This window comes from Lepidochelys olivacea (assembly GCF_965140295.1).
Source record: "Lepidochelys olivacea isolate rLepOli2 genome assembly, chromosome: 6".
Lineage (NCBI taxonomy): Eukaryota > Metazoa > Chordata > Testudines > Cheloniidae > Lepidochelys > Lepidochelys olivacea.
The window spans coordinates 2,263,711-2,335,799 of NC_140416.1; the positions used below are offsets into that span (position 1 = coordinate 2,263,711).

Sequence of the window (72,089 nt, forward strand, 5' to 3'; positions counted from 1 at the left end):
TTACCTGTCAGGGGTTAAGCAGTTCAAATAACCTAGCTGGCACCTGACCGGAAGGACCAATGAGGAAAGAAGATACTTTCAAATCCCAGGGGGGAGGATTTGTTTTGTTGTTTGTTTGATTTAACTAAATCAGTTTCCAAATGGTTTAGTTAAATTGGTATAATTTTCTCATGTAGACAAGTCCTTTGTGTCACTTTCAGTTGTTCAGTTAGTAATTAGATAAATCACTGGGACATGAATTGGTGTCAAACATATGGCTCCACAACTGATTTACACAGGATGCTCCAATTAGTTGCAGAGCAGAAAACAATTAAAGTGACTTGTGAAATGGGATGTAGAAAAAAAATTGTTGCTTTGTGATTTTGCCTCAGATATTAGCATCAATCATGAGACGGCAGATTGCACTCCATTTTCTTGAAGGAAAGCACTGAATGTTGCCGTAACTGTTTCTGAAAGGAAAATCGGCATCAAAACATCCGTTCCTTTTTAACTGCAAAAGAACAAACAAGCAGTGTGAACTATGTGATGGCAGCAAATGTCATAGATTCATAGATTACAGTCTAAACAGACCAGAGAAACACAGGTGGGAAAAGGAGTTTCAGATACAAGCAGAGGGAACAATACGGTGGCAGCAAATGTCATGCTTCTGGAATACTGTGTCCCATTCTGGCATCAACAATTCAAGAAGGATGTTGGTAAATTGGAAAGAATCATAGAAGTGTAGGACTGGAACAGACTTCAAGAGATCATCTAGTCCAGTCTCCTGCACTCAAGGCAGGACTATGTTCAGAGAACAGTCATGAGAATGATTAAAGGGTTAGAAAACATTCCTTATAGTGATAAAGCCAAGGAGCTCAGTCTATTTAGTGTAACAAAGAGAAGGTTAAGAGGTGACTTAATTACAACCTAAAAGTGCCTACATGGGGAACAAATATTTAATAATGTGCTCTTCAGTCTAACAGAGAAACATATAATATGATCCAATGGCTGGAAGTTGAAACTAGACAAATTCAAGCTGGAAGTAAGTCATACTTTTTTATTAAGCGAGAGTAATTAACTGTTGGAACAACTTACTAAGGGTCATGGGGGATTCCCCATCACTAGCCATTTTAAATCAAGATTTTTTTCCCCGAGAAGATCTGCTGTAGGAACTATTTTGGGGAAGGTCTTTGGCCTGTGTTTTCCGGGAGGTCAGACTAGATGATCACAAAGGTCCCTTCTGCCCTTGGAATCAATGAATCTATGTTAGTTTGATTATTGTTTTTGGAGGGCAGGGTGGGTTTAGTAAGGAGGGGATAAGGTAAATGGAAGGAGAGGGGACACTGAAGTGAAGAGGGCAAGGGGGGCAGGGCTGGGGAGAAGAGGGTATGAAGGTCAGCTGTGGAGTGAAGCTGAGGTGAGCTCAGTGAAGCTTTAGGTGCTACTGCAACATGAACGTTGTTAATAAAAATAATAATCCACAAAATAGAGTCTGTTGTTCCAGATTTTTGTCTCTTATCAGCTGTATAAGAGCATTGAGGCTCCTCAAAAGGCAGTGAATCCAATGTCAGAGGCTCTGCATCACTTGAGGAACTCTAGTTTCCAGCTTAGAAGCACTTGCTGGCCCTCAGTCTTTCATGTCTTCTTCTCTTCTTTCCTCCCAGGGTGAAATAATATTTTTACTGAAGTGTCCTTCCAATTCTAATATACTTTGTCTCTATGGTTAGCAGCAAAACCTCCTCCCTATGGCAGTCTCACCTTCAAAGGGTGGGGCAGTATTTGGGGGGTCAGCAAAGGGTCATGCACCCACTGTGCAGAAATCTGTAGAGAAGCCTTTCATATTAGTGTGAAGGGGAGGGGCTATCTGGATCAAAGTGTCTCCCTCCCTGCTGGGAGTGAGTATTGAGGTCACCATAAGGGTTACTGCACTCACTGCCTCAGATCAGCTGGCCTGTGCCCCAAGGAGCTGACAATCTAAGCATAAAACAAGATGCAGACAAACAGGTGAGCACAAGGAGACGTTTGTGCTATAGTGTAACTTTTTGTAATGTTTATATTAAAATGTTTCTCATTAATATTAAGTTGTTAAAGATAAGGGTGCAGTAAAACCCATCTTAGATTTCAGGGTTGAACCTCTAGGTGAGTCACAGAAAATTTATTTAGTATAGGACCACTTGGAATGATCAAGTTTAGTTGCATTAAAAGGAAAAATGATTAGTTAAGCAAATAGGCATTCAATTACCACTTACACAAATGCTATTGTTTTATTTACACTCAGAGATGAAATAGTGTGTCAATGGGTGATTAATCTACTTACAACAAAGTACTGCCTTATAATCCTGGAACCTAATGTTAATGTTAATTGGAGATATCCCACAATTTAGCAAAAGTACTTCTTTTATACTGCACTGTAATACGAAGAAACATTAAGCTGTCCTTTACCACCCTTATATTTTCACCACCTTTTTATTTTCTCTTTACATTGCACATTATTTAAATTGATATCTGCATCAATGTCCTTCCCATACTATCAAAGAGTTAGCATTTTAATAGAGCATTCACAGTTCTCAAAAGCACTCATTAAAAACCGTGGTTAAACCACTTATAACCAGAACCTAATGATAACATAATCCCAGGCCATGTCCTTGTTAATTCTTACTTTCCCGTTACTCTCTGGCTCCAATTTATCTCTAACTTTTTCACTCAAGCAACTTTAATTTCCCATACTCCTCTACACTTAGGGTTTGGGCCTACGTTATCCTAACTTCTACTTATTTCTTAACCCAAACCGTTTATCAGGCTACAGCAAGGACATCCCACAGTTCACTCAACCAGCTGCCCAGAGAATAGTGGAGTTTCAAAAGCACATTTTATTGCTTTTTGGTATTTGTTGTCCCCTCATCTTTCATGTACATATTGGAATATTTCTGCTTTGCTTGAGAGACGTTTCAAGTTAAGCATCTTCATTGCTGCCAAACAGCTTGGATATTCCTAGTACAGCAGCCAGTCAGAATAAAGATAATTTGCATATTCATTCAAAAAATAACCATACAGTGATTATGCAAATCCCTTCATATTGTTTGGCTAGGGCTCACTCTTAGTTAGAGCACAGGGATTTACATACTGCAGGGTTACCAAAAATTATTATTTAGTGATTATTCAGATATCTCTAAACCAATCAAAATTCAAGGAACTGCCTAAATTAGAAACCATCCAGTTATGGTAGGAAGAAATTTCCTCTTTAAACTAGTTTTTATGTAATTTCCATTAGACGGTTTCTTCCACTGTCACTGAGGCATCTTGTAATGGCCATTGTCATAGACCGGATGGATCACTGTACTGATCCAGTGCTTCAGGGAGGTGGGATACCAGGCTAGATGGGCTATTGGTCTGATCCACTGTGGTAAGCAGATGGGGACTCCAGGCTGGATAGGCTAGGATCCGTTCTGGTGCAAAGGGAGGTAGGGGTAGGGCAGTTCCAATGATCCCATCAGTAACTGTACCTCAGCCCTGCACTTTTCTTAAATTCTCCACAAAAAACAGATACAGAACATCAGACTTTTCCGTATTCTGTTTTTTTTAAAATGGGGGGATACATTTATTTTTGTTGACGTGTATCCTATGTAAAGAGACTCCTGATGTGTCTATTGTTTAATGTTAAACGCTTGCTATATTCTCTGCAGTGCCTACTCTTCTCTGCTGCTGTAGCTCAATAGAATCATAGAATGGTAGGATAGGATCATAGGACTGTGAGAGACCTCGAGAGATCTTCTAGTCCAGTCCCCTGCACTCAAGGCAGGGCTAAGTATTATCAAGACCATCCCTGACCGGTGATTGTCTAATCTGATCTTTAAAACCTCCAGTGATGGAGATTCCACAATCTCCCTAGGCAATTTATTCCAGGGCTTCACTACCCTGACAGTGAGGAATTTTTTCCTAATGTGCAACCTAAACCTCCCTTATTGCAATGTAAGCCCATTGCTTCTTGTCTTATCATTAGAGGTTAAGGAGAACAATTTTTCTCCCTCCTCCTTGTAACAACCTTTTATGTACTTGAAAACTGTTCTCATGTCCCCTCTTGGTCTTCTCTTTTCCAGCCTAAACAAAGCCAACTCTTTCAATCTTCCCTCATAGGTCATGTTTTCTAGACCTTTGATCATTTCAGTTGCTTACCTCTGGACTGTTTCTAATTTGTCCCCATCTTCCCTGTAATGTGGCGCCCAGAACTGGACACAATACTCCAGCTGAAGCCATATCAGAACGGAGTACAGTTGAAGAATTATTTCTTGTGTCTATTTACAACACCCCTGCTAATACATCCCAAAATTATGATTTCTTTTTTTGCAACAGTGTTACACTGTTGACTCATATTTAGCTTGTGATCCACTATGACCCCCAGATCACTTTCCATAGTACTCCTTCCTAGGCAGTCATGTCTCATTTTGTATGTGTGCCATTGATGGTTCCTTCCTAAGTGGAGTACTTTGCATTTGTCCTTATTGAATTTCATCCTCTTTACTTTACACCATCTCTCCAGTTTGCCCAGATCATTTTGAATTTTACTCCTATCCTCCAAAGCACTTGCAACTCCTCCCAGCTTGGTATCACCCACAAGCTTTATAAATGTACTCTCTGTGCCATTATCTAAATCATTGATAAAAATACTGAACATAACCAGACCCAGGACTGATTCCTGCAGGCCCTCACTCAATGTGGCCTTCCCGCTTGACTGTGAACCATTGATAACTACTCTCTGGGAATGGTTTTATAATCAATTATAAACCCACCTTATAGTAACTCCATCTAGGTTGAATTTCCCTAGATTGTTTATGAGAAGTTCATGTGAGACAGTATCAAATGCCTTACTAAAGTCAAGATATACCACAGCTACTGCTTCCCCCAATCCACAATGCTTGTTACCTTGTCAAAGAAAGCTATTAGGTAGATTTGACATGAATTGTTCTAGACAAATCTATACTGACTTCTACCTGTCACCCTATTATCTTCTAGGTGTTTGCAAATTGATTGGTTATCAAATGGATTCCTTAATTATTTTCTCCAGTACCTTTTCAGGTTCTGAAGTTAACCTGACTGGTCGGTAATTCTTGGGTTGTCCTGATTCCCTTCTTTATAGATTGGAACTATATTTGTCCTCTGGAATCCCTCCTGTCTTCCATGACTAATGGCTTAGCTCCTCAGTCAGCTCCTTGTGTATTCTAGAAGTATGGGCTGGATGAATGGACTATAAGGTGGATAGAAAGCTGGCTAGATTGTTGGGCTCAACGGCTAGTGATCAATGGCTCCATGTCTAGTTTGCAGCTGGTATCAAGTGAAGTGCCCCAAGAGTCAGTCCTCGGGCTAATTTTGTTCAATATCTTCATTAATGATCTGGAGGATGGTGTGGATTGCACCCTCAGCAAGTTGGCAGATGACACTAAACTGGGAGGAGAGGGAGATACGCTGGAGGGGAAGGATAGGATACATAGGGCCCTAGACAAATTAGAGGATTGGGCCAAAAGAAATCTGATGAGGTTCAACAAGGACAAGTGCAGAGTCCTGCACTTAGGACGGAAGAATCCCATGCACCGCTACAGACTAGGGACCGAGTGGCTAGGCAGCAGTTCTGCAGAAAAGAACCTAGGGGTTACAGTGGACGAGAAGCTGGATATGAGTGAACAGTGTGCCCTTGTTGCCAAGAAGGCCAATGGCATTTTGGGATGTATAAGTAGGGGATTTGCCAGCAGATCGAGGGACATGATCGTTCCCCTCTATTCGACATTGGTGAGGCCTCATCTGGAGTACTGTGTCCAGTTTTGGGCCCCACACTACAAGAAGGATGTGGAAAAATTGGAAAACGTCCAGCGGAGGGCAACAAAAATGATTAGGGGGCTGGAGCACATGACGTATGAAGAGAGGCTGAAGGAACTGGGATTGTTGAGTCTGCGGAAGAGAAGAATGAGGGGGGATTTGATAGCTGCTTTCAACTACTTGAAAGGGGGTTCCAAAGAGGATGGCTCTAGGCTGTTCTCAGTGGTAGCAGATGACAGAACGAGGAGTAATGGTCTCACGTTGCAGTGGGGGAGGTTTAGGTTGGATATTAAGAAAAACTTTTTCACTAGGAGGGTGGTGAAGCAGCAGCCTGATTCAACAACCTAGTGTGGAGGGCTTTAAACTGGTCAATGGGCACAACGATGACACAGTTGACATCACAGAGACCTGGTGGGACAATACACACAATTGGAATACTGGAATAGAAAGGTACAGCTTGCTGAGGAAGAATAGGTGGGAAAAAGGGGAGGAGGTGTTGTCTTATATATTAAGAATGTGAACATTTGGTCTGAGGTTGAGATGGAATATGAGACAGACTTGTTGAAATTCTCTGGGGAAGGATAAAAGGGGTACAAAATAAAGGTGATGTCATAGTAGGGGTCTACTACAGACCACCTAATCATGAAGAAGAGGTGGATGAGGAGTTTTTCAAACAACTAACAAAAACATCCAAAGCCCAGGACTTGGTGGTAATGGGGGATTTCAACTACCCAGACATCTGTTGGGAAAATAACACAGCAGGGCACAAATTATCCAACAAGTTCTTGGACTGAATTGGAGACAAATTTTTGTTCCAGAAGGTGGAGAAAGCTACTAGGGGAGAGGCTGTTCTAGACTTGATTTTGACAAACAAGGAGGAAGTGGTTGAGAATTTGAAAGTGGAAGGCAGTGGAAGTGGAAGGCAGCTTGGGGGGGAGGGATAACTCAGTGGTTTGAGCATTGGCCTGCTAAACCCAGGATTGTGAGTTCAATCCTTGAGGGGGCCATTTCAGGATCTGGGGCAAAAATTGGGGCTTGGTCCTGCTTTGAGCAGGGGGTTGGACTAGATGACCTCCTGTGGTCCCTTCCAACCCTGATATTTGATGATTCTATGAAATGATAGAGTTCATGATTCTAAGGAATGGTAGGAGGAAAAACAGCAAAATAAAGACAGTGGATTTCAAGAAGGCAGACTTGAGCAAACTCAGGGAGTTGGTAGGTAAGATCTCATGGGAAGCAAGTCTAAGGGGAAAAACAATAGAAGACAGTTGACAGTCTTTCAGAGAGACATTATTAAGGGCACAAGAGCAAACTATCCACTGCATAGGAAAGACAGAAAGTACGGCAAGAAACCACCATGGCTTAACCAGGAGATCTCTAATGATCTAAAAATCAAAAAAGAGTCCTACAAAAAAGTGGAAACAAGGTCAAATTAGAAAGGATGAATATAAACAAATAAAACGTGTACGTAGGGGCAAAATTAGAAAGGCTAAGGCACAACATGAGATCAAACGAGCTAGAGACATAAAGGCTAACAAGAAAACATTCTACAAATACATTAGAAGCAAGAGGAAGACCAAGGACAGGGTAGGTCCATTACTAAATGAAGAGGGGAACACAATAACAGAAAATGTGGAAATGGCAGAGGTGCTAAATGACTTCTTTGTTTCAATTTTCACCAAGAAGGTTGCTGTAGAGAATGCCAGTGAAAATGGGGTAGGCTCAGATGCTAAAATAGGGAAAGAACAAGTTAAAAGTTACTTGGACAAGTTAGATGTCTTCTGGTCACCAGGGCCTTATGAAATGCATCCTAGAATACTCAAGGAACTGGCTGAGGAGATATCTGAGCCATTAGCTATTATCTTTGAAAAGTCATGGAAGACAGGGGAGATTCCAGGAGACTGGAAGAGAGCACATAGAGTGCCTATCTATAAAAAAGGCAAATAAAGGCAACCCAGGCAATTAAAGACCAGACAGCTTAACTTCTGTACCAGGTAAGATAATGGAGCAAATAATTAAGGAATCAATTTGCAAACATCTAGAAGGTAATAAGGTAATAAGTGATAGTCAGCATGGATTTGTGAAGAAAAAATCATGTCAAACCAACCTGATAGCTTTCTTTGACAGGGCAAGAAGCCTTGTGGATAGGGGGAATGAGGTATATGTGGTATATCTAGACTTTAGTAAGGCTTTTGATACAATCTCACATGACCTTCTCATCAAGAAACTAGGGAAATACAACCTAGATGGAGCTATTCTAAAGTGGGTGCATAACTGGTTGGGAAACCGCTCCCAGAGAGTAGTTATCCATGGTTCACAGTCATGCTGGACGGGCATAACAAGTGAGGTTCCGCAGGGATCAGTTGTGGGACTGGTTCTTTTCAATGTCTTCATCAGCTATTTAGATCATGGCATAGAGAGTACACTTATTAAGTTTGTGGATGATACCTAACTGGGAGGGCCTGCAAGTGCTTTGAAGGATAGGATTATAATACAAAATGATCTGGACAAACTGGAGAAGTTATCTGAAGTAAATAGGATGAAATTCAATGAAGACAAATGTAAAGTACTCCACTGAGGAAGGAACACTCAGATGGACACAAACAGAATGGGAAATGACTGCCTAGGAAGAAGTACTGCAGAAAGGAATCAAAGGGTCCTAGTGGACCACAAGCTAAATATGAGTCAACAGTGTAACGCTGTTGCAAAAAAACAAACATCATTCTGAGATGCATTAGTAGGAGTGTGGTAAGCAAGACACAAGAAATAATTCTTCCACTCTACTCCTCACTGATCAGGCCTGAACTGGAGTGCTGTGTCCAGTTCTGTGTGCCACATTTCAGGAAAGATATGGAGAAATTGGAGAGAGTACAGAGAAGAGCAACAAGGATGATTAGGGGGTCTGGAAAACATGACCTATGAGGGAAGATTGAAAGAACTGGGTTTGTCTAGTCTGGCAAAGAGAAGACAGAGAGGGGACATGATAACCGTTTTGAAGTACCTAAAAGGTTATTACAAGGAGGAGGGAGAAAAATTGTTCTCCTTTCCCTCTGATGATAGGGCAAGAAACAATGGGCTTAAATTGCAGCAAGGAAGGTATAGGTTGGGAAAAACTTCCCAACCGTCAGGGTGGTTAAGCACTGGAATCAATTGCCTAGGGAGATTGTGGAATCTCCATCACTGGAGATTTTTAAGATTAGGTTAGACAAACACCTATCAGGGATGTTCTAGATGGTGCTGGTCCCGTCATGAGTGCGGGGACAGGACTTGATGACTTCATAGAATCATAGAATCATAGAATATCAGGGTTGGAAGGGACCCCAGAAGGTCATCTAGTCCAACCCCCTGCTCGAAGCAGGACCAATTCCCAGTTAAATCATCCCAGCCAGGGCTTTGTCAAGCCTTACCTTAAAAACCTCTAAGGAAGGAGACTTCTTGAGGTCCCTTCCAGTTTTATGAGTCTATGAAAATGTTGACTGTTATATTATCATAATCTAATATGAGCTGTCCCATTATGACATACCCTGACAATTATGCACCGCTACGATGAAAATAATAAAAGTATCATAAAAATGAAAATAAAGTAGAAACATTTCAAAACAAAAAGTTGTCATTTTTTTCTGAAATTAAATGTTCTGATGTCTTTTCATGGGAATTTTCACTGAAAGAGATATTATTTCATGAAAAAAAATCATTTAAATTGATATGACATTGTGGGACTGGAAACTTTTAAGAACAATTTTCCTACCAGCCCCACTGTCAACCTTTTGGATGCACATGAGCATGTTATGTACTCCGTGGCCTTGCTAAAATATACCAAAACCAGACAGAGCACTTATGGAACAATGGGCCAAATGCTTGAATCCTAGTCAAGTGCAGCTGTGTTCCAGCATTGTCAGAACAAATCATGGCAAAAGATGGAATCTCCATCTTTTAGTTTTACAATCTAGCAGAGCTTTAAAATCCTGGAGGTTGCAGGTTCCTTTAAGAATTTCCTTTGATTGTAGGTAACTTAGTAACTTTTGAAGTAGGACTCGGGTTTGATGATAACTTTTTTTTTTTTTTTATAATCTTGTTCTTATCCCAGATAAACACCAACAGAGGGATGCCATGGTAACATCCGGAGATACTTAGCGTAGGTCCAGTGGGCATAATTAAAACTTCTTTGGGGAAAAAGAAAAGTTCTGTAATGACGTAAGTTGAAAATTAAATTTTACTTTTACACAGACTTAATTACTTAGCTACAAGGTGAGAATATGCCATGCACAATAACAATTAGGGGAATCTCCAGACACTGAAGTAAACTTGGAACAAAAGAATTACAGACACTGGTTTGCTTCACTCACATTAGCCCAGCTCCCATGCCTGGTCTAATAGTTAAAACAAAGCAAAAAGAAAAAATGGATTGATGAATATATCTACAACCAAAGCAAGAACTTTGGGTCACTCTGATCTATTGAGTTCTGTTGTTTGTTTTGTGTGGTTTCAACACTGGTGTGTTCATGAAAGTGTTTGCAAACCCCAAACTTTTCACAGCTATTATTGCAAATTCTTCTGAAAATTGGTCCCAGAAAGAGCACTTTCCCCCCTTTCATTATTCTCCAGGTGAAAAATGTCATCCCTTCAAGTGGGGAGTAGGAAGTATATTATATGGCTTGGGTGTCTTGTCTCACAAAAGAACAAATAGGAAAGTCTAAATAGTCAAGATGAGCAGCTTGTGAACAAACCATACATTAACATCATTAGGCCCAACTACTGTCCAAATACTTAGAAATACCAAATTCATTCAAAGGAAATGAGGTTCATTTGACAAATGATTTGTTAAGCAAAAACGGAGTCTAATTCCCAGTGAATACTGTTTTAAAGGAATAGTTTGGCTTTGCCGTGTGCCCGCTCTGAGAGAAGTGTCAGAGTCTTGGTTTTGTGTCATTACAGCTAGGCTAACATCACAGGTCTCTCACTATGGATCAGTGCAGGACTGGTTCCATCGGCCGGTAAGTGAGGGTGTGGGTGTTTATCCCACAGATCTTGCACAGGTGAACAAAGGGCAGCCACTTGCGAAATCTCTGTGGCCTTTGATCCAGGTCCCAGTGAAATCAGTGGGAACCTTTCACTGGCTTTCACCCTAGGAACACAGCACCACTGGTAGTGCTAGACTTCCCAAAGTTTCTGGGTTCCTCTTCCACACCAGTGGGGGTCCCACACTGAACATGGGGTGGAATACAAGCGGCATCCTGGAATGTAAGCAGCAGTGGCCATGTCACCAGGCATTTCCTCCCAACTCTAATCATCTAGTGCAGCCAGGGTATCTTTGAGAACTAATACTGGGTGAAATCTCATTGGCCCAGATTTGTCACAGGCCTGGCCCTGTGTCACAGTTGTCACAATATCATCTGGAGCAGAAATCCAAAGGTTCAGTCCTGTATACCAAGGATTAACACAAAAACACTGAAATCCACAAGGTGATTTTCCATTGATTTTGTTGGACACTGGGTCAGGTCTTAACTGAAGACACTAATGGCTGTTCACGCACAATGGATATTGGCCTTTGAAGAATCATTCTAGACAGGACCTCTGTGATTAGTACCAATTTAGGTCAAGTCTTTATGTCTCTCTAACAATAGAGACCTCACCAGAAGAACTATAAGGGTCATAATGTAGCCTAGATCATACTCTCCCAACCAAGCCATGAACAGAGATTTGGAGCTGTGCTAAAGCAATGCCTCAGCCATCTCTTTCTGGCCTCAGGGAAATGGGAGCAGGAATGAGGGGTGGGGCCAGAGACCTCCCAGTCAATGAGCAAGAAACACAAAGTAGATGGAGAGGTACATCGGCTCCTGTGCTCCAGAAATTTGGGTTGTGATGGAGAAACGAAGGGCAGAGATGGGCTCCCCAATACAGACAATTAGCCCCTCTTCTGCCCCTCACTCTGTTCTTTCAATTTCCCACGTCACTAACAACCCTGATCCATCCATATCTTCAGACATCATAGAAGAAGTCAGGGAACATCTCTGTCCTCCATGTCTGGCCAACACCCTCCTACTATTGCCACATTAAAGAAATCCAGGGAAAATTGTACAACAAAAAATGTTCAAAGGGTCTTAAGTTAGGTGTGACATCCCTATAATGTAGCCTCTAAAGCAGATACAATATCTGTTTTTCGGACTTGTCATTTCATTTTAACTAAGCGGGAGTCTGGTGGCACCTTAAAGACTCGCAGATTTATTTGGGCATAAGCTTTTGTGGGTAAAAAATCCCACTTCTTATGCATCTGAAGAAGTGGGGTTTTTTCTCATGAAAGTGGGGTAAAAAGTGGGGTGAAAAGCAAGATCGAGCCCCAGCTTCACACCCCCATGTGCTTCTTCCTCAGTCACTTGTCCTTCTGTGACCTCTGCTACTCTTCCGCCATCATTCCCAAGATGTTGCTCAGCTTCTTAAGAGAGAACAAGGCCTTTCCTTTGCTGGATGTGTGGCACAGTCTTATGTGTTTGCATGAAGGCTCAGACCAGAACAACAGTACTTCTGCAGGCAAGCAAACAAACCCCACCCGAACAGGATAATACAGCAAGAATTATGTTCAGTTTTACATTTTTCCCACTAGGTGGCGATAGCACCTTCTACCCTGCTAATACTTTGCAGTATTGCTGTAGACCTTGTTATTCCTAGGGGGGATTGCAGCTGATCTGAAATCACGCCATACACTGCCCGGCGTGGCGACCAAGACTGTAAAGAGTGCCGAGTGCCTTAAATTGTTGGGGTGCTCAGCTTGAGACAGCTTGACGAGGATCCTGGGAACTACAGGCCAGTCAGCCCCACCTCAGTCCCTGGAAAATCATGGAGCAGGTCCTCAAGGAATCAATTCTGAAGCACTTAGAGGAGAGGAAAGTGATCAGGAACAGTCAGCATGGATTCACCAAGGGCAAGTCATGCCTGACTAATCTAATTGCCTTCTATGACGAGGTAACTGGCTCTGTGGATGAAGGGAATGCAGTGGACATGTTGTTCCTAGACTTTAGCAAAGCTTTTGACACAGTCTCCCACAGTATTCTTGCCAGCAAGTTCAAGAAGTATGGGCTGGATGAATGGACTATAAGGTGGATAGAAAGCTGGCTAGATTGTCAGGCTCAACGGGTAGTGATCAATGGCTCCATGTCTAGTTGGCAGCCGATATCAAGTGGAGTGCCCCAAGGGTCGGTCCTGGGGCCGGTTTTGTTCAATATCTTCATAAAAGATCTGGAGAATGGTGTGGATTGCACCCTCAGCAAGTTTGCAGATGACACTAAACTGGGAGGAGAGGGAGATATCCTGGAGGGTAGGGATAGGATCCAGAGGGATCTAGACAAATTGGAGGATTGGGCCAAAAGAAATCTGATGAGGTTCAACAAGGACAAATGCAGAGTCCTGCACTTAGGATAGAAGAATCCAATCCACCACTACAGACTAGGGACCGAAAAGCTCAGTAGCAGTTCTGCAGAAAAGGACCCAGAGGTTACAGTGGATGAGAAGCTGGATATGAGTCAACGGTGTGCCCTTGTTGCTAAGAAGGCCAATGGCATTTTGGGATGTATAAGTAGGGGCATTGCCAGCAGATCGAGGGACGTGATCGTTCCCCTCTATTCGACATTGGTGAGGCCTCATCTGCAGTACTGTGTCCAGTTTTGGGCCCCACACTACAAGAAGGATGTGGAAAAACTGGAAAGAGTCCAGCAGAGGGCAACAAAAATGATTAGGGGACTGGAACACATGAGTTATGAGGAGAGGCTGAGGGAACTGGGGATGTTTAGTCTGCAGAAGAGAAGAATGAGGGGGAATTTGAAAGCTGCTTTCAACTCCCTGAAAGGGGGTTCCAAAGAGGATGGTTCTAGACTGTTCTCAGTGGTAGCAGATGACAGAAGAAGGAGTAATGGTCTCAAGTTGCAGTGGGGGAGATTTAGGTTGGATATTAGGAAAAACTTTTTCACTAGGAGGGTGGTGAAGCACTGGAATGCGTTACCTAGGGAGGTGGTGGAATCTCCTTCCTTCGAAGTTTTTAAGGTCAGGCTTGAGAAAGCCCTGGCTGGATGATTTAATTGGGGATCAGTCCTGCTTTGAGCAGGGGGTTGGACTAGATGACGTCCTGAGGTCCCTTCCAACCCTGATATTCTATGATTTTATGATTCTGTGACAAAAGGGCTGGTTTTCAGAACATGCTTGACCACTCTCCCAGGCACTGTGAGGGCATCTCATGTTCCATACCCCAAAAGGGAGACATCCAAATGATCTAATTTGAAAATCGTTACCAGAGTGTTTAATTACACAATATGCAGTGGAAACCCTTGGGCATCTCAGACTTGATTTGCAGCAGCAGTGTAGATGTGCCCAGTCTCATTAGAGCGTGCATTGCATCTGACATGTAGTAAATTTCCTAGTGCAGATAAGATACACGAGTCAAGCTTTCTCAGGCAGACCCCACTGTACAGCCTCATTCGGATATCCCTTATCCTGCTCTAGGTCAGGAGCAACTCCTGTGAAGTCAAAGGGGTAACAAGGGATGCAATGAGAGGTTAGACAAACACCTGTCAAGATGGACCTCTCCCTCCACTCTCATGTTCTTCTTCCTGTGTCACCATTGTGAGTGAGGTCCCAATCAGCTAACTGGACCTGGATGCGCTTTTTACCACTGTGCTCTGTGGCAGGCTTCCACATAGCAAGCCCCCTAGTCCAGCCTAGCAAAGAGCTGCAATTCTTTGGTGGCATTGATTCATCACTTACATCCACTGCTCATAGATGGTTTTATGACTGGCTGGTGATTTTCTACTTACTCCCCATTGTAGCTCGCTAAGGACCCAATGCTGCAAGCAGACATGCTTAATTTGAAGCTCATGCTGATGACTCCAGGGTTTTCTTTAGGCTAGACAATAGGTAGTGATCATTCCTGGCTATGGGAGGTCCTTCAGGGAGTTCACAATGCAATTAGGCAGCTCTAGTATTTTGGATATCAACCAAAGATTCATAACTAGAACTGGTGTGAGAACTGCTAAGCTGGGTGTGTGCAGGCGTAGGTTGATTAACACCTGGAGCAGAGATTCCCCCATGATGCATTGCTTCCTGCTGTTCTGGTCCCAGAGCTCAGTGCGGTTCTTGCCTTGGAATCTCTGTTCTGCATTCCGTGTGCTAATGGAAATGCCTCCCTGTCCCATCTTTGATGCAGATGAGGCCTGGTGGAGTTGCCTTAATCCTGTCCCCCTTGTCAGGAGGGGTTTAGGTGTGTCTCCCACTGCCTTTTATTGCTTTCTGTAAGTCTTTCTTCTGATCAGTTTTGGTTCAAGCAGAGGCTGGTGGGAGGGAGTGTCCCTCATGAGACAGACAGGCTGGATACTGCACCCTGGTTCCCCAAGAACACAGAGCTGACTGGTATCGGGCAGGGCCATTGTTTAATGCTATTTTTTCTTACATCTGCTAAATTAATAGGGCTTTAGCCAGGCACCTTGGTGGCCTCCAATCCTGGGGCCGGCCTATGGCTCAGTTCAGTCCTCCCATGACAACTTAGGGCAGCCTCGGAGCTGCAGTGAGTCACAGTGGATCGACAGCCCCTCAACAGCTGGGGATCCCTAGTGGTGCTATCGCCACCTAGAGGGAAAGATGTAAAACGGAATAGAATTCTTGCTCTTTGCCAGAATAATGAATATCATCCCATGAGGGCTGGTTGGTTTGTGTATTTAAATACTATTGTTTTGGGATGAGGCTGTAGTGTGCTGGGCAAAGCTCAACAGAGCACAAGGCCACTCTGTCCACACCCCCTTTTCTCTGGCCCCACCCCTAAACTGGCAACCGGCTAGAGCGAATGGTGTAGATATGGCTACCCCTACTCTATGTTACCCAGCAACTCACCCATGGCAGGGGACTTCTCAACTTGGTGACTAGGTTGGCTTTGTGCCCCCTTCGTGCTGCCAGCTTGGTGCATGGGGGGTGGAAAGGGGGGAAGGATTTGGATCATCCTGGAAAATCATATGAAGTGCAAGGTAACATCCCACAGTGGAAAGGAGGGTGTCTGTCCTTCTGAGAGTACAAGAGACAGAGCTTTCCCCAATTCCACCCTCACCCCACATCTCACATTCATAAGTGGTTGAGGGACTTATTTCTCTTTCCACCATGAGACATTCATTCACCATAAAAGGACTTCTCTGAAGACATGCTGCACCATTAGCAAATTCAGACTGAAAATAAGGCACCCATTTTAAGAGTGAAGGTAATTAAACACTGGAACAATTTACCAAGGGTCACGGTGGATTCTCCTTCAAGGACGATTTTTAAATCAAGCTTGGTGGTTTTTCTAAAAAAAATCAGCTCTCGGAATGATTTGGGGGCAGTTCTCTGGCCTATGTTGTACAGGTAGTCAGACTAGATGATGACAAAGGTCCCATCTGCCCTGAAAATCTATGAATCTAGGTTCTGACAGAGCCTTGCCCTCCTGTGTGACATCACTAGAAGGCAGGGGATCATCCTAGAATCATAGAATATTAAGGTTGGAAGAAACCTCAGGAGGTCATCTAGTCTAATCCCCTACTCAAAGCGGGACCAACACCAACTAAATCAAGAATGCACATTCTGTCTTCCTTAGCTTGACCAGGGACAGGGGGCTGCTGCAAGGACATTCTCCATGGGAGTGATTGTTCAGTAAAGGCCCATCTGTACTACAGAAATAAGCAAGTTGTGCGCTCTGCAGGAAGAGAGTTCAACTTTGCCATGCTCTTGAGCTGATGGTGTTGTAACTGAGTCTTGTCACAAGACTAAAGCTCTTGACTTATGAGGAGAGGCTGAGAGAACTGGGGTTATTTAGTCTGCAGAAGAGAAGAATGAGCGGGGATTTGATAGCAGCCTTCAATTACCTGAAGGGGGTTCCAAAGAGGATGGAGCTTGGCTGTTCTCAGTGGTGGCAGATAACAGAACAAGAAGCAATGGTCTCAAGTTGCAGTGGGGGAGATCTAGGCTGGATGTTAGGAAAGTCTATTTGATTAGGAGGGTGGGTAAGCACTGAAATGGGTTCCCTAGGGAGGTGGTGGAATCTCCATCCTTACAGGTTTTTAAGGCCCAGCTTGACAAAGCCCTGACTGGGATGGGATGATTTAGTTGGGGTTGGTCCTGCTTTGAGCAGGGGATTGGAGTGGATGACCTCCTGAGGTCTCTTCCAACCCTAATCTGCTATGATTCGAAGACACTTATGTTATTGGACAAGAGAGATTCCCTATGCCAAAGGGCACCGACGCTGATGAGCAAGAGCTACAGGAGGAGGTCGGAGTGGCTGAGAACCAGAGGCAGAGGAGGAGAGGGGGGCAGGGTGAAGGAGCTGAGAGGAGAACACTGAAGATGGACAAGTTAGAGAAAGAGAGAGGAGTAGGAAGATGGGAAAGGGGATGAATGGAAGGAGATGTAATTCTAGATTTTAACCTTACAATTTGCCCCGAGCATGGGTCAGTGGGTAGCTGCACCACCCAAGGAGACCAGAAGCATTCACAGTTTCTGTCATGCTTAGTGGGGGAGGTTCCTCCCACTCCTTGTCATCTCCCCCACCCGCTTGCTTCCAGAGGGGTCTATTGGGTGAGCAGCCCCTGCCATCTCCATTATGGCCAGAATCCATGATTTGAGCATCATTGAGCAAGGGGTGAGGGGAGAGGCCTTATTTTCCCTTGCTGAGGAAGGGCTATGACAATCTAGCCCTGAGAGAGGGGGCAGGGAGAATGGAAATCACGCGAGGAGAAAGTCACCATGGAAAGACTTGGGGGAAAGAGACGGAGAGATGTGAAAGGGAGGGGAGAGAAGGGAGAATAAAAAATAAGAATAAAGGAGCAGTTGCTGTTTAATATTATTATTCATCAGGGCGCGTCGGGGTCATCGTGGGATAGCAGACCGATTCCCGAGTGTGTTTGCTGTAATCACAGTCATGGAGTTGGAAGAAGGATGACAACATCATTTTGTAGGACAAGAAGGGATTTGGAGACCCGGAGATCTTCCACTGGGGTAACTCCATTGACATCCCATTTTCTCCCTCAATCTCCTTCCCTCCCCACACCCATGATAGTCATCACACCCACGCCACTTGTGCCCCAGCGCACAGTGAAAGCAGAGGAATGAAACGAACCCCTAGCTCTGTCCTGGGTAACTGTGCAGACATGGGACCGTTTAATAACAAAAGGAGCAAAGAGTGCAACAGATTAAACCCCAGTGCACGAGTTACAGTGGGGGTGGCATTGTCCGTCCCAGTGCATTTTAATTGTGTGTTGTGTGCCTTGGTGAACCTGATTGCTTCAGGGATCAGGTCCCCCAGGTCACCAAGAACAGTGTAAAACCTCCTGAATTCTCCCGTGTAGCAGCTTCTCTTGATGGGGGAAGCAAAGATATATCTTTCTGTCTTCTGCAGGTACATGCAGTTGGACTGAATCATGCTTACATACAAATTCAGACACTGTGGTCATCACCCGGGATTGAAGCAAGATCTTTGGAAGCCAAAGCATCACATTCTATGCCTTGTGCTAAAGGAAAAAACCCTCCTCTTTTGGAGAAAGCAGCAGGTTACAGGTGCTGGGGGCGGGGGTGGTGTGGTGTGTGCATTATGTTATGACTCTGGGATTTCATACAAAGTAATGCAAAGTCCATTTTCATTTTCTGAACAGGCTTAATGATCACACTAAGTAACCCAGAACTGAAATGGCAGAGCCCACCTTGTATGAACTGGGAAGAGCTCTGATTGGCACAAACTTTCACCCCTTGTTTACAGTCCGACTATTTCAGTGCAATAGTCAGAAGTCACTGTTTGCTGCTGTGTGTAGGAACAGCAATGCCCATGGGTGGGGCACAGTTAACCCACTGGTTCTTACATTTCTGCTGTGTGTCCATTTTTTCAGATAACTGGAATGATCAGCTCTGAACCTCTGGCTCTGTGGACTAAGGCCTTTTCTTGATTCAGCAGGGGAGTCCCCTAAGAAACTAACCTCCATAATTTCTTCCCTTCCTCTCCTTCTAGGGAGGGGATAGAATTCCTGAGCCACCTGCCTGCCCACGTCACTGCAGCTCCCTGGTCTTGGTTCGGAGGAGATGGAAAAGGGAAATCACTCAACAGTGACCGAGTTCCTTCTCTCAGGACTGACAGATCGTCCGGAGCTTCAGGTCCCTCTCTTTGTGTTGTTCCTAGTGATCTACATTGTCACCTTGGTAGGGAATCTGGGGATGATCATGTTAATCAAGATTGACTCCCGTCTCCACACCCCCATGTACTTTTTCCTCGGTAATTTGTCTTTCTCTGATCTCTGCTATTCCTCCATAGTTTCCCCTAGGATGCTGCTGAACTTCTTAGCCGAGAGTAAAAGGATTTCGTACAATGCCTGCGCTGTGCAAATGTATCTCTTTGGTATTTTTGGTCATGTAGATTGCCTCCTGCTGGCTGTGATGGCATACGACCGTTATGTGGCCATCTGTAACCCGCTGCTCTATACAGTCACCATGTCCCGATGGCTCTGTCATCAGCTGGTGGCTGGGGTGTATGCCGTGGGCTTGCTGGACTCAATGGTACACACCGTTTTTACTTTTCGTTTATCATTCTGCAGCTCCAATGCCATCAATCATTTCTTCTGTGATATTCCACCGATATTGTCGCTCTCCTGTTCCGACACACGCGTCAATGAGATTGTGTTGTTTGCCTCGACTGGCTGTGTGGTCGTGAGTAGCATTGTGATCATTCTCCTCTCCTACGCATATATCATCATCACCATCCTGCGGATCCGCTCCGCCGAGGGCAGGCGCAAAGCCTTCTCCACCTGCACCTCCCACCTGACGGCCGTGGCCATGTTCCATGGCTCCCTCCTCTTCATGTATTTCCGACCCTCCTCCAGTTACTCCCTGGACACTGACAAAATAGCCTCTGTGTTCTACACGGTGGTGATCCCCATGCTGAACCCCTTGATCTACAGCCTGAGGAACAAGGAGGTGAAAGATGCCCCCTGGAATGTGATGCACAAATTGCTCCCTTTCTCTTGATTCTGTTTACTCCATACTGTGTTACTGATTGGGAGGTGGAAGCAGGAGAACTCAGTTCCCGCTCCACTGCAATCTCATTCCTCTTCATGCACGTTATCACTGAGCTTATCTGAGGGCTTATCTCCACTGCTAGGTGGGTCGGCGCTGCAGCGATCCATCCACGCTAAACGCACTCCCGTAGACTCCTGGTACTCCATCAGAATGAGAGGAGTAAGGGGAGTTGACGGGAGAGTTTCTCCCTTTAATCCTGCCTGGTGTGGACCCTGTGGTATGTAGAACTAAACTACTTCAACTTGAGTTATGCTACTAACATAACTCAAATTGCGTAGCTTAGTTTGACTTTTCCCCGGAGCGTAGACCTGCCCTGAAACTCTTTCTCTCTTATAGGCACCTCCTCAGCGGTACCAACCCACATGGCTGGGGATCTGCTGTTCATGGACCTCTTTGTCCCGCTCAGTGATGAAGCACAAAATGTCTTTTCCCCTTCTTCTTATAGTCCCGTATACCTTTGAAATGTATTCTTGTACCTCCAGAGTTCCTCTGGCCTGCTGGCGTGTGGATGCCTTGCTGTCTAGCTGGGTTTCTCACCCTTTTGTTAATGGGCTTTTCCGATTGACTTCAAATGCAAATATAATTCCCATTGTCTCTGGCCTACCCTGTTCCATTTACATTGGAGAGCTAGGCAGACCGATATGTCAAGATGTCTGGGAATGGCTCAAAAGTGTAAATACCAACGCAAGCCTGTTAACAACCAGGGCACAACCCCCAAATTGGTTGTGAGTTCTAGGCTTAGATTTCACTGTCCAATTTGCAAGTGTAAACTCCATGGTCATTACAACAGCCTTAACATGGAATCACAGACAGTCTCCTCGGGTACTTTATCTATCTTGCCACCCATGTAAGGTTACCTTTGTGATCGATGGTTTCTTACACCAAAGAGCTCAGCCATCTTAATATTTCTCTTAGTCCTAAAAGACCACTGGCTTAGCCCAGGTCAATTGCACCTTCGATCTCACACTGAAGACACTTGTAGTTAATCCTATAAGAAAGTATCTAAATATTTTTATGAACTAGGAAAAAAGAAATGAGCGTTCTTTACGAGATTACATCTGGTAAACACACACCCAGATGAGTTAATCAGGTTTCAAAAGGTACTAGAAGCATCTGTAATAAGCAAGCTGCATGTATCTTTCAGGGCTAAACCAGGCCAAGCACTGGGGATCTTATGCTTCGTAATCTTTGCCCCTCAGAGTCCAAGCAGAAGAAAAGACAGTTCTTCCTTTTTAGGGGTTTTTTATGGATTTATTTTTAATGATTATTCTGCTTCAAGTTGCAAGTGGAGCTGTTGGGAGCAAATCACTTGCACATCTCCTCTTCCGGGGGCGGGAGGGAGCCGTCAATGAAGTCTGTTGTGCTCTGATGTTCCACGGTGGTTTGCGGGTGTTGATGGGTCTCTTTTGTTGGACAGAAGATAACATCTCCTCTTAGGAACTAGGAGTCCGGTGGTACCTTAAAGACTAACAGATTTATTAAGGCATAAGCTTACCCTAATAAATCTGCAAAAAGAAAAGGAGGACTTATGGCACCTTAGAGACTAACAAATGTATTGGTCTCTAAGGTGCCACAAGTCCTCCTTTTCTTTTTGCGGATACAGACTAACACGGCTGCTACTCTGAAACCTAATAAATCTGTTAGTCTTTAAGGTGCTACCGGACTCTTTGTTGTTCTTGTGAATACAGACTAACACGGCTACCCCTCTGATGCATGTTAGAAACTGGTATCTCACACTTGTTCATGCTTTTCTCCTGTCTGGTGATTTCCTGTTACAAGCACTTAAATATAACCTAATAACAGACGTGGGATAGAGGCACTATAAGTGAGATGAATGCTGGCAGAAACTTACAAGCATTTCATAACCTCTAAACACTAAACACAGTCCTATAATTCTCATGCCTATTTTAACAATACAGACACATAGGGGAGCCAGACTGTTTCCAGCTTTGTAGTTGTCTTCCTTCAGCTTTAGCACGAGCTGGCATGTGGTCTGTCAGGGTCACAAGGCAAACCGACATTTCTTTGTCTTGGAGAAACTTGTTTACCAGCGCTGCCTGGTTTCATCATTTGAGCATATTGTTAGTACATATCCATAGCTTTCTAATTGTTACATCACACAACGAGTATGAAGACCGGTATGATATCAGTTTTCATTTGATTCCTTACCCGATGTTCTTTATAGAGAAATACCATCACATCAACGCGTTAGGTGTAGTGAGTTTGTCAGGGCTGAGAGGAGTTGCTTAACATGACATGGGACTCTTTGCCAGTAGGCACTGAGGGGTTGTTAGGGTTACAAGTATAAATATACAAATATATGTGATGTGCTTTGCAAGTACGCAATTGTCTGTATTGGGAGAGAAATAGGGCACCTAATCCATCTCCCTCTCCTTTGACATGGAGTTGGTTTCATTAGACAGTGGCAAGTGTGGAGTGCAGGATTTCTGTGGCTGCACCAAAGGGAAGTTCACACACCGTGCTGGTTCTCCGTTGTCTTTCATGTGTTCTGTGCTGTCCAAATCAGTTGTAGAGATTGTCACCTGGCTTGTTGTCCATGCACCAAGCATGGAAAGAGGCTTTCAGTCGGAATGGCCTTTCTTTTAAGTTAAGAGAACAACAACACACGGAAGAACAAATGTAAAGTTTCATTATAAAGTGCACTGTTTGTGGACACTGCCAGCAATGCCCCTCTTGCATGTACATTGGCCAAACCGGACAGTCTCTATGCAAAAGAATAAATGGACACAAATCAGACATCAAGAATTGTAACATTCAAAAACCAGTAGGAGAGCACTTCAATCTCCCTGGACACTCAATAACAGACTTAAAAGTGGCCATTCTTCAAGAAAAAATCGTCAAAAACAGACTTCAGCGAGAAACCGCAGAACTGGAATTAATTTGCAAACTTGACACCATCAAATTAGGCCTGAATAAAGACTGGGAGTGGCTGTGTCACTACAAAACATAATTTTCCCTCTGTTGATACTCACAGCTTCTTGTCAACTGCTGGGGCTGGGCTACATCCACCTTGATTGAATTGGCCTTGTTAGCACCACAAAAAGTAATTTTCCCTCTGTTGATATTCACCCCTTCTTGTCAACTTGTAAATAACTATTGGGAATGGGCTACATCCACCCTAATTGAATTGGCCTCGTTGGCACTGACCACCGCACTCGATAAGGCAACTCCCATCTTTTCATGTGCTGTATATTTATACCTGCCTACTGTATTTTCCACTCCATGCATCTGATGAAGTGGGTTATAGCCCACGAAAGCTATGCCCAAATAAATTTGTTAGTCTCGAAGGTGCCACAAGGACTAGTTGTTTTTACTGATACAGACTAACCCGGCTACCCCTCCAAAACCTCTGGGACAATGAACTGCACTGAGGAGGCAGGATGGCATTTTTTGTAAAAGTGAAATAAACAGGAAAAAAGTCATACCCCACACAACATATTTACACCCTATCACCATGTTTACTGTGAGTTCTTGCTTTTAGGTCTCCTGGAAAATATTCTAGACTCTGAAGAGCAGGGATTCAGGGAACGTTATAGCTCAGGGCATGGTGAATGGGACATGGATAGCTCTGGACCCAGAACTAATTTTTCAGTTTGCTGAAAAAGAAAAATTCTGCTTCACCCAAACTGGAAAACCACCAAAAATATTTTTGAATTCAAAGCGTCAGCCAAAGAAATATTCATTTTGGGTTGATTGAATCATTTCAATACCACAACTTTCAGCGGCAACGTGTGGGAGGGACAAACTGGGTCAGGTGCCCTTTTTTCACAGCGGCCCACACAAGCCCCCAGAGTTTCCTGTCAGTGCCCCCTCCCATTTTCAAGAGTCGCTCCTGACCACTTTACCATCTCCTCCTCCGACATGGTACCCGATTCCTGGCCAAAAAACCCATGGCTAAAACTATGCGTGGAAAGTTTCACCCTCTTCTAGCTAAATTTTGTGTCTCGGTCACGGTGTCAAGTGATGATGATGAGCAGGGGCGTACACAATGTGGGACAAGCAGGGGCACGGCCCCCCCAGAATCTCTGCCACTGCCTGCAGCTTCTGCACTGGCCCCCGCCCCTAGATTCCCTCCCCCGCTCTTTCCCCCTTTCTGCCAGGGTGGAAGTCGGGCTGACCATGGCTGGAGATCTCCCTGGGAACGGCACTCCAGCTCGCACTCCCGCTGAGCCCCACTAGATGGCACTCAGAACAGGGAAGCCGGGCTGGCGGCAGAGTTCTGCTAGGGGGGACCCAGGGAGCCCTGCCCCTTTCTCACCCGCAGCCACCAGTAAGCGTCCGGAGCCCGGGACAATGGGGGGTGGAGGCAGCGGGATGCTGGGAGGATGGGTGGGGATCCCAGGGAGGCAACGGGAGCTAAAGGGGTGGGGGAGGCAGCAGGGCCTGGAGGAATGGGGGAGTGGGGGGTCAGTATTTAAATGTCCCCCCCAAAATAGTTACATTTAAATGCCTGTGCATGTCCCTGATTATGAGTAGAACGGGTTATGGAGCCTTTCAACTTCAAGGCCCTTTGCTTACTGAGGCTAAGATCAACAATGCTGAGTGTTTGGACGGTCCACTCCCTTAGCCCTTTAACACCAAGATGCACAACGTTAAAGAACTCACAAAGTGCTCTGGTGTTTGCTGACACCTGCAGTAAAAGTAGGTAGATAGATAGATAGTGGAATTATCTGTGAACCCTGAAGTGAAGAATCATCTATCTATCTATCTATCTATCTATCTATCTATCTATCTATCTATCTATCTATCTATCTATCTATCTATCTATCTAAAGGGACAATATTAGCTATGTTATTTTCACTTTGCTGATTTGCTGCTGACATCTGTCTATTAATATATCTATCACATCTATTTAAGAATGAATGGATTTGTGTGTATTAAAATAATCTCTCATCTCATATGAAACATATTTGCCTCTTTGCATTCTCAATAACCGGAGGCAGCATTTTCAAAGGCATCTGCTAATTATGAGTCTCTCTTGGACAGCTATGGAAGAGTGGGCCCTAAACTCTTTCTGCCTCTCGTAGTCTCCAATACTGACTTTTTAGCTATTCGAGGGATTCCTTCGTGAAAGTACATTACAAATCACATGTGCTATCCAGGCAGCTTTGTAAACAGCTGGTGGCTGGGGTGTAGGCTGTGGGGGTGGTGGATTCAATGATACACACGTGTTGTACATTTCAGCTGTCACTTTGGAGCTCCAACATCATCAAACATTTCTTCTGTGTCATCCCCCGCTGCTGGTGCTCTCCTGCTCTGACACCCGCATCAATGAGATTGTGATGTTTGCTTTCATGTGCTGCGTTGTTGTGAGCAGCCTTGTGACTGTTCTCCTCTTCTATGTCTATATCATCTCTACCATCCTGCAGATCTACTTCGCCAAGGGCCGGCACAAAGCCTTCTCCTCCTGCACTTTCCACTTGACCTCAGTGGTCATGTTTCACGGCACCCTCCTCTTCACGTATTTACGCCCCACCTCCAGCTGTTCCATGGACACAGACAAAATGGTTTCAGCATTTTACACGCTGGAGATCCCCATGGTGAACCCCCTCATCTACAGCCTGAAGAACATGGAGGTGAAGGACGACTTAAGGAATGCAAGTTTCCCAGACACTTCAGTTTAAATACACAGGATTAGATAAAACAATAAAATAAAATCTATCTGTGTAGTCAATAAACTTATGTGAGTACAAATAATGAGGCATAGAAGTCAGACATGGTTACAAGAAAAGTAATGCAAAAATGCAACTTGTGCCTAACTTAGCAAACAATGTGAAATTCAAAGCAAAGGTTTTATCCCCACATGCTTTCAGCAGTCTTACTGACCAAACTTCTTCGGTCAGGACCCCTCCCCCAGTCCAATGGCTGCTTCCTGTATCCCTTCACATGCAGTGAATAAACAGGCAGAGAGAGAGAGAGAGAGAGAGAGAGAGGTGCATAGGAATGTCTGCCACTTCTTTTTATAGTCCTATCTCCCTTTTGAGAAACATTTCCCCCTGGTTACCAGGAGACAAAATGTCTTTGTGCAAGGATGTTTCCTTGCTGCTTTTTCCTCATCCTTTTGAACTTCTTTGGTTTCAATTCCTGCTTGATAACTCAGTTTACTGCTTAAATATAAAATTAAGCAGAGCACACATTTCTTTGTTAAAGATAGACCTGTTTGCCAACCTCAGTATGAAATGTATTAATAAGAACTTAAGAACATAAGAATGGCCATACTGAGTAGGAGCAAAGGTCCATCTAGACCAGTGTCCTGTCTTCTGAGAGTGGCCAATGCCAGGTGCCCCAGAGGGAATGAACAGAACAGGGAATCATCAAATGATCCATCCCCTGTCGCTCATTCCCAGCTTCTGGCAAAGAGAGGCTAGGGACACCATCCCTGGCTAATAGCCATTGATGGACCTATCCTCCATGAATGTATCGAGTTCTTTTTTGAACCCTTTTATAGTCTTAGCCTTCACAATATTCTCTGGCAAGGATTTCTCAGGTTGGCTGTGCATTGTGTGAAAAATACTTCTTTGTGTTTGCTTTAAACCTACTGCCTATTCATTTCATTTTGTGGCCCTTAGTTCTTGTGTTATGAGAAGGAGTAAATAACACTTCCTTATCTACTTTCCCTCCACCAGTCATGATTTGGTAGACCTCTATCATATCCCCCCCTTAGTCATCTCTTTTACAAGCTAGAAAGTCCCAGTCTTATTCATCTCTCCTCATACAGAAGCCGTTCCATAGCCCTAATAATTTTTGTTGCCCTTTTCTGAACCTTTTCCAATTCATCTCTTTAGAGATGGGGTGACCACATCTGCATGCAGTATTCAAGATGTGGCAGTATTCAAGATATTATATACAGGCAATATTATAGTTTCTGTCTTATTATCTATCCCTTTCAGAATAATTCCCAACAGTTTGTTCACTTTTTTGACTACCGCTGCATATTGAGTGGATGTTTTCAGAAATATCATACAATGTAATCTTATAACTTCACATACAATGTTGCCACATGTATTTTATCAGGACAATACTGATCAGCAAATTATGAGTTTTCAGATGATACATTATAAGGCATACTTTAAAAAGCCAACAAAACAAAACAAAAATCCACACGAACAATTCCACCCCCACCACAAGTTACACTCTCCCAAATACAAGAGAAAAAAGTCAGCTATTCGAACATATGAAACGTAGAATGCGAGAGGACTCCTGTCTGTGAAACATACCAAACAGGTGTAGCCACACCCATAGCCCTATGTAATCAGCAGCACAATCAGAACAAATTCCATGGGAACAACCCCTAGATTGCACAGTAACACCCTTCAAAGTCTGTGGGAATGTCAATTTATTCTATCGCCATGAAACTCTTCACTCCCATCCCTCCCACCTCCAAAAAACCACTGTGCAATGGTGATTTACACCATCTGCGAATCTGGCCCAATGACTCCCAGGAAGAGGCATCCATTGACAGCAGCAGGGGATGTGGTCTAATGGGTAGTGTCCATGTTATGGTTACCTCTTTAAGCAAGTCTATCCATATCCAGCAGAGCTAGGCTCAGTGCAGACAAGCCCCGAGCATCCTCAGGAGGCACAAGCTGAGGAACGTAGAAGGTCCAATGATGCCCGTGTGATGTCATTATAAGGCAGGGGAGGATGCATATTCTCTCTTCCCTAGCTTCACCAGGTTGCTGGGCAGGGACAAGAGGCTGCCACTAGCAACATCTCCATGCAGGAGATTGTGCAGGAAGGGCTCATCTCTACTTCGGAAGCAACCAAGTCCTGAGACCTGTAGGAAGAGAATGGATATTTGCAATACATAGGAGCTGTTAGTGTTACAAGTGGGTCATTTCACAAGATGAAATCCCTGGCCATGCATTGAAGAGATCCCAGCATGGAAGGGCACAGAAATTAAATTGCCCCCTCTTTCACGGGGACTTTACTATTTGTCATTCTTGAATTGCTCTTTTCCTGTGAAATAAAAGGCATTTGCCTAGAAAGGTGAAGGCTACTCTTTGCGTGTGAAACCATAAAAATCAAGCTCTTCCTCTCATCTGTCAAAACCTGCACCACCATTGTCCAACATGCCATTTTTATAACAGTGATTCGATTCAGAAGGGTCATTTCCACAGTTCCCTCTCAGGTGTGTGCCTGGGTGACCACGCCTGAGGCAGTGAAGGGCAATGCGCTTAATTAGGTGCCTGGACCCTGGAGAGGATGCACGTGTAAGATGGGTGGTGGCCTTGGGAGGAATAGGGAGTAGGTGAGGGAGCAGTGGAGTGAGATGGGGAGTGAGGGGAAATTGGGACGTGCAGGGCTGCACCGGCTGGAAAGAGACGCGACTCTCTCCAGCTCCAGGGCAGCGGCTGCTGGGGAGAGATGGCCCTCCTTCCCAGCCCCAGCTCAGTGGCTGCTGCGGTGCAGGAGAGAGACCGCTCTCCCTAAACAAAGGCTAAAACATAACGGAAATCACTTGTCGAGACAAGTGATTTCCATTAAGTTTTAGCATGTGTTTGGGGAGAGGTATAGGAAACCATTAAGGCCAGATCTTTGCTGTCTGGGATAGTTTTGGCTCTTCAGAGTACTCCCATTGACTCATAAGTAGCAAGCAGCACTAGGTTTGGAGAGGATGCTGCTAGGTATCTTGTAGGATAAAGACCTTATTTGCAAGCTCTTCGAAGTGGGGATCTCTCTTCAAAGTCCAAAGCCATGTGTTGATGTCCTGCAGCACATGTAAAAACATAATGAGTCAGTCTACTCCAAGTTTTTGAGTTGGTGACACACACGGTGTGAAACCAGGAGAACTTCACCTGTTTCTACAGAGCTCTGTTGCACTTCCACAGTGTGGGTCCTAAACACTCATTTAAAATACCCAAGACCAACCACTTGATGTTTTCCTTCCCTTCATATTTTCAGTGTTGTCACTTGTTTGTTTGTGGCTTTGTTTTGCCATCTGTGTCACTTTATTACTTATTTTTACTGTTTTGTGTGTGTGAAATATTATTCAAACTAAGAGTGGATATTCCAGAGAAATTGTAGAAGCCTGAGTGAATGCCTTTTACTCTCCTTTCCAGTATCAGCAAATATTGTATTCCTATTTGCAGTGAGAGCATTTCTAGTTGACTCATCCATTTATTTAAAGGTATTTAAATTTATTTAAAGACCAGTTGGGAATTCCAGTCCTATCTCCCTGCCAGGGCAGCAAAATCGCCTTAGGGTCTTTTGTTCAGGCTCGTTGGAAATATTCCAGCTGTCCCAGCTTCCCAGTAGAGATTATTCTGCATTCTGACTGAGCTCTGTGTCAGCCTGTGTGTGTGTGTTTGGTGTGCAGTTGGCACTGTGTGTGTTGTATGAAGTGGGCACTGTGTGTGTTGTGTGTAGTTGGCTCTGTGTGTGTGTGTTTAGTGGGCATTATGTGTGTGTGTGTGTGCATGGTGTGCAGTGGGCAATATCTGTGTGCATGTGTTGGGGGGTACAGTGGAGCTGAACATCAGGTGGAGGCAGGTGCGTGTCCCTTGCCTTGCCCACGGCTAAGGCTGGTGTCCCCCCTCCTCCCAGTGCAGGGCTCCTTGAAAGATCATAGAATCATACCACTCGAAGGGACCTTGAGAGGTCATCTAGTCCACTCCCCTGCACCATGGCAGGGCTAAGTATTATCTAGACCATCCCTGGAAGGTATTTGTCTGACCTGCTCTTAAAAATCTCCAGTGGTGGAGATTCCACAATCTTCTTGGCCTAGTTAATCCAGTGCATAGCCACTCTAAGCCCTGGTCTACACTAGGACTTTAGGTTGAATTTAGCAGCGTTAAATCGATGTAAACCTGCACCCGTCCACACGATGAAGCCCTTTATTTCGACTTAAAGGGCTCTTAAAATCGATTTCCTTACTCCACCCCTGACAAGTGGATTAGCGCTTAAATCGGCCTTGCCGGGTCGAATTTGGGGTACTGTGGACACAATTCGATGGTTTTGGCCTCTGGGAGCTATCCCAGAGTGCTCCATTGTGACCGCTCTGAACAGCACTCTCAACTCAGATGCACTGGCCAGGTAGACAGGAAAAGAACTGCAAACTTCTGAATCTCATTTCCTGTTTGGCCAACATGGCAAGCTGTAGGTGACCATGCAGAGCTCATCAGCAGAGGTGACCATGATGGAGTCCCAGAATTGCAAAAGAGCTCCAGCATGGACTGAACGGGAGGTACGGGATCTGATCGCTGTATGGGGAGAGGAATCCGTGCTATCAGAACTCCTTTCCAGTTTTCGAAATGCCAAAACCTTTGTCAAAATCTCCCAGGGCATGAAGGACAGAGGCCATAATAGGGACCTGAAGCAGTGCCGCATGAAACTTAAGGAGCTGAGGCAAGCCTACGAGAAAACCAGAGAGGCGAACGGCCGCTCCGGGTCAGAGCCCCAAACATGCCGCTTCTATGATGAGCTGCATGCCATTTTAGGGGGTTCAGCCACCACTACCCCAGCCGTGTTGTTTGACTCCTTCAATGGAGATGGAGGCAACACGCAAGCAGGCTTTGGGGACGAAGAAGATGATGATGATGATGATGATGAAGTTGTAGATAGCTCACAGCAAGCAAGCGGAGAAACCACGTTTCCTGACAGCCAGGAACTGTTTCTCACCCTGGACCTGGAGCCAGTACCCCCCGAACCCACCCAAGGCTGCCTCCTGGACCCGGCAGGTGGAGAAAGGACCTCCGGTGAGTGCACCTTTTAAAATAGTATACATGGTTTAAAAGCAAGCATGTGAAAGGATTAATTTGCCCTGGCATTCGCGGCTCTCCTGGATGTACTCCCAAAGCCTTTGCAAAAGGTTTCTGGGGAGGGCAGCCCTATTGCGTCCTTCGTGGTAGGACACTTTACCACTCCAGGCCAGTAACACGTACTCGGGAATCATTGTACAACAAAGCATTGCAGTGTATGTTTGCTGGCGTTCAAACAAAATCCGTTCTTTATCTCTCTGTGTTATCCTCAGGAGAGTGAGATATCATTCATGGTCACCTGGTTGAAATAGGGTGCTTTTCTTCAGGGAACACTGAAGGGATTGCTAGCAGTCGTATTGTACCATCTTCTGCCAGGCAGGCAAGAGATGAGGATGGCTAGCAGTCCTATTGTACCATCTTCTGCTGAGCAGCCCTGAGATGTGGATGGCATGCAGTCCTTCTGCACCATCTGCTGCCAGCCAAAGATGTAAAAGATAGATGGAGTGGATCAAAACAAGAAATAGACCAGTTTTGTTTTGTACTCATTTGCTTCCCCCCCCGTCCCCCATCTAGGGGACTCATTCCTCTAGGTCACACTGCAGTCACTCACAGAGAAGGTGCAGCGAGGTAAATCTAGCCATGTATCAATCAGAGGCCAGACTAACCTTCTTGTCCCAATAAGAACAATAACTTAGGTGCACCATTTCTTATTGGAACCCTCCGTGAAGTCCTGCCTGAAATACTCCTTGATGTAAAGCCACCCCTTTTGTTGATTTTAGCTCCCTGAAGCCAACCCTCTAAGCCATGTCGTCAGTCGCCCCTCCCTCCATCAGAGCAACGGCAGACAATCGTTCCGCACCTTTTTTCTGTGCGGACGCCATACCAAGGCAAGCATGGAGGCCGCTCAGCTCAGTTTGGCAATTAGGAGCACATTAAACACCACACGCATTATCCAGCAGTATATGCAGCACCAGAATGTGGCAGAGCGATACCGGGTGAGTTGGCAACGTCAGCGCGGTCGCGTGAGTGATCAGGACATGGACACAGATTTCTCTGAAAGCATGGGCCCTGCCAATGCATGCATCATGGTGCTAATGGGGCAGGTTCATGCTGTGGAAAGCTGATTCTGGGCTTGGGAAACAAGCACAGACTGGTGGGACCACATTGTATTGCAGGTCTGGGATGATTCCCAGTGGCTGCGAAACTTTCGCATGCGTAAGGGACTTTCATGGAACTTTGTGACTTGCTTTCCCCTGCCCTGAAGCGCATGAATACCAAGATGAGAGCAGCCCTCACAGTTGAGAAGCGAGTGGTGATAGCCCTGTGTAAGCTTGCAACGCCAGACAGCTACCGGTCAGTTGGGAATCAATTTGGAGTGGGCAAATCTACTGTGGGGGCTGCTGTGATGCAAGTAGCCAACTCAATCAAAGATCTGCTGATATCAAGGGTAGTGATCCTGGGAAATTTGCAGGTCATAGTGGATGGCTTTGCTGCAATGGGATTCCCTAACTGTGGTGGGGCCATAGATGAAACCCATATCCCTATCTTAGCACCAGAGCACCCAGCCGGTGAGTACATAAACCGCAAGGGGTACTTTTCAGTAGTACTGCAAGCTCTGGTGGATCACAAGGGACGTTTCACCAACATCAACGTGGGATGGCCGGGAAAGGTGCATGACGCTCGCATCTTCAGGAAGTCTGGTCTGTTTCAAAAGCTGCAGGAAGGGACTTTATTCCCAGACCAGAAAATAACTGTTGGGGATGTTGAAATGCCTATAGTTATCCTTGGGACCCAGCCTACCCCTTAATGCCATGGCTCATGAAGCCGTACACAGGCAGCCTGGACAGTAGTCAAGAGCTGTTCAACTACAGGCTGAGCAAGTGCAGAATGGTGGTAGAATGTGCATTTGGATGTTTAAAAGCGCGCTGGCGCAGTTTACTGACTCGCTTAGACCTCAGCAAAACCAATATTCCCACTGTTATTACTGCTTGCTGTGTGCTCCACAATATCTGTGAGAGTAAGGGGGAGACGTTTATGGCGGGGTGGAAGGTTGAGTTAAATTACCTTGCTGCTGTTTATGTGCAGCCAGACACCAGGGTGGTTAGAAGAGCACAGGAGGGCGCGGTACGCACCAGAGAAGCTTTGAAAACCAGTTTCATGACTGGACAGGCTACGGTCTGAAAGTTCTGTTTGTTTCTCCTTGATGAAACCCCCCGCCCCTTGGTTCACTCTACTTCCCTGTAAGCTAACCACCCTCCCATCGCCTCTTCGATCATTGCTTGCAGAGGCAATAAAGTCATTGTTGCTTCACATTCATGCTTTCTTTATTCATTCATCACACAAATAGGGGGATGACTACCAAGGTAGCCCAGGAGGGGTGGTGGAGGAGGGAAGGAAAATGCCACACAGCACTTTAAAAGTTTACAACTTTAAAATTTATTGAATGCCAGCCTTCTTTTTTGGGGGCAATCCTCTGTGGCGGAGTGGCTGGTTGGCCGGTGGCCCCCCCAACACTTTCTTGGGCATCTGGGTGTGGAGGCTATGGAACTTGGGGAGGAGGGCAGTTGGTTACACATGGGCTGTAGTGGCAGTCTGTGCTCCAGCTGCCTTTGCTGCAACTCAACCATACACTGGACCATACTGGTTTGATCCTCCAGCAGCCTCAGCATTGAATCCTGCCTCCTTTCATCATGCTGCCGTCACATTTGAGCTTCAGCCCTGTCTTCAGCCTGCCACTTACTCTCTTCAGCCCGCTACCTCTCCTCCCGGTCATTTTGTGCTTTCCTGCACTCTGACATTATTTGCCTCCACGCATTCGTCTGTGCTCTGTCAGTGTGGGAGGAGAGCATGAGCTCAGAGAACATTTCATAACGAGTGCATTGTTTTTTCTTTCTAATCTTCACTAGCCTCTGGGAAGGAGAAGATCCTGTGATCATTGAAACACATGCAGCTGGTGGAGAAAAAAAAAGGGACAGCGGAATTTAAAAAGACACACATTTTATAAAACAGTGGCTACACTCTTTCAGGGTAAACCTTGCTGTTAACATTACATACATAGCACATGTGCTTTCGTTGCAAGGTCGCATTTTGCCTCCCCCCACCACGTGGCTACCCCCTCAACCCTCCCCCCTCCCCATGGCTAACAGCGAGGAACATTTCTGTTCAGCCATAGGCAAACAGCCCAGCAGGAACTGGCTCCTCCTCAATTAAGGTGGGTCATTTCCAGCACAAACTCACTCTCCTGAGAGTGAGTTTGTGTGTGTATGGGGGTGGGGGGGATGTAAGAAAACCTGGATTTGTGCTGGAAATGGCCCACCTTAATTATGCACATTGTAGGGAGAATGGTCACTTTGGATGAGCTATTACCAGCAGGATAGTGAGTTTGTGTGTGTGGTTTTTGGGAGGGGGGTGAGGGGGTGAGAGAACCTGGATTTGTGCAGGAAATGGCCCAACTTTATTATCATGCACATTGTGTAAAGAGTGGTCACTTTGGATGGGCTATCACCAGCAGGAGAGTGAATTTGTGTGGGGGGGTGGAGGGTGAGAAAACCTGGATTTGTGCTGGGAATGGCCCACCTGATGATCACTTTAGATAAGCTATTACCAGCAGGGCAGTGGGGTGGGAGGAGGTAGTTTTTCATATTCTCTGTGCATAAATAAAGTCTGCTGCAGTTTCCACGGCATGCATCCGATGAAGTGAGCTGTAGCTCACGAAAGCTCATGCTCAAATAAATTGGTTAGTCGCTAAGGTGCCACAAGTACTCTTTTTCTTTTTGACTTCTATAAATTCGACCTAATTTCGTAGTGTAGACATACCCTCACTGTTGGGATGTTTTACTTAATGTCCAACCTAAACCACCCTTTCTGCAATTTGAAGTCCATCTGTTCTTGTCCTATCCTGTCCCCCCAACCCAGACATGTTGCTTTGCAGTTTTATTCCTAAACTCTGTTTCACTGACTATAAATTATAGGAAATAAATAAAATTAAGAAAAGAGTAATCGAGACAGAGCTGGCCTGCTCAGAAATATTTTTCAGCAGCTTCTGCAGAGATGCTACAAAGATCTTCATTGTTAACCACCAGTTTGGGGAATAACCTCCTTTTTCCAGCCTGCCCTGACCTTGGCATTTTCAGTGGGGAGTGCCCCAGGCAAATGTGGGTCACTGGAGGCACAGAAACCAGGAGGAGGAGTTATGAGCATGAGTCTGAGAGGAAGTAGGGGCAATGCGTTTCCTGGGCACAGACCTGGAGTGACAGAGTTAGGAGTTTCTGAATACAGAGATTGTTGGCTGCAGGTTTTTTCGACAGGTGTTCAGGGAAGCAGGACTTTGCGTACATTCTTTGTAACCCCTCCTCCAAGGATTATACCAAAGAATATACCTGACTTGGATCATCAATTTTTCCTCCTAATACAATCGACCCTGCAATGCCTTACAGGTTGGCACCACTTAGGAAAAGGGGGCACCAATATGCCATGGAGCACTAATAATACCAGCCAACCCTGAAGACCCGGAATGGATCATTTCTGCTAACATAGGGAAGAAGGGAAGAGTCATCACTGGGCCTGTCAGGCATCTCCTTGTGGGGAGGAGATGACAGCAATGTCCTTGTGCATCTGCAGCCACGGATCAGTGCATGGGCCCATCCCTGTGGCGACTTCACCCTTTTATGTCAATCGAACACTGCTGTCAGCACCACACCTTTGGTGTTCCTGGGATATTTTCTAGGTTGGTGTCTGTGACATACCAGGGTCCAACCCAGACTAATCAGCAGCTGTGTCACAACCTTGCAATGCCTTGCTGAAGTGGCTTCCACCTGGGCCACTCACAAACAACCATCTAGCAGGCAAATCACACCCTGAGCGTGTGTGTGTAACTGCAGCCTGGCCAGGAATAGTTGGGTTACATTCAGACTCTCACCTCCCTTGGTTATACTGCTGGGTGACCCCAACACACTCCCCAGTCTTCGATTTCCCTCCAGAAATGTACGTCCTGTGCTGCCCAGTCCTCTCCTGGACAATACAAGCTACATTGTCCATTATTTCTTTAATAGCACTAACAAGCCTGCAAGTTAGCTTCTCAGACACGTCTATTTAAATGCACTGGACTAGATAAAAGAACAAAAGAAAGTATATTGACCACAAAGAGAGATTTTAACTGAGTGCAAATAAGGAGGCATTGAAGTCAGACATGGTTACAAGAAAAATAAAGCTAGAAAGGCACTTGTGCCTAAGTTAAGAAAAGATGTGAAATTCAAAGCAAAAGTTTCCTCACCACATACTTTCAGCAGTCTTATTGACCAAATTTCATGTCAGGACCCCTCCCCCAGTCCAAAGACTGCTTCCTTTGTCCCTTCAGATGCAGTAAATCAATGGGCAGAGAGAGAGAGAGAGAGAGAGAGAGAGAGAGCGGTGCCTTGGGATGTCTGCCTCTTCTTTTTATCATCCTATCCCCCTTTGAGAAACATTTCCACCTGTCTACCGGGAGACAAAACTCTATGTAGAAGGATGTTCCCTGCTGCTTTTTTCCTCACCTTTTTAGGCTACCTTTGTGTCCCTTCCTGCTTGACTGGTTACTGTTTCAAAACAAAATTAAGCAGAGCACGTTTCCTTGTTTAAGACAAACCAGTTTGCCCACCTCAGTTTGCAACATGTTTTTAATAACACGATACAGTGTAATATTATAAATTCACATACATTATTAAAAATGTATTAATATTTGCGGTGAGAGCATGACTATTTCGAGTTGACTCGTAGATTTATTTAGCATGTTAGTGCTGAGCTCTGTGTGCTGATAATATGCATCCAAGAGGGATAGTTTGTGACCTGCAGACGTCCAGAGCATGCTGTGGTATCCTCCTGAGCTCCTCTGGTCATCCTGTGGTCTCCATCAGGCAAAAATGAGTGAACCGACTTTTCCCACCTTTAGGAGAGTAACCTAGCAAGGGACGGACATTGGATACCATGGTGATTGGCATGCTGTAAATGCTCAGTAATCTGGAGTACTCTTACATCTCTTACAGATTTTACATTAGACCTATTGGGGCCAGGCCAATGATGTGATTCTGAAACCATGAATGACTGAGCAGCTATAAGCTACAGCTGCAAATAATCAATACGTTTCACTTGTATCTAACTTTCTGTTCCTTTGATTCAAAATTTCTTGTGAAAGCTCCTTGAAATTTTTTCTTGAGAAGCCTTTTGATGGGTAATTGGATTTTCCTTTCAACTATTTTTTCCATGAAATTATCTTTTCCATGGAAATTATAAGCTTTCCATCAAAATACCAAACTGCTCTACTCCCTAAACCATGGCTGTGGGACTCTGGTGATGTTCTAGGGCAGTTCAGCAAGAGGAGAGACCATCGTGCATCATGGGGGATGTAGTCCAGCCTGGGAGCCAGGAACATGGAAGAGATTGGTGCTGTGTGGTATCTGATGCACCCCTATGGTATTTCCTAACAAAAAAGATTTTGGTCTCCACACAAAAAAACAAACAAACAAAAAAAATGCCTTTGTGGATCAGGTCTACACAGTACTTGGCTTGCACTGAAAACAGCAGGATGAAATATACCCCTCACCTCATACTCTGTAACTCTGGTAGAAATTGCATCATTTAATAACACAATAGGAAAGAGTGGGACAAATTAATCCCCAGGGCACCAATTACACCAAGGTGGCTTTGGTTCACAGAATGCTTTAATTAGGTGTTATGGCTGTCTGAGCTCAGGTATTCTCAGTTGCTTCAGGAATCATGTGGCATAGATCACACATCTCAGTATAAAACTTGCCGAATGCTCCAAACTGGTAGTCTCTATGGATGGGGAAATGCCACCACATCTCTCTGTCTCTTCTCAGCAGGTACGTGCTATTGTCCTGTATTACAGTCACACACACACTCAGACACCATGGGGATCAGCAGCTATTCAATTCCAGGCCTCCAGCACTTAATGTCTCAGCAACAACTCCGATCCCTTCAGCAAAAGAAGCGACATCCTTGGTTGGAAAAATAGGCAATTACCTAGTCACTGAAGCCAAGGATTTCCATTATGTCTCTGGGTTTTCATACAGACTCAAGTAAATGCCATAAAGCTTAATTAGCACAGTGAGCAATTTTACGCCAAACCGACATGCCAAGCCACAGAGCTCCCCCTGCCCAAAGACGGTGTAAAGATTGACACTCCTTTACTCTCACCCCTTCCTTAGCGATGGAATAATCCCTTCAGACTGATTCTCTCACAGCAGAGTCACAAGTCACTGTTTTCTCTTTGGATGAGTGAACAGGAGTGTTTTTGTGTGGGACATGATGAATCTGAAGTGTCATTATATTTGCACAGTGTGTGCATTTTATCGAACACCTGGAATGACCAGCTGTGAACATCTGGCTCTGTGGACTAAGCCCTTCCCTGAGTGGGTACTGATGTTCATTAAGAAACTGATCTCTGTTTATCTTCAATTCTTTCATTACAGATAAGGGGCAGGTTTTCCGCACCATTCACATGCCCACATCTCTATAGCTGCCTGATCTGTGTTCAGAGGAGATGGAAAAGGGAAATCACTCGGAGGCAACTGAGTTCATTCTCTCAGGACTGACAGAGCGTCCGGAGCTTCAGGTCCCCCTGTTTGTGGTGTTCCTACTGATTTATGGTATCACCCTGGTGGGGAACGGGGGAATGATCTTGTTAATCACGATTGATCCCCGACTCCACACCCCCATGTACTTTTTCCTCAGGAATTTGTCTTTCTGTGACCTCTGCCTTTCCTCGACAATTTCCCCCAAGATGCTGCTGAATTTATTAGCTGAGAGGAAAGGCATTTCTTACACGGCCTGCGCTGTGCAAATGTCTCTCTCTATCGCTTTTGGAGATGCTGAGGGCCTCTTGCTGGTTGTGATGGCGTATGACCGTTATGTGGCCATCTGTAACCCGCTGCTCTATACAGTCACCATGTCCAGGCAGCTTTGTAAACAGCTGGTGGCTGGGGTGTACGCTGTGGGGGTGGTGGATTCAATGATTCCCACATGTGTTACATTTCGGCTGTCATTCTGCAGCTCCAACATCGTCAATCATTTCTTCTGTGACACCCCCCCGCTGCTGGCGCTCTCCTGTTCTCACACCCGCATCAATGAGATTATGATGTTTGCTTTCTCGTTGTGCATTACCGGGAGCAGATTTGTGGCCATCCTCCTCTCCTATGTCTATATCATCTCCTCTATCCTGCAGATCAGCTCTGCTGCGGGCTGTCGCAAAGCCTTCTCCACCTGCACTTTCCACTTGACTGCGGTGGTCCTGTTTTATGGCACCCTCCTCTTCATGTATTTACGTCCCACCTCCAGCTATTCCATGGACACGGACAAAATAATCTCAGTGTTTTACTCGCTGGTGATACCCATGTTGAACCCCTTCATCTACAGCCTGAGGAACAGGGATGTGAAGGATGCCCTGAGGAGAGCAATGAATAAACTCCTAACCAAATCTTGAATCTGTTTAACTCAGTACTGGTTTAGTGATGGAGAGTGGAAACTGGTGAATTCAATTCCCATCCCATTGCAATGTAAGTTTGCAGAGCCCATGGGAGTATTCTTCATTATTATATTGTTATTATGAATTTGTTTGTATTCCAACAAGACCTCTAGGCCCCAACTAAAATCAGGGCTTTGTTAGGCTATTACCCCATCAAAATTCCAGGAGTCACCTGTTTCAGATGTGTGAATATTTGTGACTTGCTTCTGTAGAATTGATCAATGAAATTGTTTTTAATTGTTCACTTTATTATTATAACTTCAAAAATAAAGTTTATGAATGAAACTACATTCATTCATAAAACCAGGTACCCTGGCTAATAACTGGCTAATTGACTTTCACTTTCAATCCAATTGCTGCTTAAATAGCTGAAACTTACACTGTTTCAACATTGTAACGTCTGTTCACTGTTTGCCGTCCCTTACACTTGCCCATATTGTAACTTAAACTCCATTTTAACTTGTCCCAAACTCCATTTTAAAATGCTCACTTCATTTTGTAAAAGCTTGCTGCAATGTTCATTTTTGCAAAATGCTGCTGTAATCTTATTAGTGTAGTTTAGATGTGTGAATGAGGTGTATATGGATGATGGAATCAAGCTCCTGCCCAGACTGTCCTGATGAAATAAAGTGTAAACACCAATGGCTGAAGATGCAGACAACAGCCCTGACAAAGCAAGAAGAGTCCACCCTCAAAAGAAAAGAACAAAAGTATAATTGAAGAAACATGAAAGCCAGTTCCTAGGTTGAAAGTCATGTCTGTAATTTGCGGGTGATCAATCACACGAAACCCAAAGGCAGTGTGACACATCAAGACCTATAGACTCTGGATTCAAACTAAAGCCTACAAAAAGGATGGGTGAGATGGAAGACTTTGGAGGGTAACATTCTGCTGCCAACACGGAAGGGCATTGGTGCATGCCCAACAGAGACCCAGTTCTTCCTTGTGCCTGGCTTTCCTGGCCAGTTAGTCGCCACAAGCTATGAACCCAAGCCACAAACTCAAGCTACATTCAGGAATGGTAACTATCTAGCAGCTGCAGAACATTTGATGTGTGTGTGTGTGTGTGTGTATACATAGGTATTAGATATTAGTTATTGGTCATAAATCAAATTGTGTAATAATACACGTGACATCTTGTCTTGTCCCATGAAACAATCCTGTGTAGTTTTGTCTGCATAACACTTTTAAAGCATAGATGTATTTGTATTGGGAAAGAAGAGGGGGGAATCAAATCTATCTCCTTCTGCTTTGTAGTGGGTTTGGTTTGGTTATGCAGTTGCAAGTATGAAGTGTGTGATTTCTATGGCTGAAACAAAGGGAGTTTTGCACCTTGCACCCTCCTGATCCTCTGCAGCCCTTTACGTCCTCTGTGGGGTTGTTGTATAGATTGTCGCCTGGTTTGTATCCACGCATGTGGAGGAGAAAGGTGATTTCCATCAAAATGGCCTTTAAGTTAAGGGAGCAACAAAATAAGTAAGAACAAGGGTAACATATTGAAAAGAGAATGTGGTGTGTGTGCATCCTCTGTGAGAATCTGTCCTGAACTGAATACAAAGTAATATGAAATGGTGAGTTTTCTCGATCATATAAATTAAACAGAAAGAAAAAGTCATATCAGACACTCAATGTTTATACCACAGGAGCAGGTTCGCTATGAGGTCTTACTCTTAGTTCTGCGGGTAAGTCCTATGGACTCTGAGGAATAGGGATTCTGGGAATTGTACAGCTCGGGTTGCGGAGAGTGAGAAATGGCTTGAGCTTGGCCAATAGCTGATTTTTGCATTCATGGGTGTTTAGAAAACATTGAAAAACAAATTCAGTTCAACCTGAACCAAATCTGAAAATTCCTCAAATGTTTGGCAAATTGAAAACATTGACAGAAATGTCCTGTGGGGTGGAGGGAACTATTTAGCATGATCAGAAATGGAACATTTCCTTTCCTTCCTGGATACTTTTTGATGTCAAAGCAAAGACAATGTAGGGCCACACTGACAAAAGTGATGGGAATGGAAGAGGTGGGAATGGTGCTGCTTCCCTTGTAGACTTTAAATGAGTGATTAGATCACTCCCATGGGAAGTGGGAGATCCAGGTCAATTCCCCCTCTGTTGAACGGGGAGAAGCAATTTGAAAGTGGGTCTCCCACATTGCCAGACAGGATCCTGGTGATTGGGCTATGTTCTGTCCTGCATCGTTCTCAGGAATGGTCTACGCTACTGCTGTAAATTGATATAAGTTATGACTCTGTAGACAAGCGGTTCGGGGCACCGACATGCTCAACTTCATGTCTCTGTTCCAAGGTTTTTTTAATTCGTTATCCACTGTAGAACAACATTGAAGGGAGCGATTGAGAGCAACCCAGACTAGAATACCACACCACTCAGGGGCTGGGATGCTTTCTGGAAATACAGGAAACCGAAATGCACATCTTTGCCCAGCACTGTACAGAAGGGGAATTGCACATGGATCTCCCACCTCACAGGTTAACACCCTCACTATTAAGCTAAAAATTACAAAGAGAGGGAGCATCACCACCTCCTACCGGTGGCTGCTTTGCCACCAGCACCTAAATCCTCCTCCCACACACACACTGTTTTGGGACAAGGTTATTAGGAGACTTTGTAACACATTTGTGAATAGTTTCAGGTCAACCCCAATGGCATGTTTTTTTTACAATAATTAATAAATTTAATAGTGAAAAGTACAAGGTCATGCATTTAGTGATTAATAACAAGAATTTTTGTTATAAACTGGGGACGCATCACTTGGAAGTAATAGAGGAGGAGAAGGACCTCGTAGTATTGGTTGACCGCAGGATGACTATGAGCTGCCAAGGTGATATGGCCGTAAAAAAAAGCTAATGCGGTCTTGGGATGCATCAGGCAAGGTATTTCCAGGAGAGATAAGGAGGTTTAGTACTGTTATACAAGGCACTGGTGAGACCTCCTCTGGAATATTGTGTGCAGTTCTGGTCTCCCATGTTTAAGAAAGATGAATTCAAACTGGAACAGGTACAGAGAAAGGCTACTAGGATGATCCGAGGAATGGAAAACCTGTCTTATGAAAGGAGACTCAAAGAGCTTGGATTGTTTAGCCAAACCAAAAGAAGGCTGAGGGGAGATATGATTACTCTCTATACATGTATCAGAGGGATGAATACCATGGAGGGAGAAGAATTATTTAAGCTCAGTACCAATGTGGACACAAGAACAAATGGATATAAACTGGCCAGCAGGAAGTTTAGACTTGAAATTAGATGGAGGTTTCTAACCATCAGAGGAGTGAAGTTCTGGAACAGCCTTACAAGGGAAGCAGTGGGGACAAAAGACATATCTGGCTTCAAGACTAAGCTTGATAAGTTTATGGAAGGGAGGATATGATGGGATAGCCTAATTTTGGCAATTAATTAATCTTCAACTATTAGCGGTAGGTATGCACAATGGCCTGTGATGGGATGTTAGATGGTGTGGGATCTGAGTTACTACAGAGAATTCTTCCCTGGTGTCTGGCTGGTGAGTCTTGACCATGTGCTCAGGGTTTAGCTGATCGCCATATTCGGGGTTGGGAAGAAATTCTTCTCCAGGGAAGATTGTCAGAGGCCCTCGGGGTTTTTCAACTTCCTCTGCAGCGTTGGGCATGGGTCACTTGCTGAAGGATTCTCTGCACCTCGAAGTCTTTCAACCACGATTTGATGACTTCAATACCTTAGACGGAGGTTCAAGGTTTGTTACAGGAGTGGCTGGGTCAGATTCTGTGGTCTGCTTTGTGCAGGAGGACAGACTCGACGATCACAATTGTCCCTTCTGACCTTAAAGTCTATGATTCTATGTTTAGTCTGGAAGAAATTCACCCTTTTCTCGATATTTTCATGTATCAATGCTGTGAAATTATTTAAAGAGCCTTTTGGAGAGGTACAAACACATGAAGTGGAATACAGTCACCCCAGTTTCATATCATATTCAAAAGGTCTTACGGGAGAGACAGAGAACCAGACCAGCTGATGCTCTGGCCCTCTGTGTTCCATTTCACAAGGAAGGGAACAACATTAATTGCATGTGCTCTGCACACATGTAGTCCTGGGAGCAAAGATGTTACAGGGAACAAATCTCAAAGTTATCCCATAAAGCAGCTCCAGACATATTAAGGGTAACCTTGGTGTGGTTAGCAAACAGGGAAAAGTTCGACTCTTAGTCTGATTTTTACGGTTTTGAGCAGGTGCTGCTTCTGTCCTCAACTCATTGTATGTGAAGGGAGGAAAAACAAAGAGCTACCACCAAGTCATGGGCAAACAAGTCAATTTCAGAGCATTTTGGCCTTTAATTGAAATTACAGTGGGCCATTCATGGGAAGGGAAGAAAGGAATTATCCTTTGACAAATTTTAACTTTTCTGAACATATTTACCTATCAAAAGGAGGAAAGAGCTTTATATAGGGATGGAGAAGAGTGACAGGAAAAGGAGAGAAAAACTGCTTTAATAGGAAGGGGGAAACTCCCACATCCATTCAGGGAATGTCTATATTAAGGCCATTACATTGACTCAGCAATGGTGTGCAGCAGTACCGGAGCATAGATGCTTTCCACATTGATGGAAGGGTTTTTTTTCATCGATGTAGTTAATCCACATCTCCGAGAGGCAGTAGCTAAGTCAGTGGAAGAATGACACTGAGGATCAGTACAAGCTAACTGCCTCGCACAGGGTGTGAAAAGTTTCCCCGCCCTGTGCGACGGAGCTCTGTTGATCTAATTTTTAAGCATAAACCAGGCCTCAGAGAAGCTGCCGATGTAAAAGACCAGTTGGGAAATCTAGTCCTATCTCCCGGCCAGGGCAGCAGAATCCCCTTAGGTTCTTTTTTTATTCAGGCTCGTTGGAAATATTCCACTTATCCCAGCTTCCCCGTAGAGATTCTTCTGTGTTCTGATTGAGCTCAGTGTCAGGCTGTCTGTGTGTAGTGGGCACTCTGTGTGTGCGTGTGTGTGTGTGTTTGGTGTGCAGTGGGCACTATGGGTGTGCATGTGGTGGGGGTACCCTGGAGCTGAATGTCAAGGGGAGGCAGATGTGTGTCCCTTGCCCTGCCCAGTGCTCAGGCTGGCGTCCCCCCCTCCGCCCAGTGCAGGGCTCCTTGTGAGATCACAGAATCATAGGACTGGAAGGGATCTCGGGAGGTCATCTAGTCCCCTCCCCTGCACTCATGGCAGTTCTAAGTATTATCTATTATCTAGCATTATCTGCAGTTCACTGAAACAGAGATTCACTCAGTTCAGGGGCTTCTTAGTTAACAGAGACTTTCCCAGTACCCAGTTTTCAGCCTTTCTGGGCAGTCTGCAACTTCGGCAGTTCTAGCTTTTTTTTATCTTCACTTTTACTGATTTTGCTTATTTTTCTGTCCCTATTTCCCTTACCCAAAATAAGCAATCAGAAACTAACAAAACAGTAATCACTTTGTCCATTCTCCACCCACCACAGCCAAAACTCACTTAAAACCACGACCAGAGTCTCAAAGAAATCAGCTGTGCACACATCCTGCTCAGCTATGCCACTGTGACGTGCTGGGTCACAGAAACCCCTTTGGGACTGCCACGTGATGTGCTGAGTCTCCCTCTAAGCCTGTTTTCCCTGCCAGCTTGGGACTTCAGTACCTTACCTTGTTTGAACTAGGCACGCTTGCCTGCTGCAAAGCCGGATCCAAGTCTCAACCACGTCTGCCACAAGCTGCAGGCTTCACTGAAAACAGCTTTAGAAGTGCTCCTGTTTCTAACATTCAGATAGCCAGCTCCCAATGGGGTCGAAACCCCAAATAAATCCGTTTTACTCTTTATAAAGCTTATATAGGGTAAACTCATAAATTGTTCACCCTCTATAATACTGATAGAGAGATATGCACAGCAGTTTGCCCTCCCCCACCCCCCGCCCCCTGGAATTAATACATACTCTGGGTTAATTAATAAGTAAAATGTGATTTTATTAAATACAGAAAATAGAATTTAAGTGGTTCCAAGTAATAATAGACAGAACAAAGTGAATTACCAAACAAAATAAAATAAAACATGTAAGTCGAAGCCTACTACAGTGAAAACTAAATGCAGGTAAATCTCACCCTCAAAGATGTTGCAATAAGCCTGTTTTACAGATGAGACTTCCTCCGAGTGTGGGTCCAGCAATCACTCACACCCCTCTAGTTACTGTCCTTTGGTCCAGTTTCTTTCAGGGATCTCCTTTGGGTGGAGGGGCTATCTTTTGTGCCAGCTGAAGACAAAATGGAGGGGTTTCCCCAGGGGCTTATTTAGTCTCTCTCTTGTGGGTGGAAACCGCTTCCCCTCTCCTCTGCAGAATCCAGCTCCAAGATGGAGTTTTGGAGTCAGATGGGCAAGTCACATGTCCATGCACGACTCAGTTCCTTACAGGACAACACTACATTCCCAGGAAAGCTCAGATGTGGATTGGCATCTCTCAAAGTTCATTGTTAGCTTAAGTGTTTCTTGATTGGGCACTTACAGAGAATAGTCTTTTCTCAAGAAGCTGTCCAACTGCTTCACTGAGGGTACTTAAAATCAAACAAGTACATAACAAGTATTCATAACTTTGAATACAAAAATGTTACATGCACACAAACAGGATGAATATATGCAGTAGATCATAAGCTTTGCAGAGATATGTTACACAGCATATCTGGCATAAAACATATTGAAGTTATGTTATATTTACAGCCATGAGCCTATTTCTATAAATAATTATGGGGTGCAACATCACACTCGGTTTCATGGAGTATAAATTATGGGAAATAAATAAAACTAACAAAAGAATCAGAAGGGAGCTAGCATGCTCGGAGATATTTTGTAGCAGCATCTCCAGAGATGCTGCAGAGATCTTCAGTGTTAACCACCAGTTTGGGGCATATCCTCCTTTTTGCAGCCTGCCCTGACCTTGGCATTTTCAGTGAGGACTGCCCCAGGCACCTGCGGATCAGCGGAGGCACAGAAACCAGGAGGAGGAGTTATGAACATGACTCTTAGAGGAAGTAGGAGCATAGTGTTTCCTGGGCAGAGACCTGGGGTAACAGACTTTGGATACAGAGATTGCTGGTTTTTGGTTGTTTCTAGTGGTGTTCAGGGAAGCAGGACTTTGTATACATTCTTTGTAACTCCTCCCACACAGATTATACCAAAGAATATACCTGACTTGGAACATCAATTTTTCCTCCGAATACAATCAATCCTGCAATGCCTCACAGGTTGGCACCACTTAGGAGAAGGGGGCACCAACATTCCCTGGAGCACTGATAATACCACCCAAGCCTGCACACCCTTGCGAGATAATTTCTCCTACCATAGTGAAGAAGGGAAGATCCATTACTGGGCCTGCCTTGGATCTCCTTGTGGAGAGGTGATGTTACCACAATGTCCTTGTGCATCTGCAGCCATGGATCAGTGCATGGCCCATCCCTTGGGGGACCTACACTTTCATGTCAATTGAACACTGCTGTCAATCAGCACCACACCTTTGGTGTTCCTGGAATATTTTCTAGGTTGGTGGCTGTGAAATACAGGGTCCAACCCAGACTAAGCAGGAGCTGTGTCATACCTGCCTGAAACCTTGCAATGCCTTGATGAAGTGGCTTCAACCTTGGCCACTCACAAACAACCATCTATCATGAAAATCACACCCTGAGCATGTGTGTGTAACTGCAGCCTGGCCAGAAATAGTTGGGCTACACTCAGGCTCTCACCACCCTTGGTTATACTGCAAGGTGACCCCAACACATTCTCCAATCTTTGATTTCCCTCCAGAAATGTATGTCCTGTGTTGCCCAGTCCTCTCCTGGAAAATACAAGCTACATTGTCCATTATTTCTTTAATAGCACTAACATGCCTGCAACTTAGCTTCTCAGACACTTCTATTTAAACACACTGGATTAGATAAAACAATAAAAAACAAAGTTTATTGACTACAAAGATAGATTTTAAGTGAGTGGAAATAAGGAGGCATAGAAGTCAGAGATGGTTTCAAGAAAAATAAAGCTAGAATGCAACTTGTGCCTAAGTTAACAAAGGATGTGAAATTCAAAGCAAAAGTTTCCTCACCACATGCTCTCAGCAGTCTCACTGACCAAACATCTTAGGTCAGGAGCCATCCCCCACTCCAATGGCTGCTTTATCCCTTCAGATGCAGTGAATCAATGGGCAGAGAGAGAGAGAGAGAGGTGCCTTGGGATATCTGTGCCTTCTTTTTAGAGTCCTATTCCCCCTTTGAGAAACATTTCCACCTGTTTACCAGAAGACAAAGTGTCTTTGTAGAAGTATGTTCCCTGCTGCTTTTTCCTCACATATTTAGATACAAAATTAAGTAGAACACAAATTTCTTTGTTTAAGACAGAGCAGTTTGCCAGCCTCAGTTTTCACCATGTATTAAGAACACAATACAGAGTAATCTTATAACTTCAAATACATGATAAAATATTATTAATATTTCTGAGGAGAGCATGACTATTTTTAGTTGACTCATAGATTTATTTAGCATTTTATAGCTGAGCTCTGTGTGCAGATCATATGCATGCAAGATGGACAGTTTTGTGAACTGCACAAGTCTGTAGCATGTTGTGTCCTCCCCCTGAGCTCCTCTGGTCATAATGTGGTCAGCATCAAGCAAAATGAGTGAACCTATCTTTCCTACTTTGGGGAGTAACCTAGCAAGGGAAGTACATAGGATACCATGATGATTGGCATACTATAAATAGCTAGATAATCTGGAGTACTCTTACATGTTTTACAGGTTTTACATTCCACCTACTGGGGCCAGGACAATGAGGTTACTCTGAAACCAGGAATGACAGAGAATATATCAGCTACACGTGCAAACAATTTGTTTGTTTCACCTGTATCTAACTTTTGGTTCCTTTGGTTCCAAATTTGTTGCTAAGGCTGGTTGAAAATTTTTCTTGACAATTTTTTTTGATAGGAAATTGGATTTTCCATTTAACTATTTTTTCCAAGAAGTTATCTTTTCCCTGGAAATTATAAGCTTTCCATCAAAATACCAAACTCCCCTCCTCCCTAATCATGGCTGTGGGACTCTGGTGATGTTCCAGGGCAGTTCAGCAAGAGGAGAGACCATCAAGCATCATGGGGGAAGTCGTCCAGCCTGGGAGCCAGGAGCATGGAAGAGATTGGTGCTGTGGAGTGACTGAGGCACCCCCATGGTATTTCCGAGTCAAACTATTAAGATTTTAGTGAAAAGATTTTGGTCTTCACAAAAAAACACAACACTTTGTGGATCAGCTCTACGCAGTACCCAGCTTGAAGTGAAAACAGCAGGATGAAATATACCCCAAACCTCATACTCTGTAACTCTGGTAGTAATTGCATCATTTAATAAACCAGTAGAAAGAATGGGTCAAATTAATCCCCAGGGCACCAATTACACAAAGGGTGGCTTTAGTTTACTGAATTCATTAATTGTTATGGCTCTCTGAGCTCAGGTATTCCCAGTTGCTTCAGGAATCATGTCCCACAGATCACACATCTCCGTATAAAACTTCCTGAATGCTCCAAATTGGCAGTTTCTGTCAATGATGAAACACCAACACATGTCTCTCTCTCTCTTCTCAGCAGGTATGTGCTATTCTTCTGAATTATAGACACGCACACACGCAGACACCTTGGGGATCAGCAGGTATTGAATTAGAGACCTACCGCACCGAAAGCCTCAGCCCCAAATCCTACCCCTTCAGCTAAAGGAGCGACCTCCTTGGTTGGAAAAAAGTAGGCAATTACCTAGTCACTGAAGCCAGGGATTTCCATTATATCTTTGGGTTTTCATACAAGTTCAAGTAAGTGCCAAAAAGCTTACTAAGCACGGTAAGCAACTTTACCCCAAACGGACATGCCAAGCCACAGAGCTCCCCTTGCCCAAAGAGGGTGGAAAGATTGACACTCTGTTACTTTCACCCCTTCTTTAGTGATGGAATAATCCCTTCAGACTGATTCTGTCACAGCAGAGTCACAAGTTACTGTTTTCTTTTCGGATTTGTGAACAGTGATGTTTGTGTGTGGGACATGATTAACCTGTGTGTCATTGTGTTTGCACAGTGTGTGCATTTTATTGAACATCTGGAATGACCAGCTGTGAATATCTGGGTCTGTGGACTAAGCCCTTCCCTGAGCTGGTACTGATGTCCATTGAGAAAAATGATCTCCATTTATCCTCTCTGACCTCATTACAGAGAAGGGACAGGTTTTCTGCACCCTCCACCTGCCCTCATCTCTGTAGCTGCCAGATCTGTGTTCAGAGGAGATGGGAAATCACTCGGAGGCAACTGAGTTCATTCTCTCAGGACTGACAGATCGTCCGGAGCTGCAGGTCCCCCTCTTTGTGGTATCCCTACTGATTTATGGTATCACCCTGATGGGGAATGGGGGGATGCTCTTGTTAATCACAATTGATCCCCGACTCCACACCCCCATGTACTTTTTCCTCAGGAATTTGTCTTTCTGTGACCTCTGCATTTCCTTGATAATTTCCCCTAAGATGCTGCTTAATTTCTTAGCCGAGAGGAAAAGCATTTCTTACACTGCCTGTGCTGTACAAATGTATCTCTCTTTCGTTTTTGGAGATGTTGAGTGCCTCTTGCTCGCTGTGATGGCGTATGACCGTTATGTGGCCATCTGTAACCCACTGCTCTATACGGTCACCATGTCCAGGCAGCTTTGTAAACAGCTGGTTGCTGGGGTGTACGCTGTGGGGGTGGTGGATTCAATGATATACACGTGTTGTACATTCCGGCTGTCATTCTGCAGCTCCAACATCATCAATCATTTCTTCTGTGACATCCTCCCACTGTTGGCGCTCTCCTGTTCTGACACCCGCATCAATGAGATTGTGATGTTTGCTCTGACGAGCTGCATTACAGGGAGCAGCTTTGTGACTGTCCTCCTCTCCTATGTCTATATCATCTCCACCATCCTGCAGATCCGCTCTGCCGAGGGCCGGCGCAAAGCTTTCTCCACCTGCTCTTTCCACTTAACCGCTGTGGTCCTATCTTTTGGCACCCTCCTCTTCATGTATTTGCGTCCCGCCTCCAGCTATTCCATGGACAGAGATAAAGTGGCCTCAGTGTTTTACACGCTGGTGATCCCCATGTTGAACCCCCTCATCTACAGCCTGAGGAACACGGAGGTGAAGGATGCCCTGAGGAAAGCAATGAAGAAACTCCTAACCAATTCTTGAATCTGTTTAACTCTGTATTAGTTTAGTTATTGGGAGTGGAAACAGTTGAATTCAATTCCCAGCCCATTACGACGTAATTTTGCAGAGCCCATATGATTATTGTTCATTATTATTATTGTTTTTAAAATTAATTTGTTTGTATTCCAACAAGGGCTGCAGGCCTCAGCTGAGGTCAGTGGACAAAACCTGAGGAAGACTCACAGGTCCAGAAAGAGAGAATGATTTTATAAACTGGTTCCTAGGGGCATCCACCTAGAGGGTGAGATGTTCAACTTCACATCTCAGGACAGTGAGTGGCAGTTCCCACTGTATTTTTCACTGAATGCATCCGATGAAGTGAGCTGTAGCTCACAAAAGCTTATGCTCAAGTACATTTGTTCATCTCTAAGGTGCCACAAGTCCTCCTTTTCTTTTTGCGGCGACAGGCTAACACGGCTGCTACTCTGAAACCGTTCCAAAGGGGTTTCTGTGACGCAACCTGTATTACAGAGCTTAGGAATAAAATTGCAAAACAATATGTGTGTGTCTGGGGCGGGGAGGACGTGGGCGGCATGGGAGGACAGCACAAGAATCGATGGACTTCAATTGCAGGAAGGGTGGTTTAGGTTGGGCATTAGGTGAAACACCCCAACAGTGAGGGTGGCTAAGGAGTGGAATAACTTGCCCAGGAAGGTTCTGGAATCTCCACCGCTACAGATTGTTAAGAGCAGGCTAGAGAAACACCTGTCAGGGATGGTGTAGATAATACTCAGTCGTGCTGTGAGTGCAGGGGAGGGGACGAGGTGACCTCTCGAGATCCCTTCCAGTCCTATGAGTCTATGATCTCACAAGGAGCCCTGCACTTGGGGGTGGGGGGACGCCAGCCTGAGCACTGGCAGGGCAAGGGACACGCATCCGTCTGCACTTGACAGTCAGCTCCACTGCACCCCCCCACCACACGCACACACACATAGTGTCCACTGCACACCAAACACACACACACAAACAGACAGAGTGCCCATGACACACACACAGCCTGACACTGAGCTCAATCAGAATGCAGAATAATCTCTACGGGGAAGCTGGAACAGCTGCAATATTTCCAACTTGCCTGAACAAAAAGAACCGAAGGGGATTCTGCTGCCCTGGCAGGGAGATAGGACGAGATTTCCCTACTGGTCTCTTCCAACAGGAGCTTCTCTGAGGCCTGGTTTATGCTGAAAAAAAAGATCAACAGAGCTCCGTCAGACAGGGTGGGGAAACTTTTCACACCCTGTGGGTGGCAGTTAGCTTGTACTGACCCTCAGTGTCATTCTTCCATTGACCTAGCTACTGCCTCTCGGGGACGTGGATTAACTACATTGATGGAAAAATCCTTCCTTCACTGTGGAAAGCATGTGGGCGCCGCTGCACATCACAGCTGAGTCAATGTAATGGCCTTAGTATAGATATTCCCTGTATCAATCGCTGAGTTTTCCCCCTTCTCATTAAAGCGATTTTTCTCTCCTTTTCCTGTCACTCTTCTCCCTCCCTTGATAAAACTCTTTCCTTCCTTTGATAGGTAAATATGTTCAGAAAAGTTGAAATTTGTCCTCTCAGGATAATTTCTTCTTTCCCCTCCCATGAATGTCATTTCAATTAAAGGCTGAAATGCTCTGAAACTGACTTACTTGCCCATGACTTGGTGGTACCTCTTTGTTTCTCCTCCCTTCACTTACAATGAGTTGAGGACGGAAGCAGTACCAGCTCAGAACCCTAAAATCAGACTAAGAGTTGAATTTTTCCCTGTTTGCTAACCACACCAACGTTACCCTTAATACCTCTGGAGCTGCTAACTTAGGCGGCAGAGGTTTAATTTGGCTTTGATGACTTTGAGATTTGGTCCCTAGAGGATAGAATCATAGAATATCAGGGTTGGAAGGGACCCCAGAAGGTCATCTAGTCCAACCCCCTGCTCGAAGCAGGACCAATTCCCAGTTAAATCATCCCAGCCAGGGCTTTGTCAAGCCTGACCTTAAAAACCTCTAAGGAAGGAGATTCTACCACCTCCCTAGGTAACGCAATCCAGTGTTTCACCACCCTCTTAGTGAAAAAGTTTTTCCTAATATCCAATCTAAACCTCCCCCACTGCAACTTGAGACCATTACTCCTCGTTCTGTCATCTGCTACCATTGAGAACAGTCTAGAGCCATCCTCTTTGGAACCCCCTTCCAGGTAGTTGAAAGCAGCTATCAAATCCCCCCTCATTCTTCTCTTCTGCAAGCTAAACAATCCCAGCTCCCTCAGCCTCTCCTCATAAGTCATGTGTTCTAGACCCCTAATCATTTTTGTTGCCCTTCGCTGGACTCTCTCCAATTTATCCACATCCTTCTTGAATTGTGGGGCCCAAAACTGGACACAGTACTCCAGATGAGGCCTCACCAATGTCGAATAGAGGGGAACGATCACATCCCTCGATCTGCTCGCTATGCCCCTACTTATACATCCCAAAATGCCATTGGCCTTCTTGGCAACAAGGGCACACTGCTGACTCATATTGAGCTTCTCGTCCACTGTCACCCCTAGGTCTTTTTCCGCAGAACTGCTGCCTAGCCATTCGGTCCCTAGTCTGTAGCTGTGCATTGGGTTCTTCTGTCCTAAGTGCAGGACCCTGCACTTATCCTTATTGAACCTCATCAGATTTCTTTTGGCCCAATCCTCAAATTTGTCTAGGTCCTTCTGTATCCTATCCCTCCCCTCCAGCGTATCTACCACTCCTCCCAGTTTAGTATCATCCGCAAATTTGCTGAGAGTGCAATCCACACCATCCTCCAGATCATTTATGAAGATATTGAACAAAACCGGCCCCAGGACCGACCCCTGGGGCACTCCACTCGATACCGGCTGCCAACTAGACATGGAGCCATTGATCACTACCCTTTGAGCCCGACAATCTAGCCAGCTTTCTACCCACCTTATAGTGCATTCATCCAGCCCATACTTCCTTAACTTGCTGACAAGAATACTGTGGGAGACCGTGTCAAAAGCTTTGCTAAAGTCAAGAAACAATACATCCACTGCTTTCCCTTCATCCAAGAACCAGTAATTTCATCATAAAAGGCAATTAGATTAGTCAGGCATGACCTTCCCTTGGTGAATCTATGCTGGCTGTTCCTGATCACTTTTCTCTCATGCAAGTGCTTCAGGATTGATTCTTTGAGGACCTGCTCCATGATTTTTCCAGGGACTGAGGTGAGGCTGACTGGCCTGTAGTTCCCAGGATCCTCCTTCTTCCCTTTTTTAAAGATTGGCACTACATTAGCCTTTTTCCAGTCATCCGGGACTTCTCCCGTTCGCCACGAGTTTTCAAAGATAATGGCCAATGGCTCTGCAATCACAGCCGCCAATTCCTTCAGCACTCTCGGATGCAACTCGTCCGGCCCCATGGACTTGTGCACGTCCAGCTTTTCTAAATAGTCCCTAACCACCTCTATCTCCACAGAGGGCTGGCCATCTCTTCCCCATTTTGTGATGCCCAGCGCAGCAGTCTGGGAGCTGACCTTGTTAGTGAAAACAGAGGCAAAAAAAGCATTGAGTACATTAGCTTTTTCCACATCCTCTGTCACTAGGTTGCCTCCCTCATTCAGTAAGGGGCCCACACATTCCTTGGCTTTCTTCTTGTTGCCAACATACCTGAAGAAACCCTTCTTGTTACTCTTGACATCTCTGGCTAGCTGCAGCTCCAGGTGCGATTTGGCCCTCCTGATATCATTCCTACATGCCCGAGCAATATTTTTATACTCTTCCCTGGTCATATGTCCAACCTTCCACTTCTTGTAAGCTTCTTTTTTATGTTTAAGATCTGCTAGGATTTCACCATTAAGCCAAGCTGGTCGCCTGCCATATTTACTATTCTTTCGAGCATCTTTGCTCCCAGGACAACAGGTGTGCCCAGCACATACAATTAATGGTGTTGCCGTGTCTTTTCTTGTGGAAATGGAACACAGACGGACAGAGAATCAGCTGGCCTGGATCACTGTCTCTCCTGTGAGGTCATTTTAGCACGATACAAAACTGAGGTGACTGTATTCCACTTTATTTGTTGGTCACCTCTTCAAATGCCTCTTTAGGTAATTTCCCAACTTTGGGATGGAAAGGTGTCCAGAAATGAGTGAATTTCATCTTGACTAATTAAATTATTGTCAAAAACAATTCCGTTTGGATTGACCTGAAACTTTTCACAAACATGTTACAAATACGCCTAACAGCTTTGTCCCAAAACAATGTTTGTGTGAGTGTGTGTGTGTGTGTGGGGGGGGGAGGATTTCATAGATTCATGGATGTTAAGGTCAGAAAGGACCATTATGATCATCTAGTCTGACCTCCTGCACAACACAGGCCACAGAATCTCACCCACCCACTCCTGTGGAAAACCTCTCACCTATGTCTCAGTTATTGAAGTCCTCAAATCGTGGTTTAAAGACTTCAAGGAGCAGAGAATCCTCCAGCAAATGACCCATGCCCCATGCTACAGAGGAAGGGAAAAAACCTCCAGGGCCCCTAACAATCTGCCCTGGAGGAAAATTCCTTCCCAACCCCAAATATGGCGATCAGCTAAACCCGGAGCTTATGGGCAAGATTCACCAGCCAGATACCCAGGAAAGAATTCTCTGTAGTAACTCAGCTCCCACCCCATCTAACATCCCATCACAGGTCATTGGGCCTATTTACCATGAATATTTAAAGATTAATTTATTTCCAAAATCATGTTATCTCATCATACCATCTCCTCCATAAACTTATCGAGTTTAATCTTAAAGCCAGATAGGTCTTTTGCCCCCACTGCTTCCCTTGGAAGACTATTCCAAAACTTCACTCCTCTGATTAAACTTCCCAATGACCAGTTTATATCCATTTGTTCTTGTGTCCACATTGGTACTGAGCTTAAATAATTCCTCTCCCTCTCTGGTATTTATACATCTGATATATTTACAAAGAGCAATCATATCTCTCCTCAGCCTTCTTTTGGTTAGGCTAAACAAGCCAAGCTCCTTGAGTCTCCTTTCATAAGACAGGTTTTCCATTCCTCGGATCATCCTAGTAGCCCTTCTCTGTACCTGTTCCACTTTGAATTCATCCTTCTTAAATATGAGAGATCAGAACCGCACACAGTATTCCAGATGAGGTCTCACCAGTGCCTTGTAGAATGGTACTAAAACCTCCTTATCTCAACTGGAAATACCTCGCCTGATGCATCCCACGACTGCATTAGCTTTTTTCACGTTCATATCACATTGGCGGCTCATAGTCATCCTATGATCAACCAATACTCCAAGGTCCTTCTCCTCCTCCGCTACTTCTAATTGATGTGTCCCCAGTTTATAACTAAAATTCTTGTTATTAATCCCTAAATGCATAAACTTACACTTCTCACTATTAAATTTCATCCTATTACTATTACTCTAGTTTACAAGCTCATCCAAATCTTCCTGTATGATATCCCGGTCTCTCTCTAAATTAGCAATACCTCCCAGCTTTGTATCATCCTCAAACTTTATTAGCACACTCCCACTTTTTGTGCCGAGATCAGTAAGAAAAAGATTAAATAAGATTGGTCCCAAAACTGAGGCCTGAGGAACTCCACTGTTAACCTTCCTCCAGCTTGACAATTCACCTTTCAGTAGGACCTGCCGTAGTCTCCCTGTTAACCATTTCCTTTTCCACCTTTCAATTTTCATATTGATCCCCATCTTTTCCAATTGAACTAAGAATTCCCCGTGTTGCACCGTATCAAACGCCTTACTGAAAACTAGGTAAATTTGATCCACTGTGTTTCCTTTGTCTAAAAAATCTGTTACTTTCTCAAAGAAGGAGATCAGGTTGGTTTGGCACGAACTACCTTTTGTAAAACCATGTTGTATTTTGTCCCATTGACCTCAATGTCCTTAATGACTTTCTCCTTCAAAAAAGGCTAGTGTGTCTGGCTCAACAAGGCAGGGTTCTGGAGGCTGAAGTTGGCAGAGAAAACAGATGACAGGAGGGAGGGAGGGGGGTGGCATGATTGGAGATAGTTTGTTGCAACATCTGCGGAGATGCTGCAGAGATCTTCATTGTTAACCACCAGTGACCAACACATGAAGGGGAACACAGTCACCTCAGTTTCATACTATATTCAAAAGGCCTCATGGGAGAGACAGTGATTGAGACCAGCTGATTTGCTGGCCCTCTGTGTTCCATTTCCACAAGGAAAGACACGACAACAACATTAATTGCATCTGCTGTGCACACCTGTTGTCCTGGGAGCAAAGGTGATCCAGGGAGCAAATCTCAAAGTCATCCCAGGAAGCAGCTCCAGAGGTATTAAGGGTAACGTTGGTGTGGTTAGCAAACAGGGAAAGATTCAAAACTGATTTTATGATACTGATTTTAGGGTTCTGAGCAGGTACTGCTTCCATCCTCATTGTAAGTGAAGGGAGGAAAAACAAAGAGAGATACCACCAAGTCATGGACAAACAAGTCAGTTTCAGTGGGCAGAGAGAGAGAGCGAGCGGTGCCTTGGGATATCTGCCCCTTCTTTTTATAGTGCTATCCCCACTTTGAGAAACATTTCCACCTGTTTACCAGAAGAGAAAAACTCTGTGTAGAAGGATGTTCCCTGCTGCTTTTTCTTCACCTTTGTGGGCTACCTTTGTTTTCCTTCCTGCTTAATGACTCTGTTTACAGCTTAGATACAAAATCAAGCAGAGCACACATTTCTTTGTTTAAGAGAGAGCAGTTTGCCAGCCTCAGTTTGGAACATGATAGATTGTAATCTTATAACTTCACATACATTATCAAAAATGTATTAATATTTGCGATGAGAGCATGACTATTTTAGTTGACCCATAGATTTATTTATCTTCTTAAACTGAGCTCTGTGTGCTGATAATATGCATGCAAGAGGGATAGTTTTGTGAACTGCAGAAGTCCGTAGCATGCTGTGGTCTCCTCCTGAGCTCCTCTGGTCATCATGTGATCTCCATCAAGGAAAATGAGTGAACCTATCTTTTCAATTCTGAAGCACTTAGAGGATAGGAAAGTGATCAGGAAAAGTTAGCATGGATTCACCAAGGGCAAGTCATGCCTGACTAATCTAATTGGTGAGATAACTGGCTCTGTGGATGAGGGGAAAGCAGTGGACGTATTGTTCCTTGACTTTGGCAGGTCTTTTGACACGGTCTCCCACAGTATTCTTGCCAGCAAGTTAAAGAAGTATGGGCTGGATGAATGGACTATAAGGTGGATAGAAAGTTGGCTAGATCCTAGGGCTCAAAGGGGAGTGATCAGTGGCTCCATTTCTAGTTGGCAGCCAGTATCAAGTAGAGTGCCCCAAGGGTCAGTCCTCGGGCCAGTTTTGTTCAGTATCTTCATAAATGATCTGGAGAATGGTGTGGATTGTACCCTCAGCAAGTTTCCAGATGACACTAAACTGGGAGGAGAGGTATATATGCTGGAGGGTAGGGATAGGATACAGAGGGCCCTAGACAGATTAGAGGATTGGGCCAAAAGAAATCTGATGAGGTTCAACAAGGACAAGTGCAGAGTCCTGCACTTAGGAGATAAGAATCCCATGCAGGGCTACAGACTAGGGACCGAATGGCTAGGCAGCAGTTCTGCAGAAAAGGACCTAGGAGTTACAGTGGACGAGAAGCTGCATATGAGTCAACAGTGTGCCATTGTTGCCGAGAAGGCCAATGGCATTTTGGGATGTATAAGTAGGGGCATTGCCAGCAGATCGAGGGACATGATCGTTCCCCTCTATTCGACATTGGTGAGGCCTCATCTGGAGTACTGTGTCCAATTTTGGGCCCCACACTACAAGAAGGATGTGGAAAAATTGGAAAACGTCCAGCAGAGGGGAACAAAAATGATTAGGGGACTGGAACACATGACTTATGAGGAGAGGTTGAGGGAACTGGGATTGTTTAGTCTGCAGAAGAGAAGAATGAGGGGGGATTTGATAGCTGCTTTCAACTACCTGAAAGGGGGTTCCAAAGAGGATGGATCTATACTGTTCTCAGTGGTATCAGATGACAGAACAAGGAGTAATGGTCTCAAGTTGCAGTGGGGGAGGTTTAGTTTGGATATTAGGAAAAGCTTTTTCATGAGCAGGGTGGGGAAGCACTAGAATGGGTTACCTAGGGAGGTGGTGGAATCTCCTTCCTTAGAGGTTTATAAGGTCAGGCTTGACAAAGCCCTGGCTGGGATGATTTAGTTGGGGATTGGTCCTGCTTTGAGCAGGGGGTTGGACTAGATGACCTCCTGACATCCCTTAAACCCTGATATTCTATGATTCTGTGATTCTACCTTGGGGAGTAACCTAGCAATGGAAGGACGTAAAATACCATCATGATTGGCATGCTATAAATAGCGAGATAATCTGGAGCACTCTTACATGTTTTACAGGTTTTACATTCCACCTACTGGGCCCAGGACATTGAGGTTACTCTGAAACCACGAATAACTGAGAAAATATCAGCTACAGCTGCAAACAATTAGTAAGTTTCACCTGTATCTAACTTTCTGGTCCTTTGATTCCAAATTTGTTGCTAAGGCTGGTTGAAAATTTTTCTTCAGAAGGTTTTTTAATAGGAAATTGGATTTTCCAATGAACTATTTTTTCCGAGAAATTATCTTTTCCCTGGAAATTATAAGCTTTCCATCAAAATACCAAACTCCCCTCCTCCCTAAACTATGGCTGTGGGACTCTGGTGATGTTCCAGGGCAGTTCAGCAAGAGGAGAGACCATCATGCATCATGGGGGATGTAGTCCAGCCTGGGAGCCTGGCCCATGGAAGAGATTGGTGGTGTGTGGTATCTGAGGAACTCCCGTGGTACTTCCAAGTCGAAATATTACATTTTTAGCTAATAGATTTTGGTCTCCACAAAAGAAAAAAACCCTTTGTGGATCAGCTCTGCACAGTACCCAGCTTGCACTGAAAACAGCAGGATGAAATATACCCCAAACCTCATACTCTGTAACTCTGGTAGAAATTGCATCATTTAATAACACAGTAAGAAAGAGTAGGTCAAATTAATCCCCAGGGCACCAATTACACGGAGGATGGCTTTGGTTTACTGAATTCATTAATTACATGTTTTGGCTCTCTGAGCTCAGGTATTCCCAGTTGCTTCAGGAATCATGTCCCATAGATCACACATCTCTGTATAAAACTTCCAGAATGCTCCAAATTGGCAGTTTCTATCAATGGGGAAATGCCACTACATCTCTTTCTCTCTCTTCTCAACAGGTACATGCTATTGTCCCGAATTACAGTCACACACACACATGCAGACACCATGGGGATTAGCAGCTATTGAATTCCAGACCTCCAGCACGAAAAGCCTCAGCCCCAACTCCTACCCCTTCAGCTAAAGGAGCGACCTCCTTGGTTGGAAAAAAGTAGGCAATTACCTAGTCACTGAAGCCAGGGCTTTCCATGATGTCGCTGGGTTTTCATGCAGCCTCCAGTAAATGCCAAAAAGTTAATTAGAAAAGTGAGCAACTTTACCCCAAACGGACATGCCAAGCCACAGAGCTCCCCTTGCCCAAAGAGGGTGGAAGATTGACACTCTTTTACTCTCACCCCTTCTTTAACGATGGAATAATCCTTTCATACTGATTCTCTCACAGCGGAGTCACAAGTCACTACTTGTTGCTTGGATTAGTGAACAGGAGTGTTTGTGTGGGGGGCATGATTAACCTGCGTATCATTGTATTTACACAGAGTGTGCATTTTATCGAACACCTGGAATGACCAGCTGTGAACATTTAGCTCTGTGGACTAAGCCCTTCCGTGAGTGGGTACTGATGTCCATTGAGAAACTGATCTCCATTTATCTTCACTTACTTCATTACAGAGAAGGGGCAGATTTTCTGCACCATCCACCTGCCAACATCTCTGTAGCTGCCTGATCACTGTTCAGAGGAGATGGAAGAGGGAAATCATTCGGAGGTGACTGAATTCATTCTCTCAGGACTGACAGATTGTCCGGAGCTGCAGGTCCCCCTTTTTGGAGTGTTTCTACTGATTTATAGTGTCACCCTGGTGGGGAATGGGGGGATGATCTTGTTAATCACAATTGATCCCTGACTCCACACCCCCATGTACTTTTTCCTCAGGAATTTGTCTTTCTGTGACCTCTGCATTTCCTTGATAATTTCCCCTCCGATGCTGTTGAATTTCTTAGCCAAGAGGAAAAGCATTTCTTTCACTGCCTGTGCAGTGCAGATGCATCTCTCTTTCTTTTTTGGAGATGTTGAGTGCCTCTTGCTGGCTGTGATGGCATATGACCGTTATGTGGCCATCTGTAATCCACTGCTCTATATGGTCACCATGTCAAGGCACCTTTGTAAACAGCTAATGATTGGGGTGTACACTGTGGGGGTGGTGGATTCAATGATATACATGGGTTGTACATTTCAGCTGTCATTCTGCAGCTCCAACATCATCAATCATTTCTTCTCTGATGTCCTCCCACTGTTGGCTGTCTCCCATTCTGACACCCGCATCAATGAGATTGTGATGTTTGCTCTGACGAGCTGCATTACAGGGAGCAGCTTTGTGACTGTCCTCCTCTCCTATGTTTATATCAACTCCACCATCCTGCAGATCCGCTCTGCTGAGGGCCAGCACAAAGCCTTCTCCACCTGCAGTTTCCACTTGATCTCAGTCATCCTGTATTTTGGCACCCTCTTCTTCATGTATTTACGTCCAAACCTCCAGCTATTCCATGGACAGAGACAAAGTGACCTCAGTGTTTTACACTCTGGTGATCCCTATGTTGAACCCCCTCATCTACAGCCTGAGGAACATGGAGGTGAGTGATTCCCTGAAGAAAGCAATGAATAAACTGCTAACCAATTCTTGAATCTGTTTAAGTCTGCACTGGTTTACTGACAGGGAGTAGAAACAGGTGAATTCAGTTCCCAGCCCATTACAAAGTAATTTTTCAGAGCCCGTGGGAGTATTGTTCTTTATTGCACTGTTGTTATTATTATTAATTTTTTTTTGTATTCCTGCAAGGTCTGCAGGTCCCAACTGAGATCAGTGGACAAAACATGGGAAGCATCACAGGGCCAGAAAGAGAGAGAATGATTTTATAAGCTGGTGGCTAGGGGCATCCACCTTCAGTGTGAAATGTTCAATTTCATGTGTCAGGACATTGGGTGACAGTTCCAAAGCGGTTTCTGTGACCCATAGCATTACACAGAATTTAGGAATAAAATTAGGAATAAAATTGCAAAAGAGTGTGTGTGGGCAGTGGGTGGGGAAGGATAGCACAAGAACCCATGGAAGGATGGTTTAGGTTGGACATTAGAAAAAACACCCCAACAGTGAGGGTGGCTATGCACTGGAATAACTTGCCTATGAAGTTTGTGGAATCTCCACCATTGGAGATTTTTAAGAGCAGGTGAGAGAAACACCTGCCAGGGATGGTCTAGATAATACTCAGTTGTGCTGTGAGTGCAGGGCAGGGGACTAGATGGCCTCTCAAGGTCCCTTCCAGTCCTATGGTTCTATGGAAGCACTAGAGGCCCTGCACTGGGAGTAGGGGGGACGCCAGCCAGAGCACTGGGCAGGGCAAGGGACAAGCACCTGCCAACACTTGATATTCAGCTCCACTGTACCCCCCACTACACACAACACACACAGTGTGCACACCAAACACACACACACACAGCCTGACACTGAGCTCAATCAGCTGGGAGGGCTGGAATATGTTCAACTTGCCTGAACAAAAAGAACCGAAGGGGATTCTGCTGCCCTGGCAGGGAGATAGGACTGGATTTCCCAACTCGTCTTTTTCATCAACAGCTTTTCGAAGGCCTGATTTAGGCCTAAGAAAATAGATCAACAGAGCTCTGTTGCACAGGGAGGGGAAATTTTTCACACGCTGTGCAAGGCAGTTAGCTTGTGCTGACCCTAAGTGTCATTTTTCCATTGACCTAGCTACTGCGTCTCAGAGACGTGGATTAACTACATCGAAGAAAAAGCCCTTCCGTCACTGTGGAAAGCATCTACACTATGGCGCTGCTGCACACCATAGCTGAGTCAATGTAATGGCCTTCGTATAGATATTCCCTGTCTCGATGAGGGTGTTTTCCCCCTTCCCATTAAAGAGATTTTTCTCTCCTTTTCCATCATTCTTCTCCCTCCCTTGTAAAGCTCTTTCCTTCTCTTGATGGGTAAATATGTTCAGAAATTTTCTCTCAATCTCTCCTTTCAAAGTTGTTCTACTGTGGATAACTAATTATATAACCATTAAACAGCTTTATACAGAGTAAAATGGATTTATTTGGGGTTTAGATCCCTTTGGGAGCTGGGTGTCTACGTGCTGGAGACAGGTATCCTGCTGAGCTGGTTTCAGTCTAGATCTGCAGTTTTGGGGGTGTGGCCTGGACCCTTGGTCTGTGTTACAGCAGGCTAGCATGTCTGGCTCCTCAAGGCAGGGTTCTGGAGGCCCAGGCTGGCTGGGAAAACAGCACACCAGATGATAGGAGGGAGTGAGGGGGGTGGCATGCTTGGAGATTCAATTTTGCAGCAGCTGCAGAGATCTTCAATGTTAACCACCAGTGACCAACAGATGAAGTCAAATACAGTCACCTCAGTTTCGTATTATATTCAAAAGGCCTCAAGGGAGTGACAGCGACAGAGACCAGCTGATTCTGTGGCCCTGTGTGTTCCATTTCCACAAGGAAAGACACAAACAACAATATGAATTGCATGTGCTGTGCATACCCGTTGTCCTGGGAGCAAAGATGCTCCAGGGAGGAAATCTCAAAGTCATCCGAGGAAGCAGCTCCAGAGTATTAAGGGTAACATTGGTGTGGTTAGCAAACAGGGAAATGATTCAACTCTTGATTTTATGGTTCTGATTTTAGGGTTCTGAGCAGGTACTGCTTCCATCCTCAACTCATTGTAAGTGAAGGGAGGGAAAACGAAGAGGTACCACCACATGATGGGCAAACAAGTCAGTTTCAGAGCATTTTGGCCTTTAATTGAAATGACATTCATGGAAGGAGAAGGAAGGAACTATCCTGAGAGGATCAATTTAAACTTTTCTGAACATATTTACCTTTCAAAAGAAGGAAAGAGCTTTACCAAGGGAGGGAGAAGAATGATGGAAATTGCTTTAATAGAAAGGGGGAAACTACCCCATCCATTCAGAGAATGTCTATACTAAGGCCAGTACATTGACTCAGCTATGATGTGCAGCAGCGCCATAGTGTAGATGCTTTCCACATTGACGGAATGGTTTTTCCATCATTGTAGATAATCCATGTGTCCGAGAAGCAGTAGCTCAGTCAATGGAAGAATGACACTGAGGGTCAGTACAAGCTAACTGCCTTGCACAGGGTGTGAAAAATTTCCCTGCCTAGTGCGACGGGGCTCTGTTGATCTAATTTTTAAGCATAAACCAGGCCTCAGAGAAGCTGCTGATCAAAAAGAACAGTTGGGAAATCTAGTCCTATCTCCCTGACAGGTGCTCTTATAAAATCTTCATTGGTTTAGAATCCAGAGCCTTCCTGGTCAAGTTCTTCCAGTGCTTAGTCACCCTTACTCTTGGGATGTTTTTCCTAATGCCCAACCTAAACGGCCATTGCTGCAATTGAGGTCCATCAGTCCTTGTCCTATCCTTCCCCTACTCCCACTATATTGTTTTGCAATTTTATTCTTAAACTCTGTGTGACAGATTGCGTCTAAAAACCCCTTTGGGACTGCCTCCGGATGTGCCTAGACTACCTCTGAGCCTGTTTTGCCTACCATCTTGGGACTTCAGTCCCTTATCTTGTTTGAGCCAGGCATGATTGCCTGCTGCAAACACAGATCCAAGTCTTAACCACGTCCCGCACAAGCTGCAGGTTTAACTGAAAACAGCTTAAGAAGCGCTCCTTTCTCCAGCACTCAGCTGTCCAGCTCCCAATGTGCTCCAAACCCCAATAAATCCATTTGACCCTCTATAACGTTTATACTTGGTAAACTCATAAATTTTTCTCCCTCTATAACACTGATAGAGAGATATGCACAGCTGTTTGCCCCTCCCCCCCCGGGTATTAATACATACTCTGGATTACTTAATTAGTAAAAAAGTGATTTTATGGAATACAAAAGTAGGATTTAAGTGGTTCCAAGCAATAACAGACAGAACAAAGTAAATTACCATACAAAATAAAATAAAACATGTAAGTCTAAGCCTAATACAGTAAAAACTAAATGCAGGTAAATCTCACCATCAGAGACATTCCAATAAGTTTCTTTTACAGATTAGACTTTCTCCTAGTCTAAGTACAGTAATCACTCACACCCCTCTAGTTACTGTCCTTTGTTCAATTTCTTTCAGGGATCTCCTTGGGGTGGAGAGGCTATCTCTTGTGGTAGCTGAAGACAAAATGGAGGGGTTTCCCCAGGGGCTTATATAGTCTCTCTCTTGTGTGTGGAAACCCCTTCCCATCTCCTAGCAGAATCCAGCTCCAAGATGGAGTTTTGGAGTCACATGGGCAAGTCACATGTCCATGCAGGACTCAGTTCCTTACAGCCCAACCCCACATTCCCAGGATAGCTCACATGTGGATTGGCATCTCACAATGTTCATTGTTAGCTCAAGTGTTTCTTGATTGGGCACTTACTGAGAATAGTCTTTTCTCAAGAAGCTGACCAACTGCTTCACAGAGGCTACCTAAAATCAAACAAGTACATAGCCAATACTCATAACTTCGAATACAAAATTGATACATGCATACAAATAGTATGAATATATCTAGTAGATCATAACCTTTGCAGAGATATGTTACATGGCATATTTGGCATAAAACATATTCCAGTTATGTCATATTTACAGTCACAAGCATATTTCTATAAAGAATTATGGGGTGCAACGTCACATTCTGTTTCACGGACTATAAGTTATAGGAAATAAACAAAATTAACAAAAGAATCAGAAGGGAGCTGGCCTGCTCAGAGATATTTTGTGGCAGCATCTGCAGAGATGCTGCAGAGATCTTGAGTATTAACCACCACTTTGGGGCATATCCTCCTTTTTGCAGCCTGCCCTGACCTTTGTATTTTCAGTGAGGACTGCCCCAGGCACCTCCGGGTCACAGGAGCCACAGAAGGCAGGAGGAGGAGTTGTAAGTTCCTAGAGGAAGTAGGGGCAGAGTGTTTCCTGATCACAGACCTGGAGTGACAGACTTGGGAGTTTCTGAATACAGAGATTGCTGGCTGTTGGTTGTTTCTATTGTTGTTCAGGGAAGCAGGACTTTGCGTCCATTCTTTGTCACCCCTTCCCCAACGGATTATACAAAATAATGTAGCTGACTTCGATCATCAATCTTTCCTTCTAATACAATCAACCCTGCAATGCCTCACAGGTTGGCACCACTTTGGAGAAGGGGGAACCAACAGGCTCTGGAGCACTGATAATACCAGCCAAGCCTGCACACCCATGCGGGATAATTTCTGCTACCATAGTGAAGAAGGGAAGAGTCATCACTGCGCCTGCTATGTATTCCCTTGGGGGTAGGTGATGACCACAATGGCCTTGTACATCTGCAGCCGTGGATCAGTGCATGGGCCCATCGCTGTGGGGACCTCACCCTTTTATATCAATCAAACACTGCTGTCAGTCAGCACCACACCTTTGGTGTTCCTGGGATATTTCCTAGGTTGGTGGCTGTGACATACCAGGGTCCAGCCCAGACTAATCAGCAGCTGTGTCACACCTGCCTGCAACCTTGCAATGCCTTGCTGAAGTAGCTTCCACCGGGGCCACTCACAAATATCCCTCTAGCATGCAAATCACACCCTGAGCATGTGTGTGTAACTGCAGCCTGGCCAGGAATAGTTGGGTTACACTCTGGCTTTCACTACCCTTGGTTATACTGCAGGTTGACCCCAACACACTCCCCACTCTTTGATTTCCCTCCCGAAATGTACGTCCTGTGCTGCCCAGTCCTTTCCTGGACAATACAAGCTACACTGTCCATTGTTTCTTTAATAGCACTAACAGGCCTGCAGCTTAGCTTCTCAGACACTTCTATTTAAACACACTGGATTAGATAAAACAAGAAAACAAAGTTTGTTGAACACAAAGAGAAATTTTAACTGAGTGCAAATAATGAGGCATAGAAGTCAGACATGGTTACAAGAAAAATAAAGCTGGAATGCAACTTTTGCCTATGTTGACAAATGATATGAAATTTAATGCTAAAGTTTTCTCACCACATGCTTTCAGCAGTCTTACGGACCAAACATCTTCAGTCACGATCCATCCCCCAGTCCAATGGCTGCTTCCTTTATCCCTTCAGATGCAGTGAATCAATGGGCAGAGAGACAGAGAGAGAGAGTGCACAGCACCTTGGGATGTCTCCATCTTCTTTTTAGAATCCTACTCCCCTTGAGAAACATTTCCACCTGGTTACCAGAGGACAAAATGTGTATGTAGAAGGATGTTCCGTGCTGCTTTTTCCTCACCTTTTTGGGCTTTGTTTGCTTCCCTTCCTGCCTGGTGACTAAAGATTGTGATTTTATTGGGACTGTCACCTAATGTGCTGAAATTACCTGAGTCCATTTTCCCTGCCAGCCTGGGCCTCCAGAATCCTGCCTTGTCGAGCCAGACACACTAGCCAGGTGCAACACAGACTGAGGGTCTGGGCCACACTGCAGATCTAGACTGAAACCAGCTCAGCAGGATACCTGTCTCCAGCACACAGACACCCAACTATAAGTGGAATCTAAACCCCAAATAAATCCATTTTACTTTGTATAAAGGTTATACAGGGTAAAATGATAAATGTTTGCCCTCTATATCACTGCAAGAGACATATGCACAGCTGTTTGCCCCCCAGTAACAATTACTTGCACTGAATTTATAAATAAACAAAAGTGATTATATTAAGTATAAAGGTAGGATTTAAATGGTTTTAAGAAATAAAAGAGCAAACAAAATAAGTCACAAAGCAAAATAAAACAAAACACGCAAGGCTAAGCTTCATATGCTCAGAGAATATGCTTTATAAAGCATATAGAGTGCAATGTCACACAGAGCTTTGCCCAGCACTGGACAGAAGGGGGAATTAAACCTGTATCTCCCACCTCACGAGTGAACACCCTAACGCTTGGGCTAAAAATTACAAAGGAAAGAACCACTACCGCCTCCTACGGTGGCTGTGTTGCGACCAGCACCTAAATCCTCCCCCTGGGCACACACAGTGTTCTGGGACAAAGCTATTAGGAGTATTTGTAACACAATTGTGAAGAGTTTCAGGTGAATCCAAACAGTACTGTTTTTGACAATAAACGATTAGTCCAGAAGAAATTCACTCATTTCTAGACACTTTTGTGTCTGAATGCTGGGAAATTACATAAAGAGACATTTGGAGAGGTGACCAACTTAACAAAAGAAGGAAAGAGCTTTACAAGGGAGGGAGAAGAGTGACATTGTCATAAATATAAAGGGAAGGGTAAACCCCTTTGAAATCCCTCCTGGCCAGGGGAAAGCTCCTCTCACCTGTAAAGGGTTAAGAAGCTAAAGGTAACCTCGCTGGCACCTGACCAAAATGACCAATGAGGAGACAAGATACTTTCAAAAGCTGGGAGGAGGGAGAGAAACAAAGGGTCTGTGTCTGTCTGTAGTCGTCTTGGCCGGGGACAGAACAGGAATGGAGTCTTAGAACTTTTAGTAAGTAATCTAGCTAGGTATGTGTTAGATTATGATTTCTTTAAATGGCTGAGAAAAGAATTGTGCTGAATAGAATAACTATTTCTGTCTGTGTATCTTTTTTGAAACTTAAGGTTTTGCCTAGAGGGGTTCTCTATGTTTTTGAATCTAATTACCCTGTAAGATATCTACCATCCTGATTTTACAGGGGGGATTTCTTTATTTCTATTTCCACAGGAACACCCTCTAAGAATTGTTCCATTTGCATTAGGAAGGGCAAATTTACTGGAGATTCAACACTTGCTCCTGATATCCAGGCATCCCAATGTTTCACAATGTGGTAGGCATGTCGGGGAAATGACATGTCTGGTTTCCACCTTAGGGCTCGGAACCTCCGACGAGACTGCTCGGGTGTTATCCCCATTCTGACTCTCGCCTTGGATTTAAACAGTTCATACTTGTTCATATGTTCTTTAGGCATTTCAGCTGCCACCTCAGCTAAGGGTCCACTGAGCTGCGGCCTCAGCTCTACCATGTATTGGTCAGTAGAGATGTTGTACCCAAGGCAGGCCCTTTCGAAGTTTTCTAAGAAGGCCTCAGTATCATCACCTGCCTTGTAGGTGGGGAACTTTCTGGGATGGGAAGTGGTACCTGGAGAAGGATTGCTAGGGTTTGTTGGTATATTCTGCTGGGCCTTTATCCTCTCCATCTCCTCCACATGCTTCCTTGCCTCCATTTCCCTCTTGTGGGCAGCCTCCTGTACCTCCTTCTCCAGCCGCATGAGTTCTATCTGTCTTTCATGTTCCCTTTGTTTTTCCTCAGCCTGAAATTTGGCTAATTCCAGCTGTAGTCGAGCCGAGGATTTGGCCATTCTAACCTCTCTGTTTTTAACTAACTTTACACCCGAGGTTTAGAAATAAACAAACAAAACTTGGCTGTAAAATTTTGCTGTGCTGGAATAGAATACCTATTCTCTGATAGTGATTGTCAGCCTACAGAAAAAGACAATTCCCTTGTCTCTGCTCTGGGCCCAAATTAAAGCAAAAAACCTCCAACTACTTGGAAACCTGCTTACCCAGCCCAAAGAAAAAAAAAATTCTTTTCAAACCTGTGCTCCTTGTAAAACAAAAAAAAAAAATCAAAATCCTAAAAAAAACCCTGCCACTTTTGTCTCCAGGCAAATGGGTAGAGCACACCCCCCCTATTTACTTTTAGGAAGAAAAGAAAAAAAAAAACCTCTGGGTTGGAAGACTGTGAATTTCCCTGCAGGAGTTAAGTACCCTGCCTCCAGGCAAAGAAAACCTGCAATTCACAAGATAATCCCCTTTTGTCTCTGCTTGGCCACAACACAGGGAAAACCAAGCTGCTTTCAGTTTCAAACCTGCTTTCTGGACTTCCTTTCCACAGGAAAAAAAAAATTCCTTTTTAAAATCTGTATTTCTAGTTCAAAAAATCTCAACTGGATCTCAAAATGATTTCAGGTTAATCCCACCACTATGCCACCATGTCACGGTTCCTCCCCCACTCTGAACTCTAGGGTACAGATGTGGGGACCTGCATGAAAAACCTCCTAAGCTTATCTTTACCAGCTTAGGTCAAAACTTCCCCAAGGTACAAAATATTACCCCCGTTATCCTTGGACTGGCCGCTACCACCACCAAACTAATACTGGTTACTGGGGAAGAGCTGTTTGGACGCGTCCTTCCCCCCAAAATACTTCCCAAAACCTTGCACCCCACTTCCTGGACAAGGTTTGGTAAAAAGCCTCACCAATTTGCCTAGGTGACTACAGACCCAGACCCTTGGATCTTAAGAACAATGAACAATCCTCCCAACACTTGCACTCCCCCTTTCCTGGGAAATGTTGGATAAAAAGCCTCACCAATTTGCATAGGTGACCACAGACCCAAACCCTTGGATCTGAGAACAATGAAAAAGCATTCAGTGTTTTACAAGAAGACTTTTAATAAAAAATAGAAGTAAATAGAAATAAAGAACTCCCCCCTGTAAAATCAGGATGGTAGATATCTTACAGGGTAATTAGATTCAAAAACATAGAGAACCCCTCTAGGCAAAACCTTAAGTTACAAAAAAGATACACAGACAGAAATAGTTATTCTATTCAGCACAATTCTTTTCTCAGCCATTTAAAGAAATCATAATCTAACACATACCTAGCTAGATTACTTACTAAAAGTTCTAAGACTCCATTCCTGTTCTGTCCCCGGCCAAGACGACTACAGACAGACACAGACCCTTTGTTTCTCTCCCTCCTCCCAGCTTTTGAAAGTATCTTGTCTCCTCATTGGTCATTTTGGTCAGGTGCCAGCGAGGTTACCTTTAGCTTCTTAACCCTTTACAGGTGAGAGGAGCTTTCCCCTGGCCAGGAGGGATTTCAAAGGGGTTTACCCTTCCCTTTATATTTATGACAGACATGAAAAGGAGAGAGAAATAGCTTTAAGAGGAAAGGGGAAAACTCCCCCATCGATTTAAGGAATATCGATATTAAGGCTACTACATTGACTCAGCTATGATGTGCAGCTGTGCTGTAGCGTAGATGATTTCCACATTGATGGAAGGGTTTTTCCATCGATGTAGTTAATCCACGTCCCCGAGAGGCAGTAGCTAGGTCAATGGAAGAATGACACTGGGGTTCAGTACAAGCTAACTGCCTTGCACAGGGTGTGAAAAGTTTCCCTGCCCTGTGTGATGGAGCTCTGTTGATCTAATTTTTCAGCATAAACCAGGCCTCAGAGAAGCTGCTGATGGAAAAGACCAGTTGGGAAATCTAGTCCTATCTCCTTGCCAGGGCAGGAGAATCCCCTTAGGTTCTTTCTGTTCAGGCGAGTTGGAAATAGTCCAGCTGTTCCAGCCTCCCAACAGAGATTATTCTGCATTCTGACTGAGCTCAGTGTCAGGCTGTGTGTGTGTAGCAGGCACTCTGTGTGTGTGTGTGTGTTTGGTGTGCATCAGGGACTATGTGTGTACATGTGGTGGAGGGTATAGTGGAGCTGAATGTCAAGTGTAGGAAGGTGTGTGTCTCTTGTCCTGCCCAAGGCTCACCTTAAGAAGTGTTCCTGACTCTAACACTCAGATGCTCAGCTCCCAATGGGGTCCAAACCAGAAATTAATCAGTTTTACTCTGTATACAAATTATACAGTGGAAACTCATAATTTGTTCACCCTCTGTAACACTGATAGATAGTTATGCACTGCTGTATGCTCCCCCAGGTTTTAATACATACTCTGGGTTAATTAATAAGTAAAAAGTGATTTTATTAAATACAGAAAGTAGGATGTAAGTGGTTCCAAGTAATAACAGACAGAACAAAGTAAATTACCAAACAAAATAAAACACACAAGTCTAAGCCTAATACAGTAAAAGCTAAATGGAGGTAAATTTCACCCTCAGAGATTTTCCAATAAGCCTCTTTTACTGATTAGAGTTCCTCCTAGTCTGGGTCGAGCAATCACTCACACCCCTGTAGTTACTGTCCTTTGTTCCAGTTTCGGTCAGGGATCTCCTTTGGGTGGAGGGGCTATCTTTTGTGCCAGCTGAAGACAAAATAGAGGGGTTTCCCCAGGGGCTTATATAGTCTCTCTCTTGTGGGTGGAAACCCCTTCCCCTCTCCTATGCAGAATGCAGCTCCAAGATGGAGTTTTGGAGTCACATGGGCAAGTCACATGTCCATGCAGGACTCAGTTCCTCACAGGACAAAGCTACATTCCCAGGAACGTTCAGATGTGGATTGGAATCTCTCAAAGTTCATTCTTATCTTAAGTGTTTCTTGATTGGGCACTTACAGAGAATAGTCTTTTCTCATGAAGCTGACCAACTGCTTCACTGAGGCTACTTAAAATCAAACAATTTCATAACACGTATTCATAACTTCGAATACAAAAATTTTACATGCATGCAAACAGGATGAATCTATCCAGTAGATCATATCGTTTGCAGAGATATCTTACATGGCCTATCTACCATGCATAAGCATATTTCTGTAAAGAATTATGGGGTGCAATGCCACACTCTGTTTCATGGACTATAAATGATAGGAAATAAAAAAAAATACAAAAGAATCAGAAGGGAGCTGGCATGCTCGGAGATATTCTCTAGCAG

General features: G+C 44.6%; 3 protein-coding genes and 2 pseudogenes across 5 annotated transcripts; all 5 read left to right on the forward strand.

The window, feature by feature from the left end:
• Positions 1 to 18,858: 18,858 nt before the first annotated feature.
• Positions 18,859 to 19,797, forward strand: LOC311522689 (olfactory receptor 5G9-like; the record flags this gene model as incomplete). The annotated part of the gene is made up of 1 exon (XM_084632179.1): positions 18,859 to 19,797. The coding sequence occupies one exon, from the start codon at positions 18,859 to 18,861 to the stop codon at positions 19,795 to 19,797; it is 939 nt and encodes a 312-aa protein (XP_084488305.1).
• Positions 19,798 to 21,976: 2,179 nt separating this feature from the next.
• LOC311522616 (olfactory receptor-like protein OLF2) lies at positions 21,977 to 25,493 on the forward strand (annotated as a pseudogene). Its single transcript has 3 exons — positions 21,977 to 21,986; positions 23,694 to 23,733; positions 24,918 to 25,493. The product of its transcript is annotated as an olfactory receptor-like protein OLF2 (transcript).
• A 12,613-nt stretch (positions 25,494 to 38,106) lies between these two features.
• Positions 38,107 to 39,045, forward strand: LOC311522682 (olfactory receptor-like protein OLF1; the record flags this gene model as incomplete). The annotated part of the gene is made up of 1 exon (XM_084632172.1): positions 38,107 to 39,045. One exon carries the CDS (start codon positions 38,107 to 38,109, stop codon positions 39,043 to 39,045), a length of 939 nt encoding a protein of 312 aa, XP_084488298.1.
• A 10,333-nt stretch (positions 39,046 to 49,378) lies between these two features.
• LOC311522697 (olfactory receptor 5G9-like) lies at positions 49,379 to 50,311 on the forward strand (the record flags this gene model as incomplete). The annotated part of the gene is made up of 1 exon (XM_084632186.1): positions 49,379 to 50,311. The coding sequence occupies one exon, from the start codon at positions 49,379 to 49,381 to the stop codon at positions 50,309 to 50,311; it is 933 nt and encodes a 310-aa protein (XP_084488312.1).
• A 9,929-nt stretch (positions 50,312 to 60,240) lies between these two features.
• On the forward strand, positions 60,241 to 61,180 carry LOC311522695 (olfactory receptor 5W2-like; annotated as a pseudogene). The gene has a single exon. The product of its transcript is annotated as an olfactory receptor 5W2-like (transcript).
• The last annotated feature ends 10,909 nt before the right edge of the window (positions 61,181 to 72,089 follow it).